Source organism: Musa acuminata, chromosome BXJ3-1 (genome assembly GCF_036884655.1).
Source record: "Musa acuminata AAA Group cultivar baxijiao chromosome BXJ3-1, Cavendish_Baxijiao_AAA, whole genome shotgun sequence".
NCBI lineage: Eukaryota > Viridiplantae > Streptophyta > Magnoliopsida > Zingiberales > Musaceae > Musa > Musa acuminata.
The window spans coordinates 25,267,298-25,339,386 of NC_088349.1; the positions used below are offsets into that span (position 1 = coordinate 25,267,298).

Below are 72,089 nucleotides of genomic sequence, written 5' to 3' on the forward strand. Positions count from 1 at the left end.
GCTCGTCAAAGCCCAATTCGCCGTTTCACCTTTGGAAGTTTTTGATTCATCCTTGGTTGCCTTCCTCTTCTTTGGCCTCTTCCTCCGTTCAAGTTAATTATTTATTTTAGATTTTTGTTTAATAAACTTATTAAGATTTAGTGTTCGAAGTTCAAGTTCATCATTATCCTCATCACTTGAGTCATCGCTCAAGTGGTATTTATTTATCCGGAGTTCCAAATCCTTCCTGTTCTTTGGAAGGTGATTTTGTTCATCATGTTCATCATGTGTTTTGTGTACCATTTCATATGTCATCAACGAACCAATTAGTTCTTCAAGTGGAAAAATATTTAAATCTTTTGTTTCTTGTATTGCGGTTATTTTAAGATCCCACCTTTTTTGAAGGGATCTTAAGATCTTGCTTACGAGATCAAAATTCGAAAAAGATTTACCAAGAACTCTTAGATTATTGACAACATCCGTGAAACGGGTGTACATGTCACCTATAGTCTCGCTTGGTTGCATTTGAAAAAACTCAAAATCATGCAATAAAATATTAACTTTCAAGTCTTTGACTCTACTAGTTCCCTCGTGCGTGATTTCAAGTGTTCGCCAAATATCAAAAGCCGTTTCGCACGTAGAAATCCGATTGAACTCATTTTTGTCCAAAGCGCAAAATAAGGCATTCATAGCCTTTGCGTTTAAAGAAAAATATTTCTTCTCCAAATCCGACCATTCGTTCATCAGTTTAGAGGGAAGTTGAAAACCGTTTTCAATGATATTCCATAAATCCTAATTCATAGAAATCAAGAAAACTTTCATTCGAGTTTTCCAATAAGTGTAGTCCAATTCGTTAAACAACGGTGGACGAACAATCGATAAGCCCTCTTGAAAGCCATGAAGAGCCATTTCTCTCGGGTGTAAATCCAAAATGAGAAATGCTGGGCTCTGATACCAATTGTTAGGATCGGAGCGATACTAAGAGGGGGGGGTGAATTAGTGCAGCGGATTAAAACGTTGGTTTCGACAAATCTTTCATATGATAAAAATCGAACTTGAAAAGCTTAACTTGAACGCGTGTTCGTAAAGGTGTGCAGCAAAGGTAATGAGGAAATAAAGTATGTAAGAAGGTTTGCAGTAATGTAAATAGTAATAAGAAAATGCAAACCAGAGATCACGCCAATTTTAAAGTGGTTCGGTCAAATGACTTACATCCACTTGCGAGGCCCTCTTCGATGAGGCTCCCACCTTCCACTAGCAAATCTTTTGAAGGGGAAGGACAAATACCCTTCTTACAACCTTTTACAAGCGGTTCACACTCTTACAAATTTTCAACAAGAAAGAAGGAGGTGAACACTCTAACAAATTGAAAACAAGACTTGCTAAGACATTTCTAAGACCTTTTTCTCAATTTATTGCTTCTCAAAAAGTTGTAATCTCAGCTGAGATTTGAGGGGTATTTATAGGCCTCAAGAGGATTCGAATTTGGGCTCCAAAATTTAAATTCTCTTTGGTTCTCGATGCTGGCGGTGCCACCGCCTGTTAGTGTCTGACACTGACAGTGTACTAGCGGTGCCACCGCCCAGCCAAGCGGTGCCACCGCTTGGCTCTCAGGTGCTAGGCGGTGCCACCGCCTGGCTCTCAGGTTCTAGGCGGTGCCACCGCCTACACTATTTCAACTCACTGGTTGGGCTCCAAACTTGGCCCAAACCAGTCCGAACTCGGGCCCAATTGGCCCCTACTTGGGTTATAGGATTAACACCTAATCCTAACCCTAATTAACGTGCTAACTATGAATTTAAAGACATTTCCTAAGCTATTACAAAGTCTGTAAGTCAAGACTTTTTCCGGCGAGCTTCCGGCGAACTTCTGACGGTCTTCCGACGAACTCTCGGAAACCATTCTGCGGACTCCCGGCAATCTCCTAGACTTCATGATTTGATCTTGGTGAGTTCTAACGAGCTTCTTCGGCAAGCTCTGATCTTTCTCGGCGAGCTCCGTGAACTTCCAACGAACCTTTCGGCGAGCTTCCGAAAAACCCTTCGGCAAGCTCCCTACTCATTCTCGGCTAGTTCTGACAGCATTCCTGACGAACCTTCGGACTTCCGTCGAACTCTCGAACTTGCAACATATCCTTCGTGCTTGACTCCGATACTTTGTTTTGCTTTATGTATTCATCGTTATCGTAGTTAAACCTGCAAACACAAGCCAAAACTCTACTCCGATCTAGACAATTATTACAACGCGAATTGACATTATGTTGCCCGACACGTCATTGGTTGGCCCGATGCCTGACGTCCGAAGCCTTCTGCCATCCAATATCCTAACGTGATCTCTTCCGGCGCAACGCCAATTCCTCTTCCGTTAACTGTCTAATCCTGATCGAGTAGACCTGTATTACTCAAAACGTAGTTAAACATATAAACACAATCAATAAGTTTCATCATCAAAATCCGAGATTCAACACCATCTTTGCTGTAGTGGAAGCACTGGCCTTTGTCCTTTGTCGGGTCATTTTTAGTAACCTTTGCTTTACGAAGTCTGCCCTTGCCCTTGTACTTCTTAAGAGACTTTTATGTCTTCATTTTCTTTCTAGTCTCACCAGCATAGAAAACTGGCTTCTCTTTCTTGATAGTGCTCTCAGCCTCCCTCAACATATTAAGGAGCTTAGGGAGAGTCACTTCAAGCTTGTTTATATTAAAATTCATGATGAATTGAGAAAAGGAATTTGGATGGGACTGAAGCTTAAAATCCACACACAAGTTATCCTGTAGGACCATTCCTAGTCTCGTGAGTTTCTCTATCCACTCAATCATCTTAAGGACATGGTTCTGAATCGGTGTCCCCTCAGTCATCCTAGCATGGAAGAGACTTTTGAATATCTCACATCGTTGAGTCATTTCCTATTCTTCAAATAATTTATGGATATACAAGAGAATAGATCTGACATCTATCTTTTCATATTATCTCTATAACTCAGAAGTTATAGAGCTCAACATTAACACTAAGCATAAGTGGAGTCATCTATGTACTTTACGTAGCGAGTGATCTAATCCTTGCTTGCCCCTTCCTCGAGCGTAGGCTGATCTATATCAAGGACGTACGTGATTTTCTCTACCATATGAATAATTCTTAAGTTTCAGAGCCAATCCATGTAATTTGGACTAGTGAGGCGATTTACATTAAGTATGCCACTAAGAGACTTGAAAGCGACATGTTTCTAACAAACAAAAGATATAGCATAAATAAATAACATGTAGATTTTATAAAAAATAAGTAATCAAGATTTGGACTTCTATCTTGACGTTGTTGAATCTCAGATTTTAATGATGAAATCAATTGGTAAATTATTTGATCCAAACTATATATTACGAAAAGTGTGCATGATTAACTACGATGGCGATCAAGGCATAAAGAAAAACGAAGTGCCATAGTCAAAATCAAGAATTCTTTGGAAGTTCGAGAGTTTGTCGGGAGTCCGGAGGTTCGTTGGAAGTGCCGCCAGAATTAACGGAGAAGAAGCTTGCCAAAACTCGCCAAGAAGATCATCGTAAAGTTCAGGAGCTTGCCGGGAGTCTGACGGAAGATTGTCAAGAGATCATCGGAAGTCCACCAGAAGATCACTAGAAGCCCGTTGAAAGAAACCTAGACTTACCAAACTTGTTTTATTTAGTGTATGCCTCAAAAATCGAAGTTAGTACATAATTAGGGTAAGGTTTGGGAGGTAATCCCATTAAACCTGTTAAGGGCCTACTGGGCCCATAATTGGAATGGTTTAGGACAGATTTAAGGCCAAATAGGTTGTTGAACCCTGTCTAGCAATGGCACCGCCCGACTAGGGCGATAGAATTGCCTGGGGCGATGGTACCATCGACAATTATTGTTGTCAAGCAGTGGTACCGCCCTGTTAGGCAGTGGTACCACCTTGTCAAGCCCTGTCTCTGAGGCTTTGTCAAGTGGTAGTACCGCTAGACTAGGTGATGGTATCACCTAGTATCAGAGTGTCAGGTAGTAGTACCGTTAGTACCCCAAAAACCCGGGATAAGATACTTTTAGGCTTCAATTTTGAAGCCATTGGGGCCTACAAATACCCCATTCCTTTCTACATGAAAATATATAAAATGATGAACAAAATCTTATAGTTTTGAAGTATGAAAAAATTATAAAAGTGCTAAGTGTGCTCCTCTCTCTCTAAGTTTTGTGATCATTCAAGTAAGGTGCGAGGCTTATATGGGTTCTCTCATAAACCCGTGAAAATGAGAAAGTATTGTAAGAGGGTGGTTGGTCTTCGCCCATTGAAGGAAGACCATTAGTAGATGTTGGTGACCTCGACGGAGGAGGAATCAGAAGTGGACTATTATGGACTTAGCTTGTTTTGTCTAAGTCATGCGGCACTTGTACGTATCCATCCAAAAAGGTCAACCTCCCCGAAACCTTCTATGGTCCCTTAGGACCTACAAAAGAGAAAACGAGTTAGAGAAAGCGCCTCACTCGGGATCCACAAGAAATCATTTCAGGAAACACTTCATAACCAATGCAAATTACAAACAGACTTCACAAACTCTGAACGGTCACACAACAAAGGATCCAAAATGGTCTACTATAGATCAAAATCTCTCACAAGTGTCCACATGACACAACCTTTATTTACAAGCCTAAAATGACCACCAAGCCTAACTAAATTGGGGCCATTAAGCCTTCAATTGTCCCTCTATATGCTGTGTAAAGCATGAACAGACCAAAAGACACGGACATACATGAGCATTATATTAAACATCTTGTTTACAGTTTTGTCCGTGATAGGACGTAGGTCACAACGATTGAACCATTATAAATCCCAGTGTGTTCCTTCCTTACTACTTTCTTTCATTACTTATCTGCACTCTACGCTTTACGTTTAACCTAAGTTATTACTTTCATTGCTTTCTGATATGGGCTTTGACGAAATGATTTTGTCGAATGAAACTTTTCAAGTCAACGTAATTTTTATCGCCGCACTATTTCACTCCCCCCCCCCCCACCCCCCCCCCCCCCCCGCCTCTTTGTGATGTATTGATCCTAATAATTGATATCAAGCAAGTCACTCTCCTTTTGGTTTGAAACCCAAAAGAGATGGCGTTTGATGGCAACCAAGAGGGTCACTCAATCACACGTTCACCCATGTTCAATAGGACGAATTACACCTATTGGAAAAATAGAATAAGGATTTTTCTAATTTTTATGAATTTTGAGTTATGGAATATTGTGGAAAACGACTTTCAAATGTCTTCTCTTACGATGAATGATTGGAATGAGTTGGAGAAGAAGACTTTCTTTTTAAATGCCAAGGCTATGAATGCCTTGTTTTATGATTTAGATAAAAATAAGTTTAATCGAGTATCTATTTGTTAAATGATGTTCGATATTTGGCATATACTCGAAATCACTCACGAAGGCATTAGTAGAATAAAGGAGTCTAAAATAAATCTTTTAGTCCATACTTATGAATTGTTTTGGATGAATCTAAGTGAGACCATTGGAGACATATACACCTGATTTACAGATGTCATCAATGGTCTAAAAGCGCTTGGTAAAAGTTTTTCTAACTTTGAACTCGTTAATAAAATATTGATATTTCTTCCAAAGAGTTGGGACCCTAAAGTTACGGTCATTCAAGAGGCCAAGGATTTGAATAATTTTCCTCCTGAAGAACTTATCGGATCGTTAATGACCTATGAGATGACTTGCAATACTCATGAAGAGCTTGAGAACAACCTTCCAAAGAATAGGAAGGATATGATACTAAGAACTCATGAAGACCACTTGAAAGGAAGTTCAAATGATAAGGACTATGATGATGACTTAGGACTCTTGACAAAAAGCTCAAAAAATTTATAAAAATAAATAAATTTTAAAATAATACTAAAAATAAAATTGAACCCAAGAAAGAACAAGTTATATTCTACGAATACAAGAAGCCGAGACATTTCAAAAGCGAATATTCCCAAGTGAAGAAAAAACAACCAAAGAAGAAGAAGGTGCTCAAAGCAACGTGGGATGATTTGAGCTATTTTGTAGATGAAGAACAAAGCAACAAGTAAATCACCAACTATTCACCAATGGCTATCAAAGATGAGGTAAGTGGTTCTTTAAATACAAATTTATCTTTCAATGAGCTTTAAAGTGCCTTTTATGATTTGTTCGATGAATGTAGAATAATGCGCAACAAGTATAACTATGCACTAAGTATAATGCTTTTCAATATTATGATATGCTTCTTGATGATGGTATAATGCATGCAAAACTCTAAGAATTAGGCATATTAAATCTTTCTGATGCATGAGTTTCTCTTTTATACTTCTCGGATTTCTTGATTTTTTGTAACTTAAATTTTCTTTTTAAATTGAGATCGTTTCCTATGAATTTTTTATCATTCTATTTTCAAGAAAAGAGATTTGAGTTATGAAGTTTGATTCATGGATTTTTGATCTTTCATTTGATGATCCTTTCCCATGAATTCTTCCTCATTCTTCTCACGAAAGAAGAATTTTTATTCAGGGACTTTTAGTATGTGATGATCATTTGCAAGAATAGGGATTTGATTTTGTATGGACATCTTGATTCTTTTAATGAATCCTTTCTCTTTGCTAAAATAGAAGCTTGATTCAATGAAGCTCATTTATTATGGATTTGACTTGGTTCAAATCCTTTCATCAATTTGGTTCTTGATTTCTTATGGAGAATAAATTCCTCCCTTACTCTTCTTCCTCTTTTTATTTTTATGATAAAGGAAGAAAGAAACTTGCATATCTTAAGAAGAACCAAAAAGCTTCTAAGCGAAAATGCTAGCTTCTCACTTTTCATGCATAGTTTTTCGCTGAACTTCTCATGTTTACTAGCATGGATAAATTGGTGTAGAACCTACTTGAATATTTAAAAAAAAAACACTTGCATTATTGAATGGTTCTCCTTTTTGTTGATGACAAAATGGGAGAAATGTAGCAAATTGATGACAACTTGACATTATGAATGTTTGAAATAATGTGTAAAATGTATCATATCATAAATGCTTGAATGTATTGTGAATACTTGAAATATGATTGGTATCGTCTAATATATCATAAATACCTAAAAAATATCAAAATGTATCGCATATGCATCATATGTATCATGAATGCTTAAAACGCATCATAATATGGCATGGATACTTGAAAATATTTTATTCTTAAAATCATGCTTGATTTCGTATCATAATGATAAATGTGGCAAATTGATGACAACTTGACATTATAAATGTTTGAAATAATATGTAAAATATATTGTATTATAAATGCTTGAATGTATTGCGAATACTTGTTGAAATATGATTGGTATCGTCTAATATATCGTAAATACATGATAAGTATCAAAATGTATCACATATGCATCGTATGTATCATGAATGCTTAAAACACATCGTATGGCATGGATACTTGAAAATGTTTCATTCTTAAAATCATGCTTGATTTCGTATCAAAATTATAAATGTCTTTCATTATGATAAGGTATCGAATTTATCATGCTTAATTTCCTACTTCCAATTTGTATCATGTCTCGGATTGATGAATTATCATATTTTAACAAACTTGAAATTTGAACTTTACTAAATTTTATATTTGAAATTTGTATCATACTTGAAAATGATCATTCAATATTGGACTTGAAAATGGATGTCATGCCTTAACATCATTTTGATAAATACATGGTATCGTATTTTGAGACGGTAAAACAGATTAGTATCATAATGTACATGTTCATAAGTTTAAATGCATATAACCTATCGGTTTGATGCTTAAATTCAAAGACCTTAAATTCAAGAGTGACTTTTCTCAAGTATGGCATATAGATAGGGGTAGTTAAGGTTAACTCCGTCATCAATTGATTATCATCATCAAAAAGGGAGATATTATTGAATTTCAGATTTTGATGATAAAATCAATTGATAAATTATTTGATCTAATCTATATATTGAGAAAAGTATATAGGATTAACTACTATAGCGATCAAGGCATAAAGCAAAACGAAGTACCGAAGTCCAGATCAAGAATTCTTTAGGAGTTCGAGAGTTCGTCAGGAGTCCGGAGGTTCGTTGGAAGTACCGTAAGAATTTGCCGAGAAGAAGCTTATCGGAACTCGATAAGAAGATCATTGTAAAATCCAAGAGCTTCCCGGGTGTCCGTTGGAAGATTACCGAAAGATCGTCGGAAGCTCACTAGAAGAAACCTAGACTTACCGGACTTGTTTTATTTAGTATATGCCTTAAATGAAGTTAGCACATAATTAAGGTTAGCTTTGAGAGGTAATCCCATTAAACCTATTAAGATCCAACTGGTCCCGTAATTGGACTGGTTTGGGTTGGATTCAAGGTCCAAACAGGTTGTTAAACCTTGTCTGATGCTAGCACCACTAGACTAGGGCGGTGGAACCGCCTAGGACTCAGTCACTAAGAAGCCTGAGCGATGGTATCGTCAGCAATTATTGCTGCTAGGTGGTGGTACCGCCTTGTCAGGCGATGGTACCATCATGTCAGGTGGTGGTACCACCAGAGCCCAGTCTTCGAGGCTTTGTTAGGTGATAGTACCGTCAGACTAGGATGTGGTACCGCCCAGTGTCAGAGTGTCAGGCGGTGGTACCGCCAATAACCCAGAAACCCGGGATGAGACACTTTTGGGCTTCAATTTTGAAGCAATTATGGCCAATAAATATCTCATTCCTTGCTGCATGAAAGTATATCAAACCATGAATAAAATCTTAAAGTGTTGGGGTGTGAGAATTGTAAAAGTGTAAAGTGTCCTCCTACTCCCTCTCTATGTTTTATGATCATTGAAGTGAGGTGCGAGACTTGTAAGGGTTCTCTCCTAAACCCTCAAAAAGGAGAGAGTATTGTAAGAGGGTGATTAGTCTTCACCCATTAAAGGAAGACCATTAGTGGATGCTGGTGACCACGACAGAGGAGGAATCGGAAGTGAACGTCAGTCACAATGACCGAACCACAATAAATCCGATGTGTTCTTTCCTTACTACTTTCTTTCATTACTTATCTACACTCTACACTTTACATTTACCCTAAGTTATTACTTTCATTACTTTCCGATACGAGCTTTGACGAAACAATTTTGTCAAATGAAACTTTCCAATCAACGTAATTTTTATCATTGCACTAATCTCCTCCCCCCTCTTAGTGACATATTGATCCTAACAAGCTTAGGGTGGTATTTTACCTTTTCCCTATTGATTAGATTTTTTATTGACTTGATTTTGTCAGTTTTATTCTTCCCATAAGTAGTTACCACCAATGCACTCTCACCCAGTTCCATCACTAGCCTCTCTTCATCTTGAACACACTTGTCAATTAATTTATTGATTGACCATTTGTCCTTATGTGTATTATATGAAATCTTAAAAGGCTCGTATTAATGTGGAAGGATATTAATAATATAGTGTACCAAGAAAGATTTTGACATAATAAACTTGAGTTTCTTAAGTTGAGCTGCAATATCTAGCATTTGCATTATATGCTCATGTACACCATTTATATTGGTGAGTCCGAGGGATAAGAATTTCATTATTAGGGTACTTGCTAGTGCCTTTTCCGAAGTGATTAATTGCTCATCGATAGCTTGTAGCAAGTCTCGGACCTTCTTATGCTGGTCAACAGAACCATGTATGCCAGCAGTTATTTTATCTTGATAAACATCACGTTGGGTTGATTGAATCGCTCCCATCGCTCATATAATGCGACCTCAACTAGAGTATTGGTATTAGTGACTATAGGTAGTTCGTCCTTCCTAATGGCTTAATCAATATCCATCCGCTCTAAATGGAGGAGAATCCACTCCTTCCATATCTTATAGTTATCACCCTAGGAATGTCACATCAAATATTAAAGAAATTAACAGTTTGAGAAACGACATAAAATCAAATATGTTATGTCAAAATTTGAGGCTTAATAGTTTAAATTGCATGTTTTACCAATGTTAAACATTCCAAAAGATAAATCTCATGACATAAAAATTGCCTATGGGTTAATATTTTAATTCAAATAGTTTCAAATGGTCTTTATGATAAAACTATCAAATTATATTCAAATTCATAATCCGTGTGGGTAAATTATAAATTAATATAATCAAATATTCATATAAAATATATGAGCAGTTACCGACTAAAAATACTGAAAATGTTATATCTTCATGATTTTCAACATGAAATATATCAAAAGTTTTAAAAACAAAACCGAAATCAAGTCATCCATATTCATGGCATAAAAATAAAAACTCTTTCATATCAAGGTAAAGGTTAATCGCTCTGATACCAACTATTAGAAAATTTAATATAAAAATATGTTTCTAAACCACCATAATAGAAACACAAGAAAACTAATACGGGAATGAAAATTGCGTACCTCTAGCCATTATTGTCGAGAATTTCAACAATGGTTTCTCTTTGTATTTTGGCACTTCTAGGCTCAAAACTCTCACATTAGATGTTGTTGGAAATCCTTTAGACTTGAGAGATAGATAGAGTCCAGCGACCAAAACCCTCGTTTATATAGATGTTCTCCCATTAAGAACATTTATTGGTACTTTCTAGTAGTTAAGAAATCTATTGGTGCCTAATGGATCCTTCCTATGTTAAACCATGAAGATAAACTTTAGGCCACTATACAACAAACTAAAAATGATGATATTCAAAGATTTATTATAAACACATTAGAATCTTGAAGACTAGGTGTGGTCTTCGCCATTTGATTTCCCTTGTTAAGAGCGGGCTTAAGAGAATCATCAATATTGGTAGAACCATAAAGGTTTGAGATGACCCTTGGCTTTGTAATATTCCTTCGAGTAGATGGCCCACTTACTTTAATATTAATGTTGCTATGAACATTGATCTCGTATCCGATCTTATTATTAGAGGAAACTGAAATTTAATTATTTTGTAAGATCTTTTCCACCCTCTTCTGATTTGAAGTATTTTTCATATTCATATTCCCCAAGTCCCCTATGCTGATGCATGGATCTAGACCCTTACCCCTAAAGGTCTAATCAACACCAATGATGCATATAGATTTATTAAAGAGGATGACTAGAATAAGAAAAATTATTAGACAAGTTGAAAGGCATTATGGTAACTTGTAGTTGCCCAAAATCAAACCTTTCATTGGGAAACTTTTAGAAGGGCCTACCTACAACCGATCGATTTGTCCAAATCTTGCACTTCATATCTTAACTATACTTGATTTGTCACCTCTTTATCGACTTCTCCAAATATTTTCTTATTTAGTATAATTTGCTACCTCTATTTGGTCCTTAGTTATGAAAAGCCTTCCATACTCCCTCCTATCCTTCAATAGCTAGGATGAAGAGTCCTGGTTAGAGGAAGGAACAAACTTAGAGGTTCATGGTGAACTTTAGATTAGGAGTTTTATTACTAGTTATCTTTAGCTTTCTTGGTTATATCGTAATAATTACAATCATCAATCTACTCTTCTATCCCTATTCTATAAGGCTATGGTTTATTTTAAAAATTTTATTAGCTATAGAAGATCTGAGGGGACTAGCAATAATGAAAAACACTTCTTATATCGCCTTTTAGTTTGGAATGTGACCATTCTCATAGCCCTATTTCTATGGGTACAAGTGGTGGATTTGCCCTCAAAGATCCTGAAGGCAACCTGTTGATGGCTAGTGGCTTTCCTTGTGTTTCCAATCCAATCATGGCCGAGGGAATAATAATTTTGGAGGGATTAAAGTAAGCCTTGCTCCTCCATCTATATCACTTTAAAGCTTTTATTGATTCACTTCAACTCATTAATATTATTAATTTCGACTACGATCCTCCTTGGACTCTAAAGAATGTTATTTTAGATATCAAAGCCTTAACTTCATGATTATATGTCATTCGCTTCAATCATTTTGATATAAACTCTAATTGTTTAGCACATAATTATATCAATCTTTATAAGTCTTTACGCTCCTATGTACTTGGATTGTTTCGAAGCCCATGAACTCTTATTTGTAGCACAAACTTTGTGTGTGTGTGTATATATATATATATATATATATATATATATATATATATATATATATATATATATATATATATATATATATCCTAAATTGACTTTGAACCTATTTTGAAGTTTAGTAAAAAGACATTTACTGAACCAAACTACACACTTGAATAGGTGGTCTAAGATCCACAAGTTTATAAAGAGATAAAAAGTTAAAAAGAAAAAAATTATGAAGGGATGTTTCGTAAAAAATAAACAAACGAAAGCTTTTTGTGAAAAAAAATATATATTTTTTTACCAAATTTATCTTCAGAGCAATATTAAGTTTCCATTGTAAAAATAACTTTCCAAAGAGTGCAACTATAAGGCTAACCTGCCAAGTTGTGAACACTAGCAACAATAAGATCTATATTTTGTATATGAGATATATTAATTAAAAAGGTCAAAAGAAAAACAAAAACCTACCCAAGAATTCGCCACCAGTATTCAACAAGATATGCAATGTCAAGAACCATATTTATGACTTTTTGGGAGATACCTAGCAAATAAACATATGAAACCTTGACAAAGGCTAATTGTCAGGACTCTAGCTAGGAGAGTCTTAATTGAGAGGGACATTCATGTAAAACCTACCTAAGCCGACACCTACTAAAGAGGTAAAGAGGCCGGCTAGGGTTAGGAGGTTGTTTCTTAAAGAAGAATTAGGAGTTGTAAAGGAATAGGAGTCTTAAGAATTAGGAGTTGTAAATGAATAGGAGTCTTAAGTAGGAGTCCTATTAGGAGTTGGTTAGAAGTAGGAGTCTTGAGTAGGAGTCCTATTAGGAGTTAGGATTTAAAAGCCCTATAAATAGTCATGTATTCCTCCTCTTTTCATAAACAATAGATGAATCTTTTCTGCAGCCTTTGAGCAGCAACTTGGAGGGAGGAACCCCTATAGAGTTCCAAAGAGGCCGATCCCCTAAAGAGATCAACCCCAAGTTTAGAATCTGCAAGGGTTCTAACACCTGGTATCAGAGCAACATTCTTGGCATCTCGCTGCCCTTCCACTGCCATCCATCAACCCTCCACAACAGCCCAAAGCAATTCCCACAATTGCTTCAAAGATCGTCACCAAATTCTACCGTCATCTCCACCACCGCATATCATCCTTTGATCTCCCCGTGAATTGCAACAGGTTCTGGTTTCCTACCTTACTGCTGCTGCAATTTAGTTATCCTTATTCGAAAATCCAAAAAAAAAAAAACTGTTCCTATTTTGCTGCATAAACCTTTCGTCATAAAGTTTTCATCTCTACGACGAAAGATACATTGCAGAATTCCAACCGCATAGCACCATCTGTTTGATCTTGCTACTGTGCTTTTTCTATCCAAATTTCTATAAAATTTTTATGACATCTTTGACACTTCCTATCAGCAGATTTCCCTTTGTTTTTTTCAAAAAATTCTTAATATAAACCATTGATCTTTTACGTCTAATCTGCTATACTTAAAAATCTGCACTGTAAAATTTCAACCGCATAACACTGTTTGTTTGATCTTGATACTATATTGTTTCTATCCAAATCTCTACGAAATTTTTATGATAGCTTTGACACTTCCTAATAGTGGATTTCCCTTTGGTTTCATCAAAAAATTCTCAATATAAACCACTGATCTTTTACGTCCAATCTGCTATATCTAAAAATCTATGCTGTAGAAAATTTCAGCCGCATATTGTTGCCTTAACCCATCTATTTGCAATCTTTTTTGAATGAAATTTCTTATACACTTCATAGATCATCTTGACTTCCATCTAAGATTGATCTATTAAGAAAATTCATCTCTAAAAATGATTTTATGTTGCTACAAATTTTCATCGTAACCCGCTGAAATTTTTCAACGACAATTCTGCAATTGCAACTTGCACCAATTTCCTTGCTGTTATACTGCCAAAATTTTCTTGATTAAATTAGATATCCTTGCTGTCATATAAACTATGATTTTGCTATCAATTCTCTCCTCAATTCTCTCAAGTTTTTGGTGGAAATTACGTCGAGAAACCATTGTTTCTTCGACGATAATTCTACTCTTACAAGACAGCACATACTTGCTGCAACTTCCACGGATTTTTGTCAAACCTTTGCTACCATCTTCTACAGATCCAAAACTTTCATCCACAACCCTAAAACTCTGCCAAACCACACCCTCAAACTGCACCCAAAACAGCCACAAAACAAGCCTAAATCGTAGCCTATATCCACCGATCCACCAACCCTTTCGACCATCACTTCTCTCAACCTATACATGCCTTTAACCTAACAACAAAAGAGAGATCTTAACATCATAGATTTGGAGGCATATACTATGGCATCTAAGGAGGCAATCAATACTAAATTCGAAGCCTTGGAGGCACGAATGGAGGATAAGATTCGGACGCTCTTTACCGAACTCAAATTAGGCCGACCATTAAGCCCGAAGAAATCACATCAAGGAGAGAGCTTTGCCCAATCACACCAAGCCCAAAGATATGACTTCCAAGAGAGGGGAAGCTCTATGACCAACCCCAACTATCTATGCATGAGAGTGGACTTCCCTAGATGGGAAGAAGGAGACCCAATTGGTTGGATCTCGCGCGCGGAGCGATATTTTCGGTACCATAAAATCGCGGATGCATCTATGGTGAAAATTGCAGCTATATATCTTGAAGGGGATGCTATACAGTGGTTTGACTAGTTTGAACATACTTATGGAGTCCTTTCATGGCGACAATTCAAAGAAGGACTGCTGATCCGCTTCAGACCAACCGATTACGAGAATATTGACGGACAACTAGCAAAGATCCGATAAACCTCTACCATTCAGGAGTACTAAACCAGGTTTGAAAGGTTATCTAATCAAACTCATGATTGGTCTCAAAAACAGCTATTGAGGACCTTCATTGAGGGCTTGAAGCCGGAGATCCGAGGAGAAGTTAAAGCACGACAACCGTATACGCTTATGGCAGCCATCTCTTTCGCACGACATCAAGAGGAGCAATTGAACCATGAAGCTCGGAGGACTAGGGTCACTCCTCAACCAGTAATATTGAAGCCCTTAGCCCCCCCTACTATCAACCAAGTCCCTACACCAAAGAGGTTAACAAGAGAAGAGCTTCGGGAGCGATATGCGAAGGGGTTATGTTGGCATTGTGACGAGCCGTGGAGTCGTGAGCATCGCTGTAGTAAAGGGGGACTTCTTATGATTGAACCGATAGAAGAAGAGGTCATTGAACATCCAAAAGAGAGCCTTGAACATGAAGAAGAAGATGTAGAAGAAGAGCCACAATCGACCGAAGTTACGGTACATACACTAGCTGGCTACTCAAACCCGCAAACGATGAAAGTTGGAGGCCTTCTCAAACAACAACTGATCACTGTTCTCATCGACATGGGCAATACTACTAACTTCCTAAATAGTAAGCTTACTGTTCGGATAGCATTACCTATCGAGAATCACTGCAGGTTTGATGTTAAGGTCACCGACGGATAGATTTTGAATTGTGATCGTAGGCGCCCGCAGGAGAAACTATTGCTGCAAGACCAAGAAATAATTGCATATTTCTTCCTTCTCCCTCTTAACAATCATGAGGCCATGCTCAGAATTAAATGGTTGATGATATTAGGTGATGTTTCCTGGAATTTTATGAAACTAATTATGAAATTTTACAGTAAGGAGAAACAGGTGACATTACACGGGAAACGTGGGGGCGACATAACAACGATTTGCACATAACAAATGGAGAAGGTTTTGCATAAAGTATGCAGTGACTTTTTAGTACAACTTGAGCAGCAAACTAAGGGAGAGCCAACAAAATTTGAAGATCCAAATCTACTTCCTTTGCTTGCTGAATTTTCAGATATATTTGACGAACCGTGCAACCTACCTCTTACCCGTCGGTATGATCATTGTATAATGATTCTTCCAGGCAAATCTACAGCAAATGCTCAGCCATATCAGTATCCATATCTCCAGAAGGATGAAATAGAAAGGATTGTAAAAGAGATGCTTAAAACAGGAGTTATTCAGTCATGTTGCAGCCCCCACTCTTCACCGGTGCTCCTCATACGAAAGAAGGATGGAATATGGCGATTATGTGTTGATTACCGAGCTCTCAATGGCATAACCATCAAGGATAAATACCCTATTCTAGTAGTAGATGAGTTGCTAAGGGAGCACAAATCTTCACAAAGCTGGACCTTCGATCTGGGTATCATCAAATACGAGTATGCGAAGAAGACATACCAAAAACTACCTTTTGAATACACAACAACCACTATGAATTTTTGCTTTCTTCAAAAGAAGGTGGAATATCTTGGGCATATCATATCAGAGGAAGGTGTGGCAGTAGACCCCTTCAAAATTGGAGCAATGCAAAACTGGTTGACCCCGAGGAACATAAAATTGCTACATGGCTTTCTGGGTTTAACAGGCTACTACTGCAAGTTCGTGAAAAACTATAGAGAGATTAGTGCACCAGTTACTTCCTTACTGAAAAAAGATGTCTTCCAATGGTTGGACAGAGCCTCCGCTGCCTTCGACAAACTTAAGACAGCCATGACGACGACGCTAGTGCTAACACTACCAGATTTCAACCGACCCTTCATTATTGAGGCCGTCACATCTGGAGTCATAATTGGAGCCATTCTCATGCAAGATGGTCGACCACTCGCATACACTAGCAAGACATTATCTCCCTCCTATCAAAATAAGTCAACATATGATAAGGAGATGCTCGCCATTGTGCGTGCAGCAACGCAGTAGAGACCCTACTTGATTGGTCGACGATTTCAAATTAAAACCGACCAAAAAAGCCTTAAGTACTTTTTGGAGCGAAAGATATCATCCCCTGAGCAGCACAAATGGGTAACAAAACTTCTTAGATTTGATTATAAAACAACTTAAAAAAGGAGAAAGAGAATGTTCTTGCAGATGCGCTTTTGCAGCTACCCGAGCAAGCTGAAGTTTCGGCCGTTTCACTTCCGACCAGCGACTTCCTTGAGGATATTAAGATAGAATGGCAGGAAGATTCAGAGACTAGTAAGATTATAAAAAAAAAAATTGGACGAAGCACCAAGCTCTGTGGCTCATTACAATTGGGACTCAAAAGAATTGCACTATAAGGGATGCATTATGCTTGTGACAAATTCTACTTGCATCTTCACAAGTAGATTTTGGACAAAGTTATTCCATATGCAGGGTATTAAATTGAAAAGGAGTACGGCATATCACCCACAAACCGATGGCCAGACAAAAGTTGTAAATAGGTGCTTGGAGATAGCCCAAAGCCACCCACCAAATATGACTACGCAAGGAGAACTCCAGACCCAACCAAGTGCTATTATTGATCGACGGATTGTGACTCAACGATGATGACCCACTACTAAAGTGCTAATACAGTGGGCGAACCTATTATCAGAAGATGCCACTTGGGAGAACTATGACGACTTGAAGATCAAATTCCCGGAATTCATGAATCGTCAGCCTCGAGGACAAGGCTGATTTGAAGATGGCGGGTCTGTTAGGACTCTAGCTAGGAGAGTCCTAATTGAGAAGGACATTCATGTAAAACCTACCTAAGCCGACACCTATTAAAGAGGTAAAGAGGCCGGCTAGGGTTAGGAGGTTGTTTCTTAAAGAAGAATTAGGAGTTGTAAAGGAATAGGAGTCTTAAGAATTAGGAGTTGTAAATGAATAGGAGTCTTAAGTAGGAGTCCTATTAGGAGTTGGTTAGAAGTAGGAGTCTTGAGTCGGAGTCCTATTAGGAGTTAGGGTTTAGAAGCCCTATAAATAGTCAAGTATTCCTCCTCTTTTCATAAGCAATAGATGAATCTTTTCTGTAGCCTTTGAGCAACAACTTGGAGGGAGGAACCCCTATAGAGTTCCAAGGAGGCCGATCCCCTAAAGAGATCAACCCCAAGTTTAGAATCTGCAAGGGTTCTAACACTAATATAAATGGTTTTAGACGGTAAATGGAGGCGAGAACTAAATCTTGAGTTTGAAGATTTTCCCATAGTCCATCACTACACTACAACATGCAAACAAATTTCATAAATTTAACAGGCACATCCACACAATTAAACAAAACAATCAAGTTCACAATGTGAACATAAAGTTTCAAAGCTGTTTTTGAATATGCTAATTCAGCTCACGCTATTGTTCAACTTGACAGATATTTGCTTCAACAAAAGCTGCGGGACATGCAGATAGAAGTCTAGGATTGTAGAGCAACTGCTTCACAAATGTTTTTATGTTTTCAGATACTCCACATCATTGCTGGTGTTGTATTTGGCATGTTCCAAACAATCTAGATCCTGAAGTACATCGACCAAAAGAATGTTATTTAAGTTATTGTGATCAGCAGATTGAAGCATAATACAATCATGAAAAAATATTATAGTGTAACAAGCTAGATTAAGTCGATATCTTAATGTCTATGTATGTAGAAATGTACATTCCAGAATACTGAAAATGTAATTCATCAAGATAACTTCCATTTGTCCTTTAGGAGGTTGAAGATATGATCTGAATTCTGCAGTATCTAAATAATCCTAAAATATAATCATATATATCCATAACCATAAGTAGCACTTAATTGTTTTAGAGTATAATAAACTATAGAACCATATGTTATCACATGCAAGGACACACCAGAAAGATGCAACAGAACACGTATATAAGAAAAGGATCCAAGATTTTTTGGCTTTGTTTTTGGATTCTAATGACCTATATAAGTATCTTTATCTTATTCCAAAAATACACAAAACTGATAATACAATAAAGAAATATCACAAATATTGGAAAAGGACACAAAACCTTTTGACAATGATTTTGGAACACCAATTTCAGGCAAACGTAACACAACATTAGAGGAGACATCAAACCCTGCTCTTAGAGACAATGTGAAATTTCATATATGTATTGTTCAATATTCCACTCATATAGATGTCACCATGAGCTTATTTTTTAAACGGTACAATAGGACTACTTCCCCCCAACTTAAAATCTGACATCTATAGCCGGCAACATTTTAACTTTTTTTACCATAATTGACACACCAGAGCAAGTTGTCATAAATGTCTTAAGAAATATCATAGTTAGCATGTAGATCAAGTTATGAATGGGAGGTGATCCCATTAACTTAATCTGGGGGTAATTGGGCCCTTGACAGACCCAAATTGGGTCGAATGGAGTAGGCCATTTGGACCCAGAATTCTTGGCCGACGGTGGCACCGCCCAAGAGACTTGGTCTCCCAGGAATTCTTGGCGGTAGTACCGCCCTTGTCAGGCAATGGTACCGTCTGAGCTCGGTCTCCGAGCAATGTCAGGCGGTAGTACCGCCTAGACTGAGTAGTAGTACCACTCAGTGATAGATGACAGGCAGTAGTACCGCCAAGACCCCGAAAAATCGGGAGATGACACTTTTCAACTCCAAATTCAAACTAATTGGGGCCTATATAAACCCCAACCTTTCTACATAAAAGGGTAATCGAAAGCTTACATTTATTCTGAGAATTTGAGAGCTTAAAAGTGTTGTAAAAGGCTAGAAGTTCTTCTCCCTCTCTTCTTCTAAGTTTTGATCATTCAAAAGAGGAGTGAAAATCTGTAAGGGTTGTCTCCTAAGCCCGTTAAAAGGAGAAAATGTGTAAAAGGTGGTTGGCCTTCACCTATTGAAGGAAGGCTTCTAGTAAACGCCGGTGACGTCGGAGGAGGAAGCCGAAAGTGGATGTAGGTCACGTTTGACCAAACTACTCTAAAATCTGGTTTGCATTTCCTTTGTGCTATTTATCTTAATTGCAAACTACCTTCCTTACTTTACTTTAAATACGTTTCCGTAAGCTTTCAAAGTTATTATCTGCACGAAACGACTTTTACGTCGAAATCGGATTTCAACATACGAATGCAGTTTTAATCGTCGAAAAATTTCCGTTGCACTAATTCACACCCCCCCCCCTCTTAGTGCTCTTGATCCTAACAATTGGTATCAGAGCCTCGTTATTTCTCACTTGGATTAACACCCAAGAAAAATGACTCTTTTCGACAATTAAGAGGGTCACTCTCTCATTCGTCCTCCCCTCTTCAATGGGACGGACTACACTTATTGGAAAACTCGAATGAGAGTTTTCTTGATTTCATTGAATCATGGTTTATGGCATATAGTTGAAAACGGATTTGAAATGTCTGCTCTTTTAATGAACCATTGGAATGATTTGGAGAAGAAGACGTTTTCTCTAAATGCAAATGCTATGAATGCCTTGTTTTGCGCCTTAGATAAAAATGAATTAAATCGGGTTTCTTTGTGTGAAACGACTTTTGACATATGGCACACTCTTGAAATCACACACGAAGGCACTTCTAGAGTTAAAGATTCGAAAATCAACTTTTTAATACATGATTTTGAGCTTTTTCGAATGAAGCCGAGCGAAACCATTGTTGACATGTACACTTGTTTTATGGATATCGCTAATGGTTTAAAAACTCTTGGCAAATGTTTCTCGAATTTTGAACTTGTTAGTAAAGTTTTACGATCACTTTCTAAAGCTTGAGAATCAAAAGTAACGCCAATACAAGAAACAAAAGATTTAAATATTTTTCCACTTGAAGAACTTATCGGTTCATTGATGACATATGAAATGGTGCACAATGCACATGATGAACATGATGAACAAAATCACCTTCCAAAGAACAGGAAGGATTTGGGACATAGAACATTTGAAGACCACTCGAGCATAAGCTCTAGTGATGGTGAACAAGAACTACTCACTAAGAAATTTAAAAAATTAAAGAAACAAAAATTTAAGAACAAAAAGAACGGAACTACTTGCTTTGAATGCAAGAAGAAGAACACAAAGTGGGATGAATCGAGCTCCTCCAAAAGACGAAGAGAAAATCAAGAAAGGCGAGGTGACAAACTACGCCTTAACGACATTCAACGATGAGGTAATCAAAACCCCCTTAATTTATTTTGAAATTACATGATGCTTTCCATAATATATTTTCTTTTTTAGTATAAAATTAATTTTCTTGAAAATTGTAAGTTTAAATAATATAATGAAAATGCTAATGAATTAGGATTATGCTTACCTTTCCGATGATTTTAAAAATAATCATGAAAAATGCATATCTTATGATAAACAAACAAAATGATATTTGATTGAAAATATGAAATCATGCTTGATGATTTAATAATACATAATGATATTTTAATACCATGATTGATGATTTTATTTTATGCATGAGATTTTAAAGTTCTATATGATTATTTTTGTGGTTTATTGATATTGATGGTTTTTATGACGGAATTTATTTTTCGATCCTAAACGATTGATGATATATATTCTTTTTGGTACAAAAAGGACAAAGGTATGCTTGTATGAAACAACTAAATAGAGAAAAGTATTTTTTTTTTTAATTCTTTTTCTCTATCTTATTGACTTTGATGAATCTATTTTATCTTTTTATGAATCACTTGAAAATGATTTTGATTTGATGATTTGAATTTGAATGGACTTTATCTTGATTTTTTGAGATTTAAAACTTGAGATTTACTCTATAAAAATCGAGATCTTTTATCCTCAATGTTTCTTTTTGCCATCTACCATCCAAATGAATCATGATTGGTATCATTGCTATATTTCTTCTTGTCGTGTACTAAAGAGAAAATTTTTCTAAATGAATCATGATTTTTCGGAGCCACATTTTTTTTATGATTCATAATGAATTGAGAAATTTTATATGCTTAAATTAATATCTTGTTCTCATACAAGATTGAATGAATTTTATCTATGTCATGATCTCCTAAGAATTCCTTTCATTTTGTATTTAAAGAGGAGATATGTCAAAATTAATCATGTCTTTTGGTATTCAAGTGATTTTATCTTTCATGACATGATGTGATTATATTTATGGCTTGTATGTCTTGAAATGATTAAAATATTTTACACTATTTTATTCTTTCTTTCTTCTTTCTCATTTACAATGATAAAATGGGGAGAAATTCTGATCATGCATGGTAAGATATAATTGCTATAATGAGAATTTTATACTATTACATGCCTTAAGAACATGTTGGAAATTATGTGTTTTGGATACAAAAATTTTCATGATGATGAGCATGTTTTATCTTCATGATTGTGTTTGAAAATCTATAGCAAAACCATGACCGAATACATGAAAGTGTTAAATTTTATTTTAGGATTTTCTTAATCCTAACATGATTTAGTATTTCTCTTCCGGACTTAATGTAGCTTTCATAAGCATATGTCATATCGAGTTTGTTTCATATCATTAATTTTTGACATATGGAATCAATTAACAAATGCATCTCTCATAGACTTATCGTGTGAAAAATATTTTTTTCGAGAAATGGATTTGATTAAATGATTCCTTCTTATAAATTCCTTTTTAAAAAAGGAAGATCTTTTTTAACATTTGCAAGGATTTGATTCACATACATATCTTGATCCTTGCAGCAAAAATGAAGCTTGATCCTTGCAAAAATGGATTTGATCCTTGCAAAAATAAAAATAAATATTTGTTTCATGTTTGATGATTTTACATTTTAGTAATATGCATGATGAGTTGCAGTGATGATTGATTTATTTTTAATATCATACATGAAAAATAATGAAATGTAAGGTTTTGAAAATGTGCATGTTTTAATTTGAAAATATAAGGATGCACAAATAAGATTGATACTTAACCCTTATCATGATTTGAAGATTATAGTAAAAGGAAATGAATTACACTATTGTAATGTTATTCCCTTCTATTTGACAATGACATAGGGGGAGCAAATTTTCCTAGCTTGCTAGTGTCACGACCCGAGTATGACTCCATTTTGGTCCTTCAACCACGGACCAAAATGCTTAAGCGGGAGTTAACGTAGTACACTCATACGCCGCGATGAGTTCTCTAACTCCATCCACGGGTAGCCCTTTCCTACTCAAGCCCTCTCACCCTGCCCAAATGCTAGGTCAACTTTGATACCAAATGTGTCATGACCCGAGTCTGATGAGTCAACTGCCCAATAACTTCATTTTGGTCCTTCAACCACGGACCAAAATACTTAAGCGGGAGTTAATGTAGTACACTCATCAGGCCCTTATAAGCTAATCATATACATTGCCCACTTCCGATGTGGGACTAATGGGATGTTACAGTTAGCTAGCTTGTAAATCTTAAGAGAAGCAATGTGTGCTAAATTACACATGTTGAGAAGAAATTGCTATCTTGAAACATCACCAAGAGTTGCTAGCTTGAAATCTCAAGAAAAAGCAAAACATGCTAACGTGCACATCTAGCAAACTTACATATTTCAAGAAGCAAGAGTTGCTTTCTTGAACATCTCCAAATTGCTAGCTTGCATGTTCTAAAATGTTGTAACATTGCAAGCTTGCAAGATGTAGAGCTTGCTATCTTAAACATCTTAAGAAACAAAAATTACAAAAGTGCTATCTTGCCTATCTCAAGAAGCAAAACATGATAACTTACGCATCTAGCAAAGTTGACAAAATTTATATATTTCAAGAAGCAAGAGTTGCCTTCTTGAACATCTCTAATTTGCTAGCGTGCATGATATAGAAGTTGCTATCTCAAAAGAGGCAAAAGTGCTATCTTGTATGTTGTAAAACTTGCATTTCTAAAAATTGATAGCTTGAATGTTCTAAGCATGATGTAACACTTGCTAAATTTTCTAGCTTCAAAACTACATGATGATAAAACTTGATATTATTTTTTTCATGCAATAAGTTAAACTTATATTCCAAACACAAGAATAGTTGTACTTCTCCTTTTTGTTGATGACAAAAGGGGAGAAGTATGATGTTATGCATAAGTTTATGCATAAATTAATGATGACGTGTTGTAAGTATTCATGATGAATATTGCAATGACTTGAATTCAGTTTGAATTCAAGGTTCTATCAATATGGCATATTGATAGGGGGAGTGAAGTTTAAACTCCGGGAGTGAAGTTTAACTCCGTCATCAATTGGTTGTCATCATAAAAAAGGGGGAGATTGTTGAATCTCATATTTTAATGATGAAACCAATTGATAATTGTGTTGATGTTTTAATCTACATTTTGAGTGACATAGGATGCTTCAATCAGGATGAGACAATTAAAGTAGGAAAAATCATGTTGGGCCGGAGGAACATTTCGGAAGATTGAAAGTCGGGCCGGTGGATCGGTCGACGTATCGATAGAAGGCTTCGGGCCATAGATTCGGGCATCGGGCCAAGAAGAGCGGGTATTGCGCTAAGGATATCGGAGTTGTGGAGTCAACTGGCCGATTGGGCAATAGACCGTAGGAGAGGACGATGCGCCGAAGAATCGGACGAAGCATCGAGGGACCAATGACATGCCGAACAACTTGATTAATGCTTAGTATTAATTGTCTAGATCGAAGTTTGATTTACATGTGTAGGATTAACTACGATGGAAGTAAGACATGCAGTAGGAGTTATGCCGGAGTTAAGACCATGATCACATTGGGGGTTCGAGAGTTCGATGGAAGTCCGGACGGTCGTCGGAGGTTCTATGGGAACAAATCCGAGAAGTCCAAGAGCTTGCTAAAGAAGCTCGTCGGAACTCGCCAAGCGGATCGTCGCAAGTCTAGGAGTTTGTCGGAAGTACGCAGGAGCATCGCCGAAGGTTCATCGGATGTTCGCCGGAAGTTCGTCGGAAGCTTCACCAGAAGAAGCGATTGACACACCGGAGCATGTTGCCGTAAATGTCTTAAGAAATATCATAGTTAGCATGTAGATTAAGTTAGAAATGGGAGGTGATCCCATTAACTTAATCTGGGGGCAATTAGGCCCTTGACATACCCAAATTGGGCCGAATGGATCAGCCCATTCGGACCCAGAATTCCTGGCCGGCGGTGGCACCGCCCAGGGGACGACGCCGCCTTGGGCGCGGATGTCCGCAGGGACACGCTCGAGCGCCATGACGGCACAGGCGCCCGCCTCCTCGGCAACGCGGGCCGGGCGTGACCACGTCCATGATGACCCCGCCACGCAGCATCTGCGCCAGCCCCACCTTCATGGAGAAGGTGGACGACTTCTTCGGCTCCGTCAAGGCCGCGCCGTTGCCGTAGACCATCACGACGCCGCTGTCCGACATGCTCGACGAAATGCTCTCCTCTCTCTCTCTCTCTCTCCCTCTCCCTCTCTCTCTCTCTTCCGACGATAGAAGCGATGAACTAAACGTAGTCTGGAAGCTTCCCCTCTAATCTCGATGCCAATCTCAATTGTGGAGAGACGAGGGTGGGCGGTGGGGGATATTTGTACGCGGCGGAGTAAAGCATGCAAACAGCGATCGGTCCTAAATGCGCCACGTGGTCACTTCACGGCTGTTCGATTTTTCTTTTATTTTGAGAGGATAAAGGAATTCAAAGCTGCATACTGTGGCTTATTTTTAATGAAAAATCACATATAAAAAAAATAACTCTGTGAATCACACAATTTTATTAATTTTAGGAAAGGATAAAAGGAAAAAAATAATTCCTACCTCTTATTTTGGGTTGGCTATTATAAGGCCAACAAAGTTTTTGACTACCTTTTGACCACTATAAAATTTTATACTCTCATATCCTCACTCCATTAATTATCTTTTCCAAATATCAAAAAATATATATTTTTTAAACTACCAAGAAATATTAGATAAATGTTTGAGGCAAGCAAAGTTTTTAAGTTCAAGTATGTTGACTTATAATCTGATATAAATAAAAAGTTGAAATCAAGTGAATATACAATAAAAATTTTATTCGAATTTATAGCATAGTTAATTGTTATTTCTGCAAGGTTATTAAATACTGACATGATTGTCTTTTCCAAAAAATTATTTTCTAAAAAATAATAAATTGGTATATCTCTAATAATCTTAGCTTTGATCCGGATCGTAAAAATAAATCATGCAATGTTTTGAGACCAAATTCTGTCTTGATTTATCATTTGTAAAAAATGAAAAATCTTGCATGAATCTCGTATGCCTCCTCATTACACAACAATTGGTAAAAAAAATAAAATCAAAGAGAAAAATAATTACGGATATGAGAAATTTTATGTTTTCCTGTAAATATTCCAACACAATAATCTATATAAAGCACTAACAAAACACTACATTTGGTTCATAGGCTAAATTCCTTTCAGCTAGTTTCAGATGTGATCCAGTTGGGGAACAGCAAGTATTTGATGATTCCACAAATATTACAATATCAATTTCTCAGGTCCTTTAATGAAATTATTTGTATTTATATACATCATAATACTAATTCATGGATCTCTCAATTCAACAAATAAGATAATCAAATCATTTCTTTTGGCTATTTCTAAAATTTGATACATTCTGTACCTTGCTAAAGAACCAATCCTCAACCACCAATCAGATATATCATCTAGCCAAATTAAATTCTATTATTATAACCCCATCATTCTTGGGTTCATAAAAAATTAAACTATTTAAACCAAGATCACAAGCATATACATAAAAAATTACACTCTTAATACAAAATGAATATGCATTTGGTTTGTAGTTTTCATTCCCTTCAACTATACATTGTACCGGATTCAGATAGACAGTACAAGATTATCTTCTGATGCTTTTAATGAAACAACATTTCCTATAGAAAACATGTCAGATTAGACAAACTATCAAATGAGAAGAAGGCTCAGACCAGATGTAGCATAACAAAAGTTGAAAATCGATAATAGCAATAAGCTATGAAGTATGAAGCACTGACAGAAATCGGGATTTCGTTTATAGGCTTTATTCCCTTCAATTAGTGACCATTGACATGATCCTAGACCCCAAACACCATATATCTGTGCAAATACCTATTTTTATTCTTTGAATAAGATCAGGATCCACTTCTCCATCGACGCTCGTATGAGCTTTGAACTCACATAAATTGAATGAGTTGATCAATTACTAGATCACTTTGATGAGAAAATGTTCTCCAAATCCTTATACAACCCTCTTAACTTCAGCTTGCCGTCCCCCCTTGACTTGGAGTCAGATGATGATGTTACAGAAGAGCTTCTGCTTCTCTTTCCACTCCAAAAAACACTTCTCTGGTACATGCTGCTGCTTGAAGGGTCATTAGGAGCTCCTGCATCTTCTCTACTGAAGCTAGTCTTTGCATCCTCTCTTAGTTGTCTCAGCCATGACCCTTCACTTGTACCTGAAGTTCTTTGGACTTGACCGATGGGAGTAACTGTAATTCCACTGTCTCCTTCTCCATTTCTGGAGGATAACTGGTTGTTCAGATTTGTTGACAGCCTTGTGGGTAGCACGATTAGTAAAAGTCCACCAAGAGCTCTTTTTAATCCTGAAGAGAATGAGTTCCTAGTTGCGCTCAGTCGAATAACTTGGCAATATAAGACATACCATTCGTTGACCAGTTGTGCAGTAAACATGATGATGAACATATGAACATTGCCAGCATGAAAAACCATATTCTCCTCTCATTAGCACTAGAGAAATCCTTCTCCAATAGAGCAAGGCAAGCCCCATATAAACCCACTTCACCAGCTACTGAGATAATCTCAACAAACTGCACCTTCTTTTTAATAAAGGGCTTTTTCAAGACAAGGAAAAAAAGTTGGAAAGAGGTGATGGACAAAATAATGAGGGTTGGAATCCTATAAGGCCTATTTGATGAATAAGCACCAGCCAAAATTCCAAGAGAGACACGTTTAATTGATTCCAGAAGTGTATAGTAAATTCGGAGGATGCCAAAGAGTTTCTGGAGAAACGGGGCTTCTGCATCTTCAGTCTCATCTTCAGAAGCAATGATTCGGTCTTGGTCTTCATGTTTTGCTTGATTCCCCTCACTAGAAATTTGTGTCAACATGTACTATGGTGGCCCTCTGAGGTCTTCGAATAATGGACCTAGTTTTGTTTGATTAATTGATTTATGTTGATCTGTCCAAGTCCATTGGCCTCTTTTCCCGGGACCAAGAGTTACACGGATAAACTCTTGATACCAATGGAACTCTTGCCCCTCTTGATGAACTTCTTTGTACTGCAGAAGCTTAGCCATTGTGATGCCAATTGAGAGGAACAGCAGCAAGGAGATAAGGAAGGATGTGGAGATACCCAGGAGTACAACTCCAACAACAATAGCTGTAGATGTTTTCCCTTGTTTCGACAAGAGAAGAAGAAAGTCAATTAGAAGTGATTCAAATATCAGAACAATCTCGACTTTTGAAGAATGTTATACAAATTAAAAGTGATGTTAGCTGAGGCATAGTTGTTATGTGGATTAAGTTAAAATATGACAGGAAAATTGATCAATCTCCAGTAAATTATAATCAATTTCTCTACCGAAAATAAGCACATCTCTACCAATATCTTTGCTACGCTTGATTAAGATGAAAAAGGAATTTATGTTTAGCTGCAGTTACCTTTAATTAAAGCAGCAGATGCCTGGCATATACATGGTAATGCAAGCATAACCAAAATTAATTCGAACCTAGGGAACACCAGAGCTCCATACTCTTCTTGCTTTTCTGAATCCCTCCTCAATTTCAAAAGGCAAAGAATTGCCACATGGAGCAAGGTCAGCCCACCACCAAATATAGCTAACCAGAACATGTTTCTACCAAAATGCTTCCACCTGTTGCGATAAAATCTGCTTGAGTTCTTTACATACTAAATTTGGTATGATTACATATTCAGTAAAAATATACCGGTAAACTCATTTGTCTAATTTTTTAAAAAAAATCACATGGTGGAACTTAATTATTTTTCTCAACAGTTAGCAGGACAATCTTGATTTAAGCAGGACATTAGGAAAAAAACACAAAATATGCCTTGCCTCTGTTTGACCTGCCTATCTGAATTTTGTGAAATCATAATGAATTCAGCTTCAGGATTAAAGTTCTGATTCTGCAAGCATACAATCAAAAAATGATTCAATTGGAATACAAGTTACTACAGACATTAGCGAAAATATGTGAAGACAGGAAAATCTGACCTCAAGAAATGACATGTATTCCCCTGGCATAAGTGGCTTTCCATGTACAGAAGGGTCCACTCCCAGGATTTGGTTTGTAGTCAATGGGGATTTAAAAGTTCTCAACTTGCTTCTTTCCCATATTTCAAAATAAGCCCCAAGTGTAAACGTTGAACTTTCAATAAATGAATTGCTGGAGCTCGATTCCCATGGGAGATGAATGTATGGAATACTCCATTCTATGCCCCTAGAAAATTCATAATACTCAACAGGAATGGTAACTACCAACCATTTACAGAGTGCAAAAATTTGGACGTGGCATAAAATCCGTTGTAGAAAAGGAAAGACAAGCAGTCAATATCCTTCACGAATATAGAACCCTATGTCCTAGCACCCCAATCTTTTTTCAAGCTTATAGACTAAAATCCAATTTTAACTGAATCGAAGAGACCTCTACTTTTTGTTAGAGTCCTTTTCCATGCTTCGTCTAATGGCAATCATTCTAAATATGTAAAGCCATATTTGCATTAAACTAATCATGTCATGAAGCCATATTTTCTTTCAACTAGTTTAAGTATGTAATCGTATGTAATCATCTGTACTTAGGGATCGCTAGGCAGTTGCCATGTTTAATCATTTTGTGAAAGTCAACATTCAAGAAAGGCTAATGACCAGATTCTAACTGATCTTAGGAGGGCCTCAATTGAAGATTAATCCCAAAGAGTGTACTTGTTTTAAGTCAAATGTCTTGACTTTTTCGAAGGCAAATAGTCTATCATAGTTATGTACTCTTCAATCCATTACAATTAATTCCTATGTTTTCTTGTAAATGTGAACTTATACTTCCCTTTGAAAAAATGACTGGCCCATCAATATGGTGATATACACCAACTGCTACATCGGTACATCCTATGCTATTAAAACAAATCCATGACTGAGTAGTAAATAAAGACATAGCTTTTAGATAACATTTTAATGACCATGAGCACTGTCATTTATATAATACAGAAAACTTCAAGCAAACTAAATTCGGTTATACCTAGCTTGGACTAATGCCTGTCCAATTCAAATCGAGCAAAATGATGAATTTATGCACAAAAAAGGATACCAAAAGAACATAAATATACAAGGCCCATGATAGATCTTATTTTTGAATACATGAACAATTTGAAGTGTCTTAAGTATTAACAATTTTTCTTATTAATGTAAGTACAATCTGTGTTTTTCTTTTTTTTTTTTTACTAATAAACTGTAATGTCATTTTGAGTTTTTTTAGGAACTGATATGAACACAGGTGATGCTTAGGAAATCGAGAGTTATGGTTAGCTTCTTATTGAATTGATATGACATCAAAAGGATAGTGACAGATGACAAGCAGTAGTACCGCCCAGTTATGGCGGTAGTACTACCAGGACCCCGAAAAACCGAGAGATGACACTTTTCAGCTCCAAATTCAAACTGATTGGGGCCTATATAAACCCCACCCTTTCTGCATGAAAGGGTAACCGAAAGCTTACATTTATTCTGAGAATTTGAGAGCTTAAAAGTGTTGTAAAATGCTAGAAGTTCTTCTCCCTCTCTTATTCTAAGTTTTGATCATTCAAGATATGAGTGAAAATCTGTAAGGGTTGTCTCCTAAGCCCGTCAAAAGGAGAAAAGGTGTAAAATGTGGTTGGCCTTCGCTTATTGAAGGAAGGCCTCTAGTAGACACCGGTGACCTCGTCGGAGGAGGAAGCCGAAAGTGGATGTAGGTTACGTTTGACCGAACCACTCTAAAATCTGGTTTGCATTTCCTTTGTGCTATTTATCTTAACTGCAAATTGTCTTCCTTACTTTACTTCAAATACGTTTCCATAAGCTTTCAAAGTTATTATCTGCACGAAACGACCATTACGTCGAAATCAGATTTCAACATACGAACGCAGTTTTAATCGTGAATCTTGATAGTAAAAGTTGGTACTAAAAGTTGGTAGGCTTTCTTTGAAATTTTACTGTAATGGTTGAAATTTCGACTGTTACTGCCCAATACAACCTTGTATCAGGCGATACGGGGCCAAAAATTTGGCACCGACTGATAGCAGGCAGTCCGCGCGTCGAGAGGCTCTTGGACCAATACGTACTGCCTATACCAGGCAGTACACATCGAAATTAAAAACCATGTTTTTGATAAGTGGAGCAGTATAAGCTAATTGTGCAAATTATTCAAGTGATTAATCAACAGAAAAAGTATTATCTTTAGTGCCTTTATATTCAACTCCAACGAGGTAGGCTTTCTTTGGACAAACCTACATTCTTAGTATGATAATTCTTTAGTTTTAAAATGATGGAAAAATGAGCTAAATATTAGTTTGCAATATATTTTTCCAGAAAAGTGCAAAGTGAAAGCACACAAATAAACAAGAAAAAGCAAAAGCTAAAGGAATTGAGATGTGTAAAATTATTATTGATGAATGCTCTGGTGACAAATGAATATCTAGAATGCAATTCAAGAATTAGTTAATGTCTCTTTTTTCCTTCTTACATAAATATAACAGAGAGTAATAGAAGTCACAATTCCTATAGAGTAATTGCCAATAGTTCGCAAGAAATATTATAGAATGTTGAGGGGCAAGCCAGAAGTTAAAGAAGAATGAGAAGTAAGTAAACAAATAGACTATTCAATAATAAAATTTGAGAAACCCCTAAATATATTTTTTAGTAAAGGACTAATATAATAGTTTTAAAGAAAAGATGAATGAACATGATTCTCAAATTCCAATAAGTGAAGCATGAATCCTCTGAGCCTCTTTGTCCCTAATGAACAAAAGAAAAAATGTGCCTTGATCATAAAATAAAAGAAAGATAAGCCTCAACATATGACTAAAGCATCACAAATAACAATTTATAAGAAAGTTTTTGCAGGTGAAATATCCATGTAGCATGAACCATGAAGCAATTTGCTAACAAGCTAATCATCATGATGATTGTCGTGATGTTATAATAAGCATTTCATGACTTAAATGTTTCTACTAGAATTATCATGTCAATTTAAACTTTTTACCATATGTGATATTAGGAATTGCAAACAATAATCACAACAGCTTCGATTGTAATGGTTGAAATTTCGACTGTTACTGCAAACAATTTAAATTGCAAACAATTTAAATTTCGACTGTAATGGTTGGAATTATCATGTCCTAGTTGTTTTAATTAGCAACAACAACAATCGTAATGAAGACATTGATTCATATTTTTATACTGTCACATTTTACTAACGATGATTGTTTGACAAGTTATGTTTCTAATATTAATATCAATTTGAGTTCATTATAACAATCAATTGATGAAGACTAACAATGTCGGCATATCTATAAGTTTTTTTTTTAGCTTTGCATGAATACATTAAATTGGCATAGGATATTAGCAGTAGATAGGAACAAATAGAATGAGACAACCAAAACATGAAGTTGTCTGCATCTATCAAATTGCTTAGTTTAACTACAAACCATTTTAATAGATGGAAGGCTGCAGAACTCAAACAAGGGAAAAAGAAGAATGCAGTAAATGAAACCTGAAACCGGCCACGGTTTATTGACTCGATGTGGGGCTGTGGCTGACTCGACCTGCATCAACCTGTCAAATAATCTCATCTATGAAATATTCTCTTAAGTCAAGAAAGAAAGATATAGAATATCATAGAATCACTTTTCTGATAGGAAAAAAAGAAGTTGTTAGTAAAAGTCGATGACAGTTATCATTTCTATATGAAAGCATACAAAAGCACTCGTCACTATGTTTACTTCACCGCCATAGTAGCCACGAACTGTGCCCAATAGCAATTCCTACCAACAAATCTATGTGGTCACCGAACAAGTTTTGCACACCAACAGTCATTACAAGCATTACTATTTATTCGCTCATCCAGTTCCTGGTTTTCATCTTCACACTACTCTCGGAAAACATAGCTTCCACACTTGACCTTTTATGAGGTGAATGCTTACGTAAGTTCACTTACAAAAATGCAGGCAACTTGGGTATACAACCAAGGTGACCACAGAGAGCATGTGCGATGCTACTGCTTGTCAAAGAGAATTATAGGAGGATAGAAATTGCAATGGCATGGCAAGGCGAAATCAGATATCAATCAGCACTGACCAAGAAAGGGTGTTGACAGACACCACATTCGATTGTTTGGGAGCCTGAGGCAGGAACTTGCACCTGAAACTCAAGGTAAATATCGTAGAATTCAGTCCTAACAACACATCAGCAAAATTCCAGTTTGGAAAATAGATGAAGAGATAAGGAGAAAGCTTATCATGTTGCAGAAAAAAAAAAAATATCTGATATTATAGACCTGAAGGTGGACTGTGCAGATGGGACATGCTACTTCCCTCATTGGCTTCCAAGACTCATCAGAATTTGAACCTATGAAATAGGTACTACCATAAATTAGTCAATAGTAGTACATGTTATATCAGAAAACATAGTATAATGTTCTACAATATAGCAGTAAAGTACCCGACTTACGATTCTTGTTCAATTCCTCCTGTTGCAAAAATCAAGACCAAAACCTTAATTATTCATCATAATATCTGGGTTAAAGAAGTTAGATGCAAGAACTAATAAAGCTGGCTAACTGGATCATTTTCCAACAATGAGAAAAATATGCCCTCCATATAAAGTACCACAGCGAGACATCTGTCGAAACATGATGGTCTATAGCAATAAAAAAGACTGCACCTGAAGCCTTCGCACAAGATCTTCATGACTTTGCAGACCGACAGGTTTGCTGACAGTTTCTTTTGCATTGCTTAACCTTTGAGAAACTTCTGCCTATTCAACGTGAGAGACTCCCATGTAACATCAAGCAAATCACTTCTCAAGTCGTGTTTTTCAGTTAATGCTCAGAATATCTAACATTCATACTAACAACCATGCAATTTTAAGTTTCAGTACTTAAATTAGCAGATCAAGCATGTTTGGGCTGTTTTATTTCCACAGTTTCTACACTATATGTGAAGAAAAATGAAATTTTCCAGCTTTATACAAAATTAAATTTCACATGACTGTGAGATTTACATAGTTCACAAAAGTTAATTCAGTAATTTTCACTATCCCAGGAAATTAGTTCAGCAACCACAAAGTACATAATCTGGCCCCATTGACAACACCTTTCTCTAGTGAAAGTTAATCAAAATTGGTGACCACATGTCAGCATTTGGTGACAAGTCAACACTAAGTTCACACATGCAAAGCAACTTACCAACTCTAATGTTTACATGTAATATGAACTCAGAGGGCCTGAACACAAGACAAGACAGTGAATTTCTCAAGGACAAACTAGTTCAAATTTTTTGTAGAACATTCATGAACAAAGAAAAGAATGTTCAAGTAAGACAATTTAAGCTATAATGTAAGTGTACCACCACTGGTTAATAATAGCCATAATGTAAGAACTAGTTCAGATCTTTTGTAGAACATCCATGAACAAAGAATAGAATATTGATCAACTAAGACAATTTACGCCATAATGTAAGCGGGACTACCGCAGGCTGATAACAGTGTTTTATCAACCTAAGGTGCAAAATCTAGCTAATGGACTTGCAGCAAATCCTCTGGATGAAAATTCAATAAAGATGTAAAATGAAAAGTAATTCACTCAATTGGCTAAACACTTTCTTTAAATTTAAAATAAAAAATAATTCACTCAATAAAGATGTAAAATGAAAAGTGTTTTTTCTTTAAAAAAACACTTTCTTCACCCTTATGATTAATGATAATACTAAAATATATGAGTCTATCACTGCAGATTGTTTCAAGGAGGATCCTTATAAAAACACAAATCTCTTTAAAAGACAGTCAATGGTCAGTGGAGGGGTAAAATGTTTTTAGCAAACCTAGCTTCCAGAAAAGAAAAAGATCTCCTTTTAGCAACAATACATCAGATTTTATATGAGATTGGAACAACAAATAACTACTGCTAGAAGAAGACCCATTATAAATATAATATCTTAAAAGACTTAAATAATGTTTACCATCATCATCTCGACTTCCAAAATATCAACAACCGAAACTTTCTCCTGAACCCAAAAGGTTATGCAGACACCTAAATTTGAACCACTATTTAATATACATTATCAGTGAAGACCAACCTGACATAGTTCAAACTTAAAACTGCATATCTCTACAAGCATCAATTTTCAGGAGTAAGAAATGACATCATCAAAAGTACAAAAACCAATTTGTGCAATGATGTTAAAAGCAAAGGATAAACCAGTCAATATACCATGCATCTATCACAAACTCGGACTTGCTGAGCATTTTCTTCTGCAGTGAGAGCAATTCTACCCTTTGTGCACTTGTCGCAGAAAATATCGCCACAATTCCTGCAATGATGCTGAAAGTAAAGAATGGAATTGTCATGCTATATCACAAGGAAAATTGTGATATCAAACAACGTTGAAAAGAAAACTGATTAGATGAAAATCATCACCCTGTGATTGAAAGCTCCAAAATCTGATCCACATGATGTGCATTTGCTAACAGCTTCATCCGGAACCTAAATGTATGGCAATACAGGTATGCTTCAACTACTGCAGATCATAAGAATCGTAATAGCAATTCTGAATCAAGGGAAATACAACAATAACTCAAAAATTAAGATACCCAGCTGGCCAGTCAATAATATGGATAGTCTCATTCAGTATACATTGCAAGCCAGATTTACTAATAGCTTCTTTGACCAAAACAACCAGCATATATGAATACATAAACAAAATACATCACAAAAAAAAGGGACACTTCAGCCTCTCATATGCAGCAAACAATATAAAATCAACAAAGGGCAATAGAGCCAGCACCAGCTCCAGAAACAAATAAGGTTTTAAGTCACAAAAACAAATGAAAGTATCTCTAGAATAATCATTTTTTCACACCAACAAATATCAAGTTGAAAAAATTCTTTAATAACCAAAGAAAAAGCATCTAAACTTACCCAGTGATCTTTCTCCCCATTAGCAGGTTTAATCAAGTTCATCCAGTCCACCAAACTTTTTTTCCTTTCAGCTGATTGATCAGATACCTTGCTAGCATCAGCAGCTTCTTCGCCTCTGGTTAGGCTACCATTTCCACCCATCTCCTTAAGCTACAATTTCTTGTCACATTAATTAATTTGTAAACAAAAAACATATTTGCACAAATGACATTGAAATACATAAAAAGATACTATGGAAACATGTAAAGATTACAGCCAAAAAAAGAAACAAAATAGCTACGAAGTTTGAGTGACATATTGAGAGAAAATTTATTTACAGTTACAAACACTGTAATGATCTATAGTGTCCGAAGAAGTCCAAATATATAATTAATGCCTATAGCAGGAATTTGACCAGTAATTCAAGGAGTTCAAGAAAGTTATCTACATTCAAAAGAGAAGCTACTCATCTAACAAAATAAGGATTAATGGTTTGCCATGAAGAACTGATCTTTCTGCTGTTTCTTCTTGAGCTTGACATGTTTTGCACAATACTAAGATCAGGCAAGGTCAGATAAGTTTGGGCCGTGCAGATCCTCTAGTAACATGATCAACCTGAAATAAGAGGATGATTCTATGTGTTTTGTGAGATCAAAGAACAATAATTGGTAAATCTAAAAGTACTGTATGATTTTAGAGTATCTGGTCGAAAAATAGATAGTGATGTTGGGTCTTGAAAATTCAAATTATCGCAAATCTGCCAATATACTGAACGACAAGATTTCTAATTTTCCTCTCAGATACATAGGGTTTACCCTTAGACCAGATGTCTCATGTCTCGTGAGCAAATGATTAGTCCCAGCTGATAATATCATAGTTTTCTTCCAGACAATCTTGTCTCACATCTAATCTCAATGATGACCTAGGTTTATTACGAAAAAGTTAAGATCATGCATATGAGTTCTCAAATGTTTTTCAAGCTGCTTCTTAGCGGCCTTCCACAACCCTCCACCTTTTTCATTCGGGCTTGGGACCGACATCGGCGGTGTTAAAAACATTTGTACGGATATTCTCCTTACAAGAGAGAGAATAAAAACTAAATCTTTCTTTTAAATAAGATAAAACCTGAAAAACCTAGTAGGAATTTGAAAATGACAATTGTAGAAATGGAAATAAGTATGTCCAAGTACATGGCTTTACTTCCTGTTAAATCACACAAATCAGACCTTGTATGACAATACCATTTTTTGTGCACCTTTTGTTCAATTTTCTAATCCATATATGAACTAGTTAACACAGATGATCATAATAGAAAATGATTTGATGGCATTCTTCATAAGGAAAGGCCTTCGAAGATCAAGAGATAACTTCATTAACAAGCGTATTAAAAGAAAATAAATGGAAAGTAAGAAATTACCAAGAGATTAGAAGAGAATCTTTTAGATAAAAATTTATATGAAAGGAAATAATTAAATTGCTCAAACCATCAACGACTTGACTTAAAGAGCCATACTGTAATATCAAAAAACAAATGTTCAAAATTTCTCAAACTATCAGAAATTGAGTTATCTGTCATCATGTTTGCTGTTGTGGTCAAATGCAACTTCTATTTCAGCAGACCCTAAGAGTTCTGCAATAATATATACAATATTTGTAACTTGGATTACATATAATGTGTCTCTAGGATTGCATCCCTAACTTTTAGGTTGCTAAGGTATAATGAAACAAGCAACAATAACATCTAATGCAGGGAAGTCAAAAACTAAAAATGAATAACAAATGCATGTTTAGTGACATGACATTGGCTCCCATGAAATCTAAAATAGCTAAAATTGAAAAAAGCCTAGTGGGCACTTGCTTGTAAGGCTGCTTCATGAATTTTGCACCCTTTTGGTTGAAGATACTGACAATGAGAGTAGTTCCATCATACATCCTAACATCCCCACCAAGTGCCTTCTCTAAGTTACACAATCATCTAGAAGTAACATTCCATACGTTACCAAAAATAAGGTTAATTCAAATCAAAGATGCATCAGAATTACTCCTGAAATAAAATAAATATACACAACAAGGTCTACAATCTCTCTCTAATATCAGTTTCAATATTCTATGAGACCAGCATGATACTAATATATTGGGTCATACCTGATATCACCTGAAAAGATAATAGAAAAAACAAAACAAACTAGCGTCAGACCGTATGGTCTGAAACCAATCCATAGTCGAAGGTACTGCAGCAGAAGCACACTATTTAAATCCATGCAAAAGACAATTAAAAGACAAGGATACTATTTGAATATAATGCATTGGAGTTTTTGTAACTTACACTATTCAGATACTAAAACTATCCATGCTTGTGAAGTTTTCTATCGTTTTCGACATTAAAGAAATATCATCAACAAATCTGAATGAAAGTGTAAGATAATTAGATATAGACAACAAATGATAGATATCATCAAACATCATAAAAATATGTCTTAATTGAGATATACTCGACTTGAAAGAAATCTTGGCAGAAAATTTCTATCAACTATGCATTACTCTTTCTCTAAAATGGTGAGTTAGAAGATTTCATTACATTTATAAAATACATTTAAATGGCAGAAATTAACTTATCTTTCCCACTTTTTACCAAATGGCAGAAAATAACTCAGAAAGCAATGAATTACATCAGAAACTGAGACACAACACAATTTTCATTGATTTCAATTTTAGTCAGTTTGATTGATAATGATTGTCCGGGCACGATTTAAGACGTGGACTACCTCATTTTAGGCTGTATGGTATGGTTTTTTACCTTTTTTGTAAAAAAAATGCTAGGCCCGTTTTCCCTTTTCGAAGACCCGAATCAAACCATTTTTTCTTTTAAAATTACTTGAACTGGTTCTCCTTCTAAGGTTCGTGTCTCCTCACAAGCCTATTTTGCTCTTTTTGCAACCACCGCCAAGTGTTCTCATCTTCTTTTCCTCCTCTTCCACCATAGCCTCCTTCTACCTCTATTTTTCTTCCTCTTTCCTCCTTCTCCCTTCCTCACCCCTAGTAATGTCATTTTAGTTCATATTGTTGCGAGTAAAGTCATCTTAGTTAAAGCATAGTAAGCAATATAAAATACAACATTAGAGAGCTTTAATGACTACATAATAATTATATCATAAATGCATAAGAACTTCTTCCTGATAAAATTACACATTCAATATCAAGGGCTTGGATTCCACACTTGGCTTCATCACCCTTTCTAGAGCCAATATGAAGCCTTTGATTTCAATAAGCAAGCCTAAACAAAACTTTGGATCAGTTAGCATAACTAGAATCTTGATTACAAGCACTCTAGAAAGCTACTGTAAGTTCAAACTAGACAGCATAAGACCTGACAACGAAGAAAATTCATTCTACATATCGCAATTGTGGTTACCCAAGAAATGAAGAGAAAAAAACCATTAATAAGTTACTCTCTAATTTCATCAGAACAAACACACTCAATTGAGAAAAACCCAAGGTCAAGGAGAGTTTATAGATCATTAAATTTTGGTTATACTATTCCACAGCAATTTTGGAAAGGAGAATGGAACGACCCAAATTATAAGAGTGTCATCTGGTCAATAAGTTACTCCCTAATTTCGCCAGAACAAACACACTCAATTAGAAAAAATCTAAGATTGAGAAGAATTTATAGATCATTAAATTTTGGTTATACTATTCCATAGAAATTTTGAAAAGGAGAAAGCAAATAGCCTATATTATAGGAGTGTCATATGGTCACTAATCCTTCTCAAGAATATGACGAATAACAACCACCAATAGAGAACTCCAAGATCACAAAAAAGGTAGCTTTGCATTTAATATTTCTATTTAAGGCCACAAAAAAATTTGAAAATTACATTTGCTTTCATAATTTCAGACTTTTTGAGATTCTCTGATTTTTTTTTTAATTTCTCTAACCCAATTCCCTAGCTTCAAGAGACATTAACGTAACCAAAGAACCCGCCAACACCAAAGCTTATTCAGCCAGATAGAAAGCAACTACGATTGTGACTATTTGAATTTAAATCACAACCATTGAAAACCTCAAGATTATACAACCCCAATAAATATAACCTATCATACAACATCTCAATGGATGACAATAGCTATCCATGATGTCTTCATCCGTTAGTATTGTTGACAACACTGGATGACTTTTATGAATCTTGAAGGAGACATATATAAAGAGATGCACAAATTACTAAATATGACATGTCATGTAGGACTAGATAAGCGACATCAATCAAATATTTCCTATGTAAGATTAAAGAATGGAGTTCAAGTCAGAAAGATGCCTCAGAAAGATATATTTTCTGAATTTCATCATTCAATGACACAGCCAAAGCAATAATATACTCCTAGATTCTAGACCTCTAGAAATGCACACTTAAAGCAACCATAGAACAATTTGCTACATCATGATCAATGGGGAAATAGAAACATACTTTTGGCAAGTGTAACAGCATGAGCTAATTGTGCAAATTCTTCAAGTGATTCATCAACAGCAAACGATGATGTTGATAATTCAGTGCCTTTACATTCAACTCCAACAAGGTAGGCTTCCTCTTGACAAACCTATATTCTTAATATGATAATTCTTTATTTTTAAAATGATGAATAAATGAGCTATATATCAGTTTGTAATATATTTTGCCAGAAAAGTGCAAATTGAAAAAGACGCAAATAAAAGAGAAAAAACAAAGGCTAAAGGAATTGAAATGTGTCTAAAAATATTATTCATGAATGATCTATGATAAAAGAATATCTAGGATGCAATTCAAGAGTGAGATAATGTCTCTTTTTTCTTTCTTAACAAAAAGACTAACAAAAGTCACAATTCCTGTATAGTAATTGTCAATAATTCGCAAGAAAGGTTACATAATGTTAAGAGGCAAGCCAGAAGAGCAAGTAAAATACTAATGACTTTTCAATAATCAAATTTGAGAAACCACTAGAGATATTCTCTAGTCAAGGTAATATAATAGCTTCAACAAAAAAGATACTCAAACCTGATTCTCAAATTCTATAAGTGAAGCATCTTTGCTCTGGGTATCTTTGTCCCTGAATGAACAAATAAAGAATGTGCCTTGATCATAAAATAAAAGAAAGATAAACCTCAACATATGAGTAAAGCATCACAAATGGCAGTTTATAAGAAAGTTGCTGCAGGTGAAATTCTCTGCGTAGCATGAACCATGAAGCAATTTGCTAACTTAATCATCATGGTGATTATAATCAAAAGATGTTAGGCAAATCTATTGTACAAAACTGAAAACAAATGAGGCCTGCACTGATATGATTACTAAGTTGACATAAAGATGTACATCACATTACATATCAACTCATGAACAACACAAATTTGATATGAAAGAAAAACTAAATCTGGTTAGCATCAAATAAAACTATGTAGCAAAATTCCTATTCAATAAAGCTAGATAAGGATGGACATGATAAATAGGAAGAACTATAGAGTTTACTAATGATAGAAAGATATATTTTCTGAATTTCATCATTCAATGACAGCCAAAGCAATAATATACCCCTAGATTCTAGACCTCTAGAAATGCACACTTAGAGCAACCATAGAACTATTCGCTGCATCATGTTCAATGGAGGAAATAGAAACATACTTTCGATAAGTGTAACAGCATGAGCTAATTGTGCAAATTCTTTAAGTGATTCATCAACAGAAAATGAATTATATATTGAAATGTATAGTAATTGTCAATAATTCACAAGCAAGGTTACAGAATGTTAAGAGGCAAGCCAGAAGAGCAAGTAATAAACTAGACTTTTCAATAATCAAATTTGAGAAACCAGTAGAGATATTCTCTAGTAAAGGGCTAATATAATAGCTTCAACAAAAAATGATACTCAAACCTGATTCTCAAATTCTAATAAGTGAAGCATCAATGCTCCGGGTCTTTTTGTCCCTGAATGAACAAATAAAGAATGTGCCTTGATCATAAAATAAAAGAAAGATAAGCCTCAACATATGACTAAGCATCACAAATGGCAGTCTATAAGAAAGTTGTTGCAGGTGAAATTATCTGCGATGTTAAGAAAATCTAAAGCATCACAAATCTAAAACAGTTAACAAATGCTTGATTTGTGATACTTAATCATCACGGTGATTGTAATCAAAAGATGTTAGGCAAATCTATCGTACAAAACTGAAAACAAATGGGGTCTGCACTGATATGATTACCAAGTTGACAAAAAGAAGTACACATCATGTTGCATATCAACTCATGAACAACACAAAATTTGATATGAAAGAAAAACTGAATCTGGTTAGCATTAAGTAAACTATGTAGCAAAATTCCTAATCAATAAAGCTAGACAAGGATGGACATGACAGATAGGAAGAACTATGGAGTTTACTAATGCTCCAATTTGAGCTCAATCAAACAGGAAATACCTGACCTGATGCCACTTTTGATTTCAGATATGAGATTAGCTTTGTTAGGTTGAAAATCTTCAAGCCAAACTAACTAGAATGGTAAAAGCCACACAATTGGGCCAAAATAAGCATGTTAATTAAATGACTCAAAAAAACAATCACTTAAATGTTTCAACTGGAATTATCATGTCAATTTAAACCTTTTACATATATGATATTAGGAATTAAAATCAATAATCACAACAGCTGCTGAAAGCTTATTCTCCTTAAATAAATAGGGAAGGTGGCATGAAGAAATACCAATTCAGATGTCAGTTTTATACTCACAAGTAGCAGATTCAAACTACAGCACGTGGATGCTGAAACTCGTGAAAGATGACTACAACAACATAATTCAAAATACTGAAACAGTAGCCATGTCATTAGTTGGTGAGCATTTGTATGAAACTTAGCAAGCTTCTCTAACAATCTCATGAAGATTGCTACTAGTCTGCTACAATGCAACAGCTAATCAGCAAGAAAAATCCTGCAAACCGAAATAATCACAAATTAGAACCTTCAGACTCAACAAAGATCATTTTATTACTATAATCCAGAAGGACCAGAACGACACTATCACTATAATCAAGCATTTGTTAACTGTTAGTATAATAAGCTAATTTCCACAATTTAGAACTTGCGTAATATCCTATTTGACTTCATTTGTCAAGCTCAATCTTGAGACCAGCAGAAGACAGTCTATTAATGGAAGTCATGAGCCTCTGTTTATATCACAGAAAAAAAACGTAACAAACAGAATCATAATGTCTCATCTTTAACAAACTCATAAAATTATTTGTTTGATATCTCTTTACTATTAAATATTCAATTTGGTTTGCAGTTCTTATAGGTCTGATGACTGCATTCTATAGAAATTATGACACAACCTATTAAAATTAAAATATTTTAAGCTTGGATTTCACTCTTGAACTTATATCTTACTTGGAGGTTATTCACTATATAGTAATATATTGAAACCATTTAAGATTCAAAATTATACACTTTATAACCAGTTTTTTCAACAGCAAGAAAGGTCTGAAATTCTGGAGGCTACATTAAAATCATAAGAAACCTCAACTCAGCAGAAACAAAAAAAAAAATATAAACAGCTATCTCGTTGGTCTAATTATGCATAATTAGCATAAACAAACAAAGAATAATATCAACATGAAGATTCTCAAATTTAAAGAAGGAAAAAAAATAATTTACATAAAAAGACAGAACTATAATAGTAGAATGCAACATGGTTAAAAATATTAAAACTAGGACACATAAAATATAGCAACAATGATGTAGTGGTTATAGATTGCATGTCGATATGGCAAAGATTATAGCAAATATATGTGCAAAGCTGAAAGAAAAATTGGATACAACAATCAGACTTGTAGCTGCATCCACATAGACTCGTTGTAAATAGACCTAAAATGCTGTAAAAATTAAAGCATGATTCTAAATTTTTCATCTTAGGCACTTGCACTCATATCTAAAGATCACAAATATATAATGCGTGTATGAAAATATGTTGCCTCTTTGATGCCACAAACTTCTCTATGCAATTCTACCAACAATGGATTTTCTTCTCAAGCACTAGAGAAGTCTTCTGTATTATTCTAATAATCTTTTCCAACCATCAGCATTTTCATCTAGTACTTGAGAAGTCAACATGAAGATTCTCAAATTTAAAGAAGGAAGAATTAACAAATCACCTAAAAACATACAACAAGAATGCAACATGGATAAAAATATTAAAACTAGAACACATAAAATATAGCAACAATAATGTAATGCTTATAGATTGCATGTGCCAGCAATATGGTAAAGGTTATACCCAAGATATATGCAAAGCTGAAAGAAAAATTGGATACAAAAATCAAACTTGCAGCTGCAACCACATTGGTTTGTTATATAATAAACCTATTAAAATGCTGTAAAAATTAAAACATGGTTGTAAATTTCTTACTTAACTTATGCGCTTGCACTCGTATCCGAAGATCTTAAATGTATGATGCTTGTATGAAAATATGTTGCCTCTTTGATGCCATAAACTACTCTATGCAACGCTATCAACAATGGATCTTCTTGTCAAGCACTAAAGAAGTTTTCCGTATTACTCTCATAGTCTTTTCCAACCATCAGCATTTTCATCTTATGACACTAAATTGGGCAAAGGGCACAGTGTTTGCTTCAGGTTTTGGTGGTTTGGGAGTCTCAAAGACATTCCAGAACTTGAGTGTCTCATCTTCTGCTGCAGAAGCTACTACACCTCCCAATGGGCTCCCAGCCAAGTAAAGAACACGAGATGAATGACCAAAAAGCTCAGCTTTTCTCGTCATGGATATGTAATTCCACAGGGTGAGTTGATTGTTTGGAAACCCATGGGAGGTCAGCAATTCAGATTTGTTCTTGTCCCACAACAACGCACAAACTTCAGAACCAGTATCAATCGAGTTCAAGCAAACACCATTAACAGCATTCCAAAACTTAATGCAATGATCATTGCGTCCTCCACCAGAAGCCAGCAGATTGCTCCTGGTAGGGCACCAATCAAGGGCCCTCACAGTGGAAGTGTGGTTGTTGATCTTGTGAAGCAATTGATGTTGGCGCGGATGGTGATTTGCAACAGCCATGCGGGTGTCCCATATGTGCACAAGTTTGTCCTTCCCTCCGCTTGCCAGATACCGCCCAAACAACTCGGACCATTTAAGACTACAAACTTCTAGTCGATGCCCTCTATAGTCACAGATGGCCCGGTCATCTTTTCTAATGTCATAATCAACAATACTACCATCGGATCTCCCAACCGTCAAGATTGCATTACTTCTCCACGCAAGTGAACAAACAAAGGAGTGGCTGTCACCTTGGATCCCAACCAACACACGTCGTGTTGCTGCATCAACCAGATCTAAATCTGAATTGCCTAATGCCACAGCTAGAACTTTGCCGTCTGGGGACCAGCTGATGCTAGTGACAGGGCTGTTGTCTTCTAGGGCTCGTGAAAACTCCGTACTAGACTTATTCGCAGCATTCCATAGGCACACTTTGTCATTGAGGCCAATCGCCAACATGTTATTGCTTCCCCAGTCGAGTAGATTCAACCTATCATCATCTAAGATATCATAAGCAGCCAAAACCCTATCTGCATCTTTTGGGATTCGCCTCTGTTGCTTCTTGTGCGGTCGATTGTCCTCGTCAAATTGGGACACCTTGTCGGCCGGTGATTCGGGTGCACTCTTGAATGCGAAGATGCGAGATCTGTTCTTCAAAATACATTGAACAAGAAGTTTTTGGTACGCCACACTCGATGGGGATTCTATCGAACCATCACGCTGAGGTCTGGAAGGCATGGTTAGAGCACAGCGCGCGAAGTCCATGTCCATCGCCGATCGGAACGGGATGAAGCGGTCGTACTCCACACGCCTGGAACGAGAAGAAGCCATCTTGCGAATCGAAACCAGAACGAGAAACGCCGAGGTGACGAGAGACGAACAAGAAAACCAGAAAGATCGAACTTCCCAAAAGAAACTTGAAAACCCAGACGATCGATAACGAAGAATTGATCAAAGAGAACCCCGAGAACAACAAATTTTCTGATTTTTGGTCACCGAAATTGTCAATTATATAAATCAAAACGAAGCCAAATCATCAAAATTCAACAATATCTTGAACCCTAAAAAATTTCGAGAGCGAAGCGAAACGAAACCTCAAGCAAAGGTAAAGGAAAGAGATCACCACGACAAGAATCTAAATTCTCCCCTAAATCGGAGGAGAGGACGCTCACTCCCCTAACGAAGAATTGATCAAAGAGAACCCCGAGAACAACAAATTTTCTGATTTTTGGTCACCGAAATTGTCAATTATATCAATCAAAACGAAGCCAAATCATCAAAATTCAACAATATCTTGAACCCTAAAAAATTTCGAGAGCGAAGCGAAACGAAACCTCAAGCAAAGGTAAAGGAATGAGATCACCACGACAAGAATCTAAATTCTCCCCTAAATCGGAGGAGAGGACGCTCACTCCCCTAACGAAGAATTGATCAAAGAGAACCCCGAGAACAACAAATTTTCTGATTTTTGGTCACCGAAATTGTCAATTATATCAATCAAAACGAAGCCAAATCATCAAAATTCAACAATATCTTGAACCCTGAAAATTTTCGAGAGCGAAGCGAAACGAAACCTCAAGCAAAGGTAAAGGAATGAGATCACCACGACAAGAATCTAAATTCTCCCCTAAATCGGAGGAGAGGACGCTCACTCCCAGCCGACGATCGCTCGAAGCTTTGTCCTTTCGTCGGAGAGCAGCTCCGACCTTCGCAGAAAGACGAGATCGCCAAGAGAGCAAAAGGAGAGCCGAGAGGAGAGCGCGCGAGAGAGAAGACAGGTTATGAGGTGCGAAACAGGGTGGTCTCGGCTTATATAGATGCCACCGACCCAGCCTTGTGTTATATCGTGAAATCGTGCCGTTATATTCAACCGACCAATGTGTACTGACGTTGAAACGTCCCGCTATGTTTAACTAATAAGGTAACGGCATTGAAATCTCACCGTTATATACACCTAATCACTGTCAAATTTCTATTGCGTTACAATTTCCTCTGGAATTCTACCGTCGAAGAGGTAGCAACAATTGCTTGTAATTGACCGTTTCACTTCAACGATAAAATACGTTAGAGAACAGACTCAGACGGAACTAGAGATGAAAGCAGATCATATATGAGAAATAAGATTTACTTGTCTATGTAAAGAAAATCCTAATTTTGTAGTTGTTGATATTATCATTTTTAAGTAATACTTATAAACCAATAAAATTATCATTAGTATTATATGTTATGATCATCAACTCACAATATGATGATTCATATATGACAAATAAGATTCTAACAATAATGTTAAACTTAGTAATTTTTTTCGACATAAGAATAATTTTGATTCCAACACATTATACATCTAACGGTATCATGAGCTTGTGCCATCTTAAGATACTATACAAATTTTTGTTATCATCAATAGACGAGATCAAAACTCAATATCATGGTAAGACAATATCATTTACCTTGCTCCGATAAAAATAACTTTCGTTGATATGTTTCAAAAATAATTATTGTAAAAAAAGATAAATACCATCAAATATTGTGTGATCGATATGGTAATAGAATAAGTATCCTCTTGTCCTTGACTTTTATTACATAGTTTAAATGATTTAATTGTGAAATGAACCAAACTAGTTTATCCGAACCAAATATGCCTCACATGGTATCTCCTCCTCCCTCCGCTACTTTCTCTCGTATATTGATATCACTGGTATTTTCGCCTCCCATCACGCTCTTATCTCTTTTTCCTCATTGTTAATATCTTCTTAATTTTCAGATATATTCGCTTTTTTTTATATACTATTTTATTATTCTCTCCGTCTTTAGCCATACTCAGATCTCTCCCTTTCTTTCAGTACTACCCCTCATCGCCCTCTATGCCTTCCATACTCACTCATGTCGCTTCACCTAAAAAATATGCTAGATTAAACTTAAAAAATCTTAAAATTAGCAAACTTCGAAAAAAATATTGACTCACCTTTGAAATGTTGTATCTCATATTTGCTAAATGTCTAGAGTATAATGGACTTCATTTTTGTTGATACGTTAATAAATAAAGCTGGTTGCATTTATTTTCGTTAACAATATCAAAATATCTTGAATTATACTACAAAAATCTCTAATATTACCAAAAATTAGAAAAAAATATATTGATTCATTATTAAGATACTATCACCCATTGTGAAAGTCTGAGATAAAATGAATATATTCCAATGGTTAAATTGATTAATGTATGTGGTTAAATTTGTTCATTAAATTAATCCAAAAACATGTCAAATTGGATTTAAAAATTGATAAATCTTAAACAATATTAAATCCTATGTATTTATTATTGAGTTGTTTGTCCATTTTTGGTGAAAGTTTGAGGTCCAATCAATAAGTATTCTAAGTATTCTGAAGTTAAAATGATTGACTTTAAAATTTTGGCATAAGCATTCTGAAGTTAAAATATATATTTTCATATTTAATTTGAAAATGATTTTACTGCCAACCAATGCAAAATATCTGATCTATTAATATGTAATGAAATACAAGGAGTGCTACAACTTAATGAGATGTGAAAATACACTACATTTTTCTTTTTGATAGGTTAGATGGCATTTATGGAAATTCCTCATATTTTTATTTTTAAATATAATTAAAATTAGTATTAAAAGGTAATGATAATATTAAAAATACATTATGCTAAAAAATAACAAGAATGGTAATAACTTATATTAACAAAATTATTTACAACAATTGGATAGTATATTAAGAAGGGTGATTGCTTGGGAAAATACCTACGTTATAGGTTTTTTCTGATTAGTCACCCCACTTTAAAAGGTGGTATACAAAACAATCTCTTAAAATATTATCACCCCTCTCTCTCGCTATTATGTTGGATCGGTCGAAGACACCCCATTGATTACTATTAGAATAGCTATCAAATAGACTTCTCTTCATTGAAATTGAATCCAATTGACTCTTCTTTCTCTCATGCTCTTTCGGTCTCTTAGTTCTCCAATACTCACCTCAGCCATAAATTAAACCCCTTTGTTAACTTTTCTACTTCCTCTCAAACCTTGGCTATTTTGCTTTGTATTAGAACTCCACTATTTGCTCTCCAACATCCTCTAGGACAAGTGTTATCGTAAACCTTATTCCAATGCTACAACTTCTTGTTAGAAATGAGTCGACACTAAGAGGGGGGTAAATTACTTCAGCGGTAAAAATTACGTCGGTTCGAAATCTCTCATTCAATTAAAGTTGATTTCGAAAAGATACTTAAAATTGAAAGCGTACGGAAGAGCGTAGTGGATGTAAAGCAAGTAAGTTTGTAGTAAAGGTAAATAGTACAAATAGAAATGCAAATCAAGTTTATAGCGGTTCGGTCGTCGTGACCTACATCCATTCCACCGATTCCTCTTCCGTTAAGGCCACCGGCATCCACTATCGGTCTTCCTTCAATAGGCGAAAACCAACTACCTTTTACAGCTCTATCTCCTTTTACCGGGTTTTGGAGATAACCCTTCCACCCCCACTTACTCCTCTCTCAAACTATTCTAACACTTAGATTTTTTAGAGTTCACACAAGATTACAGCAACATTTCTTTTTTTTTAACTCTCAATTCTTGTGTAGGTTAACCAGGAGAGGGATATTTATAGGCCTCAATTTGATTCAAACTTGGAGCCTAAAAATGTCTCATCCCCAGTTTTTCGGGTCCTAGCGGTACCACTACTTGTGCTGGGCGGTAGCACTGCTTGTAGCACTAACACTGGGCGGTACCATCGCCCAGTCTAACAGTACCACCACCTGAAAGATTGTGTCTGGGTAGTACCACCGCTTGACACTGCCACTAGGCGGTACCACCGCTTGACATAGTCTCGGAGATTGTGCTACGATAGTGCCACTTATTGGGTCACTATTTGGGCCTTTCATTGGGCCCAAACGGTCCATACATGGGGCCCACTAGCCCCTAATTGGTTTGGCCCAATTTCAATCCTAATTATGTGCTAACTACAAAATTTAAGATATTTACTAAGCTAAACAAGTCTGTAAGTCTAGGTTTCTTCCGGCGAACTTCCGACGATCTCTTGGCAATGTTCCAATGGACTCCCGGCAAGCTCCTAGACTTCACGATGATCTTCTTGGTGAGTTCTAACGAGCTTCTTTGGCAAGCTCCTAGACTTCTCGGTCAATTCCGGTGGAACTTCCGACAAACTCTCGAACTCCTAACGAAATCGCATTCTTGACTCTAGGACTTCATTTGGCTTTATGCCTTGCTATCATAGTTAATCCTATACACATAAAACCTACTTCGATCTAGAAAATTATTACAAAGCAAATCAAATGTTGTTCGGCATATCATTGGTTTATCGGCACTTCGTTCAAATCTTCGGCGCATCATCCTCTCTTGCGGCATATTGCCCAATCGGCCAGTTGACCTCGACAACTCTGATTTACTTGGCACAATTTCCGCTCTTCTTAGTTCGATGCCCGAACTCATGGCCCGAAGCCTTCTGCCGATATGTCGATCGATCCTTCAGCTCGATGTCCAATCTTCTGACATATTTTTCTCCGGTCCAATATGAATCTTCCTACTTTACTTATCTCTCCCTGATCGAAGCATCCTGCGTCACTCAAAATGTAGATCAAATTATAAACATTATCAATTGATTTCATCATCAAAATCCGAGATTCAATACTTCTATTGAACCCGCTCCAGTCTCGTTTACTCTCGATTGAGAAAACCCGACAAGCATTTCTCCTATCTGGAGTGGCTCCACCTATAGTGTTTTAGTTTGAGTTTTTGGATTTTTGCTTGGGGTTTTTCCTCTCCAATGGCAGCCTAAACCCTAAAACAAATAACATTTTAACATGTCTTATCTCTTCCAAACCATTAAACTCTAGTAATCCCTAATGTCCCCTTCATCTCCTCTAATATGAATGTATAATAGCATTGAAATTATATCATTGTCTTACCAATATATAATGGCATTGAAATCACATCGTCATATACACCTAATCATCGTCAAATTTCTGTTATGTTATAATTTCCTTTGGATTTCTTATTTGTCTCTAAAAAATCTTATCATTTTAAAGAAATATTTTAAACTAATAACATTCTTACTAATATAACGGGACACGATTTTTTTATCTATGGAAAGAAAATCTTAATTTTGTAGCTGTGTTGATATTATTATTTTAAGTAATATTTATAAACTGATAATATTCTTATTAGTACAGCATGTTATAATCATCAACTCACAATATGATCATTTATATTCGACAGATATTTTTTTGTTAATGTTAAACTTAGTAATTCTTATCCATACACGAACAATCTTAATTCCAATGAATTACGAATCTAATTGATTTTGTATCAAACATGAGTTTGTGTCATCAAATTTTTGTTACATCGATAGACGTGATCAAAACCCAATGTCACGGTAAGATAATATCGTGTACAGAACGTGTCAGTTAGTTTCTATCACTCCATGTTGACCCAATCCACTTAGCCTATTGAATATTTGTCCCATAGTTTATTTATATCGAGTGAGGATAAAAAAAAGTAAATACCATCAAATACTATGTGGGTAAATACCATAAGCTAGGTTTATTATTTAGTTTAGAGGATTTAATTATGAAACTAATCAAACCAGTTCATCTAACTGGTTTACTAACACCGTAATCCTTTCATTCTTTCTTCTCATCTTTCCCTCTCAAATTTTCGTTACTCTCATCTCTCTTTTATTATTGTCGCTCTTTTCATGTGAGCTCATTTCATGTTACACTCGTTCTCCCTCTCTTACATTGTTAATCTCTTCCTTTGTTTCACTACAACTTCTTGCCGCCTATGCCTTCCGTCATGCTCGCCCTTGACACTTTACCTTAAAAAATATACGAGATTAATTTTTTTTATAAAAATTAAAATTAGAAAAAATATTTATTCATCATTGAAATATTATTTCTCATATATTTGGTAAAAGTCTAATATATAATGTACACTATTTTTGTTATTACACAAATAAACGAACTAATAAATGAACATGGTTATATTTATTTTTAGAATCAATATGAAACTATCTAAAATTAGACTTAGAAAATCCCTAAAATTAACAAAAAATAGAAATATATATTGATTCATTATGCAGATACTAGTGCCCATATTTGGTGAAAGTCTGAGATGAAATGAATATTATTCTAGCAGTTACACTAATGAATTTACGTGGCTAAACTGGTTTGTAAAATCAACTTATAAACATGTCAAATTGGCTTTAAAAATTATAAAATCATTAGAACTATTAAATTTGATGAATTCATTATTGAGTTGTCCATTTTTGGTGAAAGCTTGAGGTCCAATGGATAAGTATTCCAACGTTAAAAATGATAGAAGAACACTTGTTCAAAGAATCAACATTAAAGCATGCCATTCTAGCCTTAAAAGGTCCCTAAAATTAGAAAAGATAGAAAAAAAAAGAGATAGATACACTATTAAGATATTGTTGCCAATCTGTGATGAATATTTGAGATGCAATAGACAAGTATTCTAGAATTACATTAAAATCAATGTGGTTATACTTGTTTATAGAATGAACTTGAAAATTGCTAGAAAACTTAGGAAATCCATAAAATTAATAAAAATAAAAAAATACCCGTATATTTACTATTGAAATGTTGTTGCCCATCTACGATGAAAGTTGGAGGTGCAATGGACACCTATTCTGAATATTTTTTTCATGTTTTTACATTTTTCAAGTTGACTTGTGAAATAAGTGTAACAACGTTTATTTATAACTTTGGAATAAGTGTCTATTGCATCACAAACTTTCAGCACAAGTGTAACAACGTTTCTATTTTTTTTTGGTACTTTATGGACTTTTAAAATTCTATTTGGGAAGCTTTAGTTAATTCTATAAACAAGAATAATCACACTCATTTGTCAATGCAAAATATGGAAGGCAACAGAAGGTAAAGGATGTTGAATCTCAGATTTTGATGATGAAATCAATTGATAGTGTTTATGATTTGATCTGCATTTTAAGTGACACAAGAAGCTTCGATCAGGAAGAGATAATTAAAGCAGGAAGAATCATGTTTGGCCGGAGAGAAACATGTCAGAAAATTGGACGTCGAGCCGAAGGATCGGTCAACGTATCGGTAGAAGGCTTCGGGCCATGAGTTCGGGTATCGGGCCAAGAAGAACAGAAATTGTACTAAAGAAATCAAAGTTGCAGAGGTCAACTAGCCGATTAGTTAATACGCCGCAAGAGAGGACGATGCGCCGAAGAATCGAACAAAGCGTCGATGAACCAATGACATACCGGACAACATGATTCAAGCTTTATAATACTTTTCTAAGATCGAAGTAGGTTTTAATTGTGTAGGATTAACTATGATAGCGATCAAGGTATAAAGCAAAATGAAGTCTCGGAGTTAAGAACAAGATTTCGTTAGGAGTTCGAGAGTTCGTCGGAAGTCCGAACGTTCGTCGAAAGTTCTGTTGGAATTGACCAAGAAGTCTAGGAGCTTACCAAAGAAGCTCATCGAAACTCACCAAGAAGATCGTAATGAAGTCCAAGAGCTTGCCGGGAGTCCGTTGGAACATTTCCGAGAGATCGTCGAAAGTTTACCGGAAGCTCACCAGAAGAAACCTAGACTTACCGGACTTATTTAGCTTATTGTATGCCTTAAATTTCGTAGTTAGCACATAATTAGGAAGGAATTGGGCCAATCCAATTAGGGGATAATTGGGCCCAAGTTTAAGCTGTGTTGGGCTAAGTGAAAGGCCCAAATAGTGACCCAATAAGTGGCACCGTCGTGGTACAGTCTTCGAGACCGTGTCAGGCGGTGGTACCGCCCAGACATAGTCTTCTAGGCTGTGGTACCGTCAGATTGGGTGGTGGTACCATCTAGTGTCAAGCTGCAAGCAATGGTACTGCCTAATGCAAGTGGTGGTACCACCCAATGCAAGCAGTGGTATTGCCAATACCCCAAAATTTTAGGGATTTGAATTTTGGCTCCAAGATTTGAAGTCATTTGGGGTCTATAAATACCCTAGCTATTCCTGCATAGAGTAGCAAGAAAAGTGATAAAAAAACTCTATGTTTCTAGGGTTGAAAACCCTTGTAAAGTATAGAGTCCCTCCTAAATTTTAGAGACCGTTCTAAGAAAGAGTGTGAGGGAAGCTTTGTAAAAAGGGGTATAAAGGTTCTCTTCTAATCCTGCAAAAGGAGAATAGAGTTGTAAAAAGAGAATAGAGTTGTGAGGGAAGTTTATTTTCAGTACTTTCCGATTTGGGCTTTGTCGAAATAATTGTATTAAAAGAAATTTTTTGAATCAACGAAATTTTTATCACTGCACTAATTCACCCACCCTCTTAGTACCGTATTGATCCTAGCATTTGTAACTAATGAAATCTTTTGCTTGAAGATGGTTTATTAATGATTATATTATTGATTTTTATGATTTTTATGATGAAACTTGTTTTTGATTTTAAACATTGATGCATGGTTTTTAGCATAAAAGAAAAGGGCATTCTTATATGAAGTTAATCACATAAATCAAATAAAAAAAATGAGAATGTATTTTTTCTTGAAAATGTCTTTATCCCTTAAATTTTATCAAATCTTTCAAAAAGAGATTAATGAATCTATTTATGTTATTTTTTATGAGTCTCTTGAATTATGAAAGTGATTTTGATTATTTTTTATGATTTAAATTTAAATGAGTTTTATCTAAATCTTTCATTTCATACTTTGAGGGTTTTTTTTGTGAATTAAGATCTCTTATTTGATCTCTTATGTTTCTTTTTTCTATTTACTAAAGAAAAGTTTTATCCAAATCAAGATCTTGAATTCTCAGAATTATAATTTGAGGTTTTCGTTTTTTGTGAATCAAGATCCCTTACTCTTTGTTCACATATGATTTTTTCATTAAAGAGAAGATTTATCCTAATGAATCGGGTTCTTTCTCGTGATTCCTTTATATTTATAACTTAAAGATTTATTCTACATGTATCAAGATATGTAATTCTCCTATGAATCTTTTTGTTAGCTACTAAAGAAGAAATTTATCCAAATAAATCATGATATGTCACTTGACTTCTGATCCTGCAAAAGGAGAATAGAGTTGTGAGGGAAGTTTATTTTCATTACTTTCCGATTTGGGCTTTGTCGAAATAATTGTATTGAAAGAATTTTTTTGAATCAACGAAATTTTTATCGCTGCACTAATTCACCCACCCTCTTAGTGCCGTATTGATCCTAGCATTTGTAACTAATGAAATCTTTTGCTTGAAGATGGTTTATTAATGATTATATTATTGATTTTTATGATTTTTATGATGAAACTTGTTTTTGATTTTAAACATTGATGCATGGTTTTTAGCATAAAAGAAAAGGGCATTTTTATATGAAGTTAATTACATAAATCAAATAAAAAAATGAGAATGTATTTTTTCTTGAAAATGTCTTTATCCCTTAAATTTTATCAAATCTTTCAAAAAGAGATTAATGAATCTATTTATGTTATTTTTTATGAGTCTCTTGAATTATGAAAGTGATTTTGATTATTTTTTATGACTTAAATTTAAATGAGTTTTATCTAAATCTTTCATTTCATACTTTGAGGGTTTTTTTTGTGAATTAAGATCTCTTATTTGATCTCTTATGTTTCTTTTTTCTATTTACTAAAGAAAAATTTTATCCATATCATGATCTTGAATTCTCATAATTATAATTTGAGATTTTCGTTTTTTGTGAACCAAGATCCCTTACTCTTTGTTCACATATGATTTTGTCATTAAAGAGAAGATTTATCTTAATGAATCAGGTTCTTTCTCTTGATTCCTTTATATTTATAACTTAAAGATTTATTCTACATAAATCAAGATATGTTATTCTCCTATGAATCTTTTTGTTAGCTACTAAAGAGGAAATTTATCCAAATAAATCATGATATATCACTTGACTTCTTGATGGTTAAAACTTGAGTTTTATTATGTACACTCCCTTGTATTCATGAATTGTATACCTCATTACTCTTGATTTAAATCTATCTTTTTCATCAAGATTTAAAAATTGATGTAAAGGGAAAGGAATTATAATATTGTATTATTCCCTTCTTTTTGACAATGATAAAGGGGAGAAAGGATTGATAGTTTTATTACGTACACTCCCTTGTAAGATTGGATGTCAGGCTGAAGATTGGTACCACCAGGTCAGGCAGTGGAATCGCTTATAAGACAATGTACGTTTCCTGGAAACATGGGCGATGGTACCACCGGGGCTATATGGGTCACTGAATGGGCCTTCCATTTGGCCCAAAATAGCCCCAACATTTGACATATTCCACTCGGACCTAATGTCTGATTCTGTTGACATGTTCCACTCTGACGTCCACTCTTTTGATATGTTTCATTCCGGCTCAATGTCTGATTCTTCCTGCTTTAATCAAATTACCTTTCCATGATCGAAGTTAGTCCTGCGTCACTCAAAACACACATTAGATCATAACTTCATCAATTGATTTCATCATCAAAATTCGAGATTCAACAAAATGGTGCTTGAGCTAGGTTCTCTAACCTCGCTCAACTCTATCACGCTCCCACTGTCTCCACCAAGAATGTGTTACTTCTTAAGGAACACTGCTCTCTTAGCTATAAAGACCTTTTGATCCTCGTGGTGATAGAAATAATACCCACAAGATTCCTTGGGGTATCCCATGAACTTGCACCGTTTCATCCTAGATTCTAACTTGTCGGGGGTATGTCTCTTACTATGGGCAGGGCAGCCTCAAATCTTAATAACCTCATGATCAAGCTTCTTCCCTTTCCATATCTCATATGGTGTAGACACTACCGATTTAGTTGGAACTCTATTCAGAAGGCAAGTTACGGTCTCTAGGGCATATCCCTAGAATGAGATAAATAGGTCAGCGAAACTCATCATGGACCACAAGATCTCTAACAGTGTGTGATTCCTCTTTTTAGATATACTATTGAGCTAAGATGTATAAGAAGGTGTCCATTAGGATAGAATCTCATGGTCCTTGAAGAACTAGGTGAACTTTGTACTCAAGTTCTCACCTCTTCGATTTAATCGAAGAATCTTGATACTCTTTCTAGTCTTGTTCTCCATTTCATTCTTATACTCCCTGAATTTCTTGAAGGCTTTGGACTTGTACTTAATCAAGTACACGTGTCTATACTTAGAGAAAGCATTAGTGAAAGTAGTGAAGTAGGAGTAGCCACCTATGACAAGAGTTGATATGAGACCACATATATCACTAGGTATGAGTTCTAACAACTCAGTAGCTAAATCTCCAGTTTCACTAAATGTAGAGTTGGTTAGTTGTCCATGAAGGCAAGGCTCGTAAGTTGTATATGACTCATAGTTAGATGGATCTATATATCCATCCTTTAGCAATTTTTGAATCCTTCCCTCATGGATATGACATAGTCTACAATGCCATGGGTATGCACTATTCACCTCATCTCGTTTTCTCTTGGTCGCACTTATATTCATGATATATGGAGCAATGTCTTGCATAAACAAACCATTATGCATGTTCTTCTCATAATGATTTTATCATCTAATAATTTTGAATAACCATTATTCTATAAAACTAATTTATATCCACTAACTATCAAATATTAAATAAAAATAATATTTTTGATACTAGAAGAAAAAAATAACATATATCCAATACAATAATAGCTCTACCAAGCAGATGTAGGGTGACCTCGTCAACAATCACTACAGTAACTTTTGCTCTATTGCCCATCTTGAGGTCCATCTCGCCTCTCATCAATCTCTTAGGTCTTGCCAGAATTTACAATGAATTGCAGATGTGATAAGTACTATCGATATCTAATACTCATGTATTATCACAAAAATCTTACAATTGGAGATTGATCATGAATATACCTGAAAGCTTCTTCAAGCTTCTATTTCACATTCTCTATAAGGTAATCTTTGTAGTTCCTCTTCTAATGCCCATCTTTGCTGTAGTGGAAGCACTGGTCTTTGTCCTTTGCCGGGTCCTTCTTAGTAACCTTTGCTTTACCTGGTCTGCCCTTGCCCTTGTCCTTCTTAAGAGACTTTTCTATCTTCATTTTCTTTTTGGTCTCACCAGCATAAAAAACTGGCTTCTCTTTCTTGATAGTGCTCTCAGCCTCCCTCAACATATTAAAGAGCTCAAGGAGAGTCACTTCAAGCTTGTTCATATTAAAATTAATGATGAATTGAGAAAAGGAATCTGGTAGGGACTGAAGCATAAGATCCACACACAGGTTATCCTGTAGGACCATTCCTAGTCTCGTGAGTTTCTCTATCCACTCAATCATCTTAAGGATATGGTTCTGAACCGGTGTCCCCTCAGTCATCCTAGCATGGAAGAGACTTTTGGGTATCTCACATCGTTGAGTCATTCCCTATTCCTCAAATAATTTGTGGATATACAAGAGAATGGATCTGACATCTATCTTTCTATGTTATCTCTATAACTCGGAATTTATAGAGCTCAACATGTAACACTAAGCATGAGTGGAGTCATCTATGTACTTTACATAGCGAGTGATCTCATCCTTGCTTGCCCCTTCCTTGGGTGTAGGCATCACTATATCAAGAACGTATGTGATTTTCTCTACCATAAGAACCATTCTTAAGTTTTGGAGTCAATCCATGTAATTTGGACTAGGGAGGTGATTTACATCAAGTATGCCACTAAGAGATTTGAAAGCGACATGTTTCTGACAAATAACATGCAAATTTTATAAAAAATAAGCAATCAAGATATGGACTTCTATCTTGACGTTGTTGAATCTTGGATTTTGATGATGAAATCAATTGGTAAATTATTTGATCCAAACTATATATTAAGAAAAGTGTGCATGATTAACTACGATGGTGATCAATGCATAAAGAAAAACAAAGTGCCAAAGTCAAAATCGAGAATTCTTTGGGAGTTTGAGAGTTTGTTGGGAGTTCGGAGGATCAATGGAAGTGTCGCCGGAATTGACCGAGAAGAAGCTTGTTAGAACTCACCAAGAAGATCATCGTAAAGTTCAGGAGCTTGCCGGGAGTCCGTTGGAAGATTACCGAAAGATCATCGAAAGTCCCCCAGAAGATCACTAGAAGCCCGCTGAAAGAAACCTAGACTTACCAGACTTGTTTTGTTTATTGTATGCCTCAAAAATCGAAGTTAGCATATAATTAGAGTAAGGTTTGGGAGGTAATCCCATTAAACCTATTAAGGGCCTACTAGGCCTGTAATTGGATTGGTTTGGGCTAGATTCAAGGCCCAAATAGGTTGCTGAACCCTATCTGGCAATGACACCGCCCGATTGGGGCGATGGAACTACCTAGGGCTTAGTCACCAAGAATCTTGGGCGGTGGTACCATCGACAATTATTGCTATCAAGCAGTGGTACCGCCCTGTCAAGCGATGGTACCGCTAGAGCCCAGTCTCCGAGGCTTTATCAAGTGGTAGTATCGCCAGACTTGGCGATGGTACCACCTATTGTGAGAGTGTCAGGCGGTAGTACTGCCCAATACTAGTGGTGGTACCGTTAGTACCCCGAAAACTCGGGACAAAGATTGTTTAGTTAATGCCATAATTATCATAGTTAGAACTTAGATTGAGGTAATCCCACTAACTCCGTTAGGGGCCAACTAGGCCCAAATTAGGACTAAATTGGGCCAAGAGAAAGGCCTATTCGATGACCCAAGCCAGGGCTGGTGGTGGCACCACTTAAGACTCGGTCTCCTATGTTGTCTGGGCGATGGTACTACCGGTAATTAATGCTGTCAAGCGGTGATACTGCCCTATTAAGGGTGGTACTACCAAAGCCTAGTCTCTGAGGCTCTGTCAGGCGGTAGTACCACTAGATTGGGCGGTGGTATCGCCCAATGTCATAGTGTTAGGCAATAATATCGCCTAGTACTGGCGGTGGTACTGCCAGTACCTTGAAAACCCGGGATAAGACACTTTTTTACTCCAATTCTAAAGCCATTGGGGTCTATAAATATCTAATTCCTTTCTGCATAGAAGGGTATTAAACTGTGAATAAAATCTTAAAGTGTTAAGGTGTGAAAGAATTGTAAAAGTGCTAAGTGTCCTCCTCCTCTCTTTCTTTAGCCTTGTTATCATTAGAGAAGAGGTGTGAGGGTTATAAGGGTTGTCTCCTAAATCCATGAAAAGGAGAAAGCTTTATATAAAGGTGATTGGTCTTCGCCTATTAAAGGAAGACTATTAGTAGATGCCTATGACCTCAATAGAAGAGGAATTAGAAGTAGATGTAGGTCATAATGATCGAGCCATTATTAATCTAGTATATTCTTTCCTTACTGCTTTCTTTTACTACTTAGCTATATTCTACACTTTGCATTTATTCTAAGTCATTATTTTCATTACTTTCCGATATGGGTTTTGTTGAAATGATTGTATTGAAAGAAATTTTTTGAATCAATGAAATTTTTATCGCTGCACTAATTCACCCACCCTCTAAGTGTCGTATTGATCCTAACATTTGTAACTAATGAAATCTTTTGCTTGAAGATGGTTTATTAATGGTTATATTATTGATTTTTATGATTTTTATGATAAATCAAGATCCCTTACTCTTTGTTCACATATGATTTTGTCATTAAAGAGAAGATTTATCCTAATAAATCATGTTCTTTCTCTTAATTCCTTTATATTTATAACTTTAAGATTTATTCTACATGAATCAAGATATGTTATTCTCCTATGAATTTTTTTGTTAGTTACTAAAGAGAAAATTTATCCAAATAAATCATGATATGTCACTTGACTTCTTGATGGTTAAAACTTAAGTTTTATTATGTACACTCCCTTGCATTCATGAATTGTATACCTCATTACTCTTGATTTAAATTTATCTTTTTCGTCATGATTTGAAAATTGATGCAAAGGAAAAAGAATTGCAACATTATATTATTCACTTCTTTTTGGCAATGATAATGGGGAGAAAGGATTGATAGTTTTTTTATGTACACTCCCTTGTATTCAAAAGATTGGACGTTAGGCCGAAGATTGGTATCGCTAGGTCAGGTAGTGGAATCGCTTATGAGACAATGTACGTCTTCGGGAAACCTAGGCGGTGGTATCGCCGAGGCTATATGGGTCACTAAATGGGCCTTCCACTTAGCCCAAAATAGCCCCAACGTCTGACATATTCCACTCTGACCCAATATTTGATTCTTCTGACATGTTTCACTCTTACGTTCACTCTTATGATATGTTCCACTCTGGCTCAATGTCTGATTCTTCCTACTTTAATCAAATTACCTTTCCATGATCAAAGTTAGTCCAATGTCACTCAAAACACACATTAGATCATAACTTCATCAATTGATTTCATCATCAAAATTCAAGATTCAACATAATGGTGCTTGAGCTAGGTTCTCTAACTTTGCTCAACTCATCACACTCCCACTGTTTCAACCAAGAATGTGTTCCTTCTTAAGGAACACTGCTCTCTTGGCTATAAAGACCTTTTGGTCTTCGTGGTGATAGAAATAATACCCACAAGATTCCTTGGGGTATCCCACAAACTTACACCATTCCATCGTAGATCCCAACTTGTCGGGGCTGTGTCTCTTACTGTGGGTAGGGCAACCCCAAATATTAATAACCTCATGATCGAGCTTCTTCCCTTTCCATATCTCATATGGTACGGGCACTATATCGATTTAGTTAGAACTCTATTTAGAAGGCAAGTTGCGGTCTCTAGGGTGTATCCCTAGAATGAGACAGATAGGTCGGCGAAACTCATCATAGACCATAGTATCTCTAACAATGTGTGATTCCTCCTTTTAGATATACCATTGAGCTGAGATGTATAAGAATGTGCCCATTGTTGAATCTCGGATTTTGATGCTGAAGTCAATTGTCATTTGTTTATCTAATCCATATGTTGAGAAAAGTGTGCAGGATTAACTATGATGGTAGTAAGACATGCAGCAGGTGTTATGCCAAAGTCAAGATCAAGATCATGTTGGGAGTTTGAGAGTTCGTCGAAAGTCTGGACGTTCGTCGAAAGTTCTACGGGAACCAGTTGAGAAGTCCAGGAGCTTGCCATAAAAGCTCGTCGGAACTCGCCAAGAAGATCATCGCAAAGTTCAAGAGCTTGCCGGGAGTCCGCTGGAGCATCGCCGAGAGTTCGTCGGATATTCGCTGAAAGTACGTCGGAAGCTCGCTGGAAGAAGCGATTGACGCGCCGGAACACGAATTAAAATAATGATGCCTTAATTATCATAGTTAGAGTATAGATTAAGTTAGGATTGGGAGATGATCCCACTAACTTAATCAGGAGCCAACTAGACCCTTAACAGACCCAAATTGGGCCGAATGGAATAGCCCATTCGGTCCCTGAAATCCTAGCCAACGGTGGCACCGCTTGGGAGACTCAGTCTCCCAGGATTTCTGGGCGGTGGTACCGCCCCTGTCAAACGGTGGTACTATCGACAGTTATTGCTACTAGCGGTGGTACCATCGGCAATTATTGCTGCCAATAGTGGTATCGCCTCTATCAGGCGGTGGTACCGCCAGAGCTCGGTCTTCGAGCACTGTCAGGCGGTAGTACCGCCTAGTGCCTGATGACAAGCGGTAATACTGCCCAGTAATGGCGGTGGTACCACTAGGACCTCGAAAATCCAGGAATGGACACTTTTAGGCTTTATTTTTAAACTCATTGGGGTCTATAAATACCCCACCCTTTCCTGCATGAAAGGGCAACAAAATTCTTGAATTACTCTTGAGTCTTGAGGCCTTAAAGTATTGTAAAAGTTAGAGTTCTCTTCCTTCTTTCTAAGTATTGAGATCATCCAAGAGAGGAGTAAAAATTTGTAAGGGTTGTCTCCTAAACCCGTCAAAAGGAGAAAAGTTGTAAAAGGATGGTTGGCCTTCGCCTATTGAAGGAATGCCTCTAGTGGACGCCGGTGACCTCGTTGGAGGAGGAAGCCGATAGTGGATGTAGGTCACGTTGATCGAACCACTCTAAAATCTCGGTTTGCATTTACTTTGAGAATCTTTCCTTTACAGCAAACCGCCTCTTCTCTTTACTGTGCTTTAAATACGTCTATATTCACTTTAACGTAAAACATCTTTCGAGATCGGCTTTCTACGAAGACTTTACGAAATCTACATTTTTTCATTTGTGTGATTTACATTGCTGCAAATCACTTAGTCTTCTCTTGCATTTTCACTTAAGACTTCATGCTCAAATTTCTTTTGAAACAAATTGAGTTGAGATCATTCTCGTTGAATCGGCTTTAATCGAAACAAGATTTTTTGAAATAGAGAAAGTTTTCTGCTGCACTAATTCACCTCCCCCTCTTAGTGTGCTCTTGATCCTAACAATTGGTATTAGAGCGAGGTTCACTCTCAGTTGGCTTAAATACCAAGAGAGATGACAATTGCCGGAAACCAAGAGGGTCACTCAATTACACGTCCGCCCATGTTCAATGGGACGAATTATACCTATTGGAAGACTCGAATGAGGATCTTCCTAATTTCTATGGATTTTGAGCTTTGGAACATTGTAGAAAATTGATTTCAAAAGTCTTCTCTTTCAATGATCGATTGGAATGAATTGGAGAAGAAGACTTCCGCTTTAAACGCAAAGGCTATGAATGCCTTATTTTGTGCACTAGATAAAAACGAGTTCAATCGTGTTTCGATTTGTGAAATGACTTTTGATATTTGGCACACACTCGAAGTGACTCACGAAGACACGAGTAGAGTGAAAGAGTCAAAAATCAACCTTTTAGTACATTCTTATAAATTATTTCGAATGAAAACGAGTGAGACCATTGGAGACATGTACACCCATTTTACGGATGTCGTCAATGATCTAAAAGGACTTGGTAAAAGTGTTGAATCTCGGATTTTGATGATGAAGTCAATTGTCATTTGTTGTCTAATCTATGTGTTGAGATAAGTGTGCAGGATTAACTATGATGAAAGTTAGACAAGCAGCAGGAGTTGCGCCGGAGTCAAGTTCATGATCACGTTGGGAGTTCGAGAGTTCGACGGAAGTTCGGACGGTCGTCGGAGGTTCTGCGAGAACAGATCCGAGAAGTCCAGAAGCTTGCCAAGCGAAGCTCGTCGGAACTCGCCAAGTGGATCGTCGCAAAGTCCAGGAGTTTGCCGGAAGTCCGCAGGAGCATCACCGAGGGTTCATCGGATGATCGACGGAAGTTCGCCGGAAACTCGCCGGAAGAAGCGATTGATGCACCGAAGCAAAGTTGCAGAAATTGTCTTAGATTTAATCGTAGTTAGCACGTTGATTAAGTTGGAAAATGGGAGGTGATCCCATTGGCTTAATCTTGGGGCAATTGGGCCCCTGAAAGACTGAAATTGGGCCGAATGGAGCTAACCATTCGGACCCTGATTGCACCAGGAGGTGCAACCGCCCATGCCAGGAGGTGGCACCGCCTGGGCTAAGCCTCCCAGCGAGACTGGGCGGTGCAACCTCCCCAGCCAGGAGGTGGCACCGCCTGAGCTCAGTCTTCGAGCTAGACTGGGCGGTGCAACCTCCCTGACAGAGAGGTGGCACCGCCTGAGCTCAGTCTTCGAGCTAGACTAGGCGGTGCAACCTCCCTGACAGAGAGGTGGCACCGCCTGAGCTCGGTCTTCGAGCTCTGGCAGAGAGGTGTAACCGCCTCAGTCAAGAGGTGGCACCGCCTAGGGCTCAGTCTCCGAGCCAGACTCAAGCGGTGCAACCGCCCCTGATAGAGAGGTGCAACCGCCTGGGCTCAGTCTTCGAGCTCTGCTAGGCGGTGCAACCTCTCCAGTCAAGAGGTGCAACCGCCTGATCCCAGAATTTCGGGATTTGATCGTTTTGAGCTCCAAATTTGAATTGGGTTGGGGCCTATAAATACCCCACCCATTCAGCACTGAAGAGTAACAGACCTACACCGAAATCTTGATCTTTTCTGTGATTCTAAGAGCTCAAAAGAGTTGTAAAGCCTTTAAGTCTCCTCCTTCTATTCTTCAAGTTTTAAGTTGTAAAGTGAGGAGAGAAAGGTCTGTAAAGGTTGTCTCCTGAGCCTGTCAAAAGGAGAGAAACTGTAAAAGGGCAGTTGGCCTTCGCCTATTGAAGGAAGGCCTCTAGTTGACGTCGGTGACCTCGTCGGTGGAGGAAGCCAAAAGTGGAGTAGGTCAAGACTGACCGAACCACTCTAAATCTCTGGTTTGCATTTATTTTGAGCACTTTATCATTACTGCAAACCTCCTTCATAACTACTGCTCTCTGCGCTTTTACAAACAAGTTCTAAGTGCTGTTCTTTCTGAATCTGCATTCAGACGTAAATCGGTGTTTTCGTACATTACAGTTTACGTTTACGTTTTGATTCTGCAAAACTGTCTTCTGCGCCTTCACGAACAAGTTTCTAAGTGCTGATCTGTCCGAATCTGATTTCAGACGTAAACCAGTGTTTTCGTACGATATTTACATTACAGTTTACGTTTACGCCTTGATTCTGCAAAATTGTCTTCTGCGCTTTTACGAACGAGTTTCTAAGTTCAGATCCCTTTGAAACTGCGTCTAGACGTAAAATTGCGTTTAGACGTAAAACTGCCCAAACTGTGTTTAGACGTTTTAGATGTAAACTGAGTTTAGACGTAAATCTGCGTTTAGACGTAAATCTGCGTTTAGACGTAAAACTGCGTTTAGACGTAAACTACGTTTAAAAGTAAAACTGCGTTTTAGACGTAAACTGAGTTTAGACGTAAATCTGCGTTTAGACGTAAATCTATGTTTAGACGTAAATCTGCGTTTAGACGTAAAACTACGTTTAGATGTAAACTGCATTTAAACATAAATTGTGTTTAGACGTAAACTGCGTTTAGAAGTAAAACTGCGCTTAATCTTAAGTAATCTTAAAATCGGCTTTTACATCAAAATCGTTTTTATCGAACGAACGCAGCTTTCATTTTTAATCGCTGAAAGATTTCCGCTGCACTAATTCACCCCCCTCTTAGTGCTCTCGATCCTAACAATTGTTATCAAAGCAAGGTTAACTCTCTAACGGATTAAAACCCAAGAGAAATGGCATACGCCGGAAACCAAGAGGGGCATTCTATTACGCGTCCACCCATGTTCAATGGGACGGACTACACCTACTGGAAGACCCGAATGAGGATCTTTCTTATTTCTATGGATTTTGAATTGTGGAATCTTGTCGAAAACAGATTTTCGAAGTCTTCTCTTCCAATGATCGATTGGAATGATTTGGAGAAGAAGGCTTTCGCTCTTAATGCAAAGGCTATGAATGCCTTATTTTGTGCACTTGATAAAAACGAGTTTAATCGTGTTTCAACTTGTGAAACTGCATTTGATATTTGGCACACACTCGAAGTGACCCATGAAGGCACAAGTAGAGTAAAAGAGTCAAAAATCAATTTGCTGTTACACTCTTTCGAACTTTTCCGGATGAAACCGAGTGAAACCATTGGCGACATGTTTACCCGTTTCACGGATGTCGTCAACGGTCTAAAAGGACTCGGAAAGAGCATTTCGGATTTTGAGCTTGTTAATAAGATACTAAGATCCCTTCCTAAGAGTTGGGATCCTAAAGTTACGGCTATTCAAGAGGCAAAAGATCTGCGAAATTTCCCTCTTGAAGAATTAATCGGGTCATTAATGACCTACGAAATGACTTGTAAAGCTCATGAAGAGCAAGAAGACATCCTTCCAAAGAACAGGAAGGATATGGCACTCAAAACTTCTGAAGATCACTTGAGAGAAAACTCAAGTGATGAGGACTGTGACGATGACTTGGCACTTCTAACTAGAAAATTTAAAAAATTCATTAAAAGAAACAAGTTTAAGAATGATACTAAAAATAAACTTGAACCTAAGAAGGATCAAGTTATTTGCTATGAGTGCAAAAAGCCGGGACACTACAAGAGTGATTGTCCCCAAGCCAAAAAAAGAACAACAAAGAAGAAGGCGCTCAAAGCAACATGGGATGATTCGAGCGCATCTGAGGAAGAGGAGTCCAACACCGAGCAAGTTGCTCATTACGCCTTAATGGCTATCGGAGAGGAGGTAACGAATTCATTAAATGCTGATTTATCTTTCGATGAATTATTAAATGCTTTCAATGACTTATTTGACGAATGCAAGAGTATCAGTAGAAAATATAAATTGCTGAAAAAGGTGCATGATAGTCTTACTTGTGAGTTTGACAAGTTAAAAGTTGAACATCATGATAGTTTAAATTCATGTATCAAATGTCATGATTTAGAAACTTTCCAAAAAGAAAACCTGCTACTCAAGGACACCTTGAAGAAATTCGAGGTTGGTAGCAAGTCATTGAACATGATCCTTGCAAACAAGGGTCACGTTCCAAAAAGAGGTGGAATTGGATTTGTAAGAAGTCCTCACCAAAATCCAACCACCTTCATAAAAGGCTCCATCTTACATGTTCGACATCAAAACAAATGCAACTTTTGTTGCAAATTTGGACACAAGACACATAGTTGTCCATTCAAGAAAATATGTCCAAACAAATTAATTTGGGTTCCTAAAGGAACCATGACAAATTCTATGCAACATGATAGGAAATGTAGATCTATTTGTGAGACACCCAAAAGCAAATGGGTACCTAAAAATCATCCCTTCCTTTAAAACCATTAAAATTTTAGGCTGGAGCAAGAAATAATATTCTGCTCCTTGATTCTCGATAGTCATAAACCAAGAGTCAAAAAGGAACTCGCAACACTAAAGTAACAAGTGGAAGTTATGAAATCACAAATGCGATTGGGATACAACCTTATTTGAAACATATGATTCCCAAATTCACATATCCCCTTGATCTTCGAACTTGTCAACTCTATCATCTACGAATTAATTCTTGTATCATGAAGAAACTAAATATGTCATGATCTTAAAAGGGATACCAAACAAACTATCAACATACGTACGACATACGCACGTTAAAAGATCTATCTTACAAGAGCTTCTTCCTTAAATAAAAACTCATACGAAATCACGTAAGAAACGTTAATTGCTCTGAAATGAAAAACTCTCCTCAAGGCAAAGGCTCCCTGATCAAATCACATTAGGTGCTCACTGGTTGCAAGCGGTGGCACCTCTCCAGCTAGTAGTGGCACCTCCAGCTACCACGGGTTGCCAGCGGTTGCACCGCTCTAGCCAGAGGTGCAACCGCCCGCAACTCTGCCTTTTTAAACCCACGCTAGGGCCGGCGGTAGAACCGACCCCAACTCACTCCCATTTCCTCCTCTACTCTTCCAAGTCTCCTCCATTCTCATTTCACTCCTCTAAGCCTTCCAAATACCTCCCATTTCGGAGCAAAACATCAAGAATCCTTCCTTCTCTTGAAGATTTCACAAAGGTACTCTCTAAGAAGCCCTTAAATTCTGTTTTGTTCTTCATTTACTCTTGCTCATCATCATCCCTCTAAACAGCAGTAGTTATGGGATCTAGAAGATCCTCAAGGGACAAGGGAAAGAGGAGATTAGTAGAAGAGTTTGATTTAACCCTTTTCGATTCAAAAAACCATGCTGAAAAATTTCCCTCTTTCGAACTTAGAAGTATCAATAAGGGAAAATACGTAGATCTAAATGAACTAAGAGACTTAGAGACTATCCAATGGTTTGCAAACCTAGATCTACTTCCAATCTTGCAGATTAACGAACCCATCTATCCTAGGCTAGTTAGATTATTTTACAATAACATACAAATAGATGATGAAGAAAGGATGTCCACCTATCTTTTAGGACAACACATCTCAATCACTGATAGGTTCATTTGTGATATGATAGGCATTCCCATAAAAAGCATAGGACTTTACTTTAGAGGATCATGGGATGATGAAAGTATTGGAACATCCTATGTTGAAGCCTTAGGAATAATCTTTGCCAATCCAAACATAGCATTGGTTCCTAAAAGTTGTGAACATCTACTGCCTTTGAACACTAAGATACTTCATCATATCATGACTAGTATAATTCTTCCTAAACAATACCATCATGATGAAGTAAGTCAATTAGAATTAGGAACTATGTACTTAATCATGAAGGGACATGACATCTATCTTGGTTATCTTATCCAACAAAACATGTTAGAATTATCTAAGAAAGATATGATGCTCCCATATGGTGGTATAATCACAAGAATAATAAAAGCTTACGACATTCTAATACCACCAGAAGAAGAAGTAATGAAAGCAGATAGATTAAGCATAATAAACAAAAATCTACTTCACCGACTAAGATGTTACTATAGAAACGGTAACTGGGTTAGAATCCCTAGAAGGACTGATCACCCTCAACCTGAACCAGAACCGGAAACACCAGTATTTAGGGGTACCCAATCTCCTCCGACCCTTCCCTTTGAGGAAACACATCCAGTTGAGCAAACTCATACATCCATCGAAGAAATTGGGATTCGAATGGATCGATTCGAACAGAGACAAGAACGGATTGAACAACGACAAGATCAAATCCTATCTGAGCTGCAGCAAATTCATAGTCAATTTGACTCCTTGTTTAGGCACTTTAATTTTCCACCTCATCAATGAACTTGTTGAACACCTGTTGTTGTTGTAAACTTCTTATGTTACTCACTTCTGATGTACTGGCTGTAAACATCTATCTTGCGCCTTGTGGTAAAAGTTATCTCAGATTTTTATGGTATCATTACTGGTTGGTATGTGATGTGTCCAAATTAAGAATGTTGTGCTTTGAAACTAAAAGTTTTGAAAACCTTGTGGCTTGATTTCATTCGAAGAGAATTAGGAATGTTGATGTGTCCGAATAGATAAACTTACTAAAATTATTTTTTGAACTATATTGAATTATCAAATCACTTGATTGCCATGTTTCTATGTGAAAATCCACAACAAAATCTTATCCGAATGCATCTTATTTATTTGAATGCTATAAAACAGATTTTCTCGTACACTTTCATGAATAAATTTGATGAAGTGATGTGTATGTATTCCATCCTGCAAAATCTTTACGTATATAACAAAAAGGGGAAGAAGTATTTAAAGCAATCTATGTAAAATTCCTCTATAAGCTTGCTAATATTATTTTCCTGGTATCATAATTACTATGCTTTTTGTTGATGACAAAGGGGGAGAAATATATGAATTGATAAACACTGCTATGATTATGCCATCCTTGCATCACCAAGAGATATATGAACATGTGCTAAAGTTTGCATTATGCCCTGAGTTGATATATGAACACTGCTATGATTAGAAATACTATGAGTGATGCTATAAACACTACTATGATTATACCATCCTTGCATCACCAAGAAATATATGAACATGTGCTAAAGTTTGCATTATGCCCTGAGTTGATATCTTATCATGTGAAGAAAATGCAAAACTTGCTAGAATATTTCAAATGTGTGCATCATGTAATAGTGCTTCACAGCTTTATATAATAATGTTCAAACTACATGATGAATAGTTACAAACACAATCATACAAACTTGATGATGTATGTCAAGCCTTGACATCATCTTTGAAGAGATACATCATGAGTATCATGATGGGAGTATTGATAAGTTTAACTGATCTAACTTATCAATACGTCACTTGAATTCTTGGGTCTTGAATTCAAGGTTGACTTATCTCAACTATGGCATATAGACAGGGGGAGTTAAGGATAACTCCATTATCAATTGATTGTCATCATCAAAAAGGGGGAGATTGTTGAATCTCGGATTTTGATGATGAAGTCAATTGTCATTTGTTGTCTAATCTATGTGTTGAGATAAATGTGCAGGATTAACTACGATGAAAGTTAGACAAGCAGCAGGAGTTGCGCCGGAGTCAAGTTCATGATCACGTTGGGAGTTCGAGAGTTCGACGGAAGTTCGGACGTGCTAGTCATAGGTGCCCAGCAAGCCAATCACGTGAGTGATGGCACGTGTGACTTGATACAGAATCTTTTTGCTTATTATATTTTAGCGTATATCACTTTATAACTATTGCATAAATGCATATATATATTGTGATGTCCTTGGATTTGTGCAATGGGAATCGGATCGTGATGAGATCACGATAATGAGATCGATTCACCTTTAAACACATATCCTAAATAATCCCGGTCATAGGTTACTCGAGAGGGATATCATGATAACCGGATAGACTGGTGTGCTGTATACCCATCCATATGATGGATGCAGTTGGTCTCATAGCTGCTCGTGTAGGGACACTAGGGATACAGTACAGGTGCTCATTGGAGAATGAGTTCACTGATTGATCCGCTTACTGAATACTGGATGGTTGATGATGCCTTATTGTCAGACAGCGATTCCGTAGTCCTAGTGGTGTATCTGGTCCTTAGACTTGAGACACCAAGGATGTCTTGTATGAGTGCTCCACTCTTTGATACCAGACTTATAGGTTTGGCTGTCCCCAGATCTAGTACAGCTGGTCATTGGGAGTGGTAGTCGACCTTACGAGGGCTATTGAGTGTCAATAGAGGATCATCCACTCTCGGCGTCATGAGAGGAATATCCTATGTGTTCTTGCTCAGACAAATCCCTGGCCAGGGTCATTCGGGTTGAGAGAGAAAGAGTTCTCCGGGAGAATCCGATTAGAGCGAGACTCGAGTAGAAACCGTATGGGTCTGACAACACCATGCTCGATATACGGTCTCTGGGATATTAGATGGATGAGGGACTATAGGTACATGGTAACTAAGGACAGACAGGTCCAATGGATTGGATTCCCCTGTATCGTCTGGGGACTACGGCGTAGTGGCCTAGTACGTCAGTAGTCGATGAGTCGAGTGAATTATTACAGAGATAATAATTCACTGAGTTAGAAGGAGTTCTGACAGGTATGACTCACGGCCAACTCGATATTGGGCCTAGAGGGTCACACACATATGGTAGGCATTGCGATGAGTAGAGGTTCGGATATGAGATATCCGACGGAGCCCTTGTCTTATTGGATGCAGATCCAATACCCACTAGAGAAGGACCCATTAGGGTTTGACACGGGATCTCTATAAATAGGAGGGATTCACAGCCTCATAGGCTAGAGTCTTTGCTTGCCTTTCCTATTCTCCTCTCTTTCTCCACCTCAGAGTAGGCTTGG

General features: G+C 36.5%; 1 protein-coding gene and 1 pseudogene across 7 annotated transcripts; both read right to left on the minus strand.

Moving 5' to 3' along the window:
* Positions 1 to 24,383: 24,383 nt before the first annotated feature.
* On the minus strand, positions 24,384 to 25,271 carry LOC135628128 (pyridoxal 5'-phosphate synthase subunit PDX1.1-like; annotated as a pseudogene).
* Positions 25,272 to 26,522: 1,251 nt separating this feature from the next.
* Positions 26,523 to 46,770, minus strand: LOC108951986 (protein FREE1-like). 7 transcript variants are annotated; one of them, XM_065136906.1, is made up of 14 exons: positions 44,357 to 44,533; positions 40,964 to 42,883; positions 35,955 to 36,104; positions 35,454 to 35,519; positions 35,247 to 35,357; positions 33,701 to 33,793; positions 33,479 to 33,506; positions 33,315 to 33,385; positions 33,116 to 33,178; positions 32,532 to 32,593; positions 29,003 to 29,228; positions 28,844 to 28,914; positions 28,431 to 28,642; positions 26,523 to 28,164 (listed from the first exon to the last, which is right to left on the minus strand). In XM_065136906.1, exons 2-10 carry the CDS (start codon positions 41,075 to 41,077, stop codon positions 32,549 to 32,551), a joined length of 741 nt encoding a protein of 246 aa, XP_064992978.1. In that variant the 5' UTR covers positions 41,078 to 42,883; positions 44,357 to 44,533; the 3' UTR covers positions 26,523 to 28,164; positions 28,431 to 28,642; positions 28,844 to 28,914; positions 29,003 to 29,228; positions 32,532 to 32,548. The 7 variants fall into 7 exon arrangements, with proteins under 7 accessions (XP_064992978.1, XP_064992979.1, XP_064992980.1 ...); XM_065136907.1 differs by lacking the exons at positions 40,964 to 42,883; positions 44,357 to 44,533 and adding an exon at positions 37,792 to 38,043 and having other exon boundaries at positions 29,003 to 32,593; XM_065136908.1 differs by lacking the exons at positions 40,964 to 42,883; positions 44,357 to 44,533 and having other exon boundaries at positions 29,003 to 32,593; positions 35,247 to 35,346; positions 35,955 to 36,103.
* Positions 46,771 to 72,089: the final 25,319 nt, after the last annotated feature.

Bases quoted from the DNA above. Each gene is read 5' to 3' on its own strand.
- LOC108951986 (XM_065136903.1), bottom strand. From the start codon at position 45,833: ATGGCTTCTTCTCGTTCCAGGCGTGTGGAGTACGACCGCTTCATCCCG.